A 72089-nucleotide genomic window follows, 5' to 3' on the forward strand; every position below is an offset into this window, starting at 1 on the left:
CATTATTATAAACAGACCCAAACTTACTTGTCTGTTGCTATTTTCATTTAAGGAGTGTAATTCCCAAGAAGATCTTTAAAAGTGCTCCTAATAGGCCATGTATAATTACTCCTCCACATACACATATGTTCAACCTAGACCTCTCCCTAAAAACAAGTTAAAAACTTTATGTTAGAACAATAAAAAACACATGATTTTGTAACTTATAACAGTGAATTAACCAGGAGTGACTGTAAAAGGAAAAAGCTGTAAGGGGTCAGCACCAAATTAGGAAAGATGGGTCAATGCACATGCATCTCTGTGTGTGTGATAATAATTACGAAAAATATACTCTATAAGAGAGTAAGAGCATCGTTTTGTATGGATTGCTATTCGTAAGAAAAAGCTTCACAAAAATATACACAAACTAAAAAGGAACAGCCATAAAAATCTAGCAGTTTTCTGAATCATCAGGTTTTTTTAAATGACTGTGCTTTCTTTTCTGATTGAGAAAATACTTTCCATTTCACTCATTCTAGCGGGCTAGATAATGTGAAACTTCTCCTTCTACAACACAACTAAAAATGCAAGAGAAAAATATTAAATAAGTAGCTATCAAATGTATCCTTGGCCCAGTAAGAAAGGAAGAGAAATCTCCAGAAGTCGAAAGAGCAAAGAGGAAACTACGAATTGGGAGGTAAACAAAATGTTCTTACCCTTGAAATTTCAGCCTTGATAGCCAAAAGGTTTAATAGGCAAGTAAGGAGAGCAGTCGAGTTGAGGTTGCAGGAAGAGGAGGTAGGAATTCTGACGCCACATCTTTGAATGGCTTATAACCACTAAAGAATGTAATAGAAAAATAAGTTCTCTGAAATGGGATGGGATGGCAATATGGTGATAGCTCCTTAACCTCAGCTGTGGGTGGGGGGAAAAATCTTCCTTTCTTGAGATTTCATAAGCAAAGACTCATACTCATTGTCAGTGTTCCAGCACTGAGACTTAAAACTGCAGCCCCTCCCATATGACAATGACAGGAATATCCGAAAGATAAGAATAAAATTGTTCCTTCTTCCTCCACAGTAACAGAGGAACAGATATAATTTCATGTCTTACACTTAGTTCTGATAACATGATGAATTGAACACATTTAAAAAATCATCTCAGTATAATACTTCTTTCCCTTAAAGAGATTTTTATGAAAGTGTATAGTCCTGATCTATTCCCCAACACTTTCTTGGAAGTGTTATTTCCACCAATAAAGCCTTAAGACATTCAGACTTGGAAGATTGTTGCTGTGTTTTGTGAAATGTGTCCTCCTGCAAATGAACCTGTGTTTTGCCCAAGCAATAGTATACAAATTGATAAGTTATTTTGAGATTTTTATTGTTAGTCTAGAAGAAGAACTTTAGAATTTCTTCTTTACCATTTATGCATAAAATATAATACATCCCAAAATTCTATTGATTTATTTAAACAATGATTGGAAATTATTTAAGTCAGTACAAGATAATACCAAAAAGAGGATAATAGTTTTTTAAAAGATCAAATAAAGCTCTTGAAAAAGAGTCATTGAAATTAAAAGCTCAGTAGATGGTCTAAACAGCAGACTAAAAACAGCTGAATAGAGAATACGTATTACAACCTCTATGAAAGGTAATATGGAGATTCCTCAAAGAACTAAAACTAGACATACTATTTGATTCAGCAATCCCACCACTGGGTATTTACCCAAAAGAAAAACAGACACTTTATGAAAAGGACACTTGCACTGGAATGTTTATAGCAGCACAATTCACAATTGCAAAGATGTGGAAACAACTCAAGTGCCTATCAATACATGAATGGATCAAGAAAATGTGGTATATGTATACCATGGAGCACTACTTAGCCATAAAAAGGTGAACTAATAATTTTTGTTAGAACCTGGATAGAACTGGAGACCATCCTCCTAAAAGAAGTATCACAGAATGCAAGAATGAAAACCATGTCTACTCACTACTACATTGAAACTTATAGACCAGCACTCATGCGCACATATGGTAGTAAAATTCAGTGGAAATCAAGCAGGTGGGGGCGGGAGAACAGGATGGGTACAATGCATACTAACAGCTACAATCCATACTATATGGGTGATGGGCATACTTATAACTTTGACTCAAACTGCACAAAAGCAATTCATGTACCCCTGTAATATTCTAAAATTAAACCAAAAAATACCCTGATAGTTTTTTCTCAGTTGCTGCTGGTAGACTCCATGAGTACTTCCTGTTTCATTTTAATTTATGGCAGCATTCTCCTTTATTACAATTTAATTTAAAATATTTTGAATTAAAAATTTTAAAATATAAAAAAGAGAATAAGTAAACTAGAGTATAAATTTGAGGAATTTCTCTAGTACGCAGCACAGGGAGATCAAGATATGGAAATTTTGAAATAGATTCAAGAACACTGAGGTTAGAGTGAGAAGGTCCTGTATATGTCTCATAAAAATAAAGGCTAAGAAATCTCCAAAATGAATGAAGGCTGTGAAACCCAGATCTAGGGATCAAAATTAATCCCCAATAGAATGAAAATAAAGCATACATTTAGACATATCATTGTAAAAATAAGAACACCATAAAAAGGCAAAAGGGACACCTGTTACATTCAATTATCATTTAACCCAAATTTTTAATCAAGAAAATTGCAGTTAAAAAAAGGAAAGTTTTCTCAATTTCTGGTTCTGTTAATAGTAATTGCAAAACAAATAATTTAGACTGAAACCTCCATTGAAGAACAACTAGAATATCTGCATAAAATGTTGATATAGACCAATCCCTTAAAGGTGTAAAATTTCTAACCAGATAGTGAAGCACTCTTAGGCCAGGGCACTCAGATTGAAAATGACAAAGTAAAATATTCTTTCTTTGCAGATGACATGTTCATCCATGTAGAAAATCGGAATCTACCAAAAAAAAAAAAGATAATAGGACTAATAAGTGAGTTTGGCAATGTTTCAGCATATAAAATCAATATGCAAAAATCAGTTGCCTTACACATCCTAACAACAAATATTAGAAAATTAAAATTGAGCATTCCATTCGCAATAGCATAAAAACTATGAAATACTTAGGTACAGAGCTGACAAAAGATTAGGTACAAGACCTGTACAGTGAAAACTACAAAGTGATACTTAGAATTACCATATGATCCAGCAATCCTACTTCTGGGTATACAGAAGATCCTCCAATTACATGGTTTCATTCAATGTGGTTTCATTGCATCATTAATGAAAAACAAAAATTGATTCCTGTCCAGGGCCACTCTCTGTCTACACTTTGCATATTCCCCATGTGCATGGGTTTCCTCCCACACCCCAAAGCTGTGCACCTTAGGTGAATTAGTGTGTTTGCAGGGTCCTGGTGTGAGTGAGAGAGGGAGTTTACGTGATGCGCCCTGCACTGGGAAGGCTTGTGGTCCAGGGGCGGTTGCTGCCTTTCAGCCTGAGCCTTTGGGATAAGCTCCCACCACTGGCGATCCTGAACTGGACTAAGGGGGTAAAGAATCATCTTACTTGCTTGTATTAATCTTTCTTAAACATATGTGAGGCTCACATTTGTTACAATGTTTAATATTAGAAGTGTTTGTTTTGGTCTTTATTTATAAGTCTGGTGATGCTTTTGTGACCAGGAATATGCTATAGGAACTTAACTCTTATTTCTATCAATTAGCCTATGGTAAAGTTGGTTTCATTATGCATTTTTTTGTTTAAAGTCCCTGTTTCCAAGAACCTATAGATGACATTAATTGAAAATTTACTGTATATCCAAAGGAAATAAAATTAGTATCTTGAAAACATATCAGCGCCCCTGTTTATTTGAGCATCATTCACAATAGCCACAATATGGTAACAATCTAAAGTGTCCATGGATGGATGAGTAGACAAAGACAATGTGGATATATACACAATAGAATATTATGCAGCCTTTATAAAGAAGAAAATCCTTCTATTTGTGACAACATGGATGAATCTAAGTGAAATAAGTCAGACACAGAGAGATAAATACTGCATGATCTCACTTATATGTGGAATCTAAAAGAGTGGAACCCATAAAAACAGAGACAAGAATGTTGGGCACCAGGTGCTGGGAAGTGGGGGAAATGGGGACACATTGGTCAAAGGGTACAAAGATTTAGTTATATGGGATGAATAAGTTCTGGAAATCTAATGCACAGCACAGTAGCTACAGTTAATAATACTGTATTGCATACTTGAAATTTGCTGATAGAGTTGGTTTTAAGTGTTCTCATCACAAAAAAGAGGTGAAATATATGTGGAGTGAAAAACAAAGTATCCAATAATAACAATATACACTCAAATGTTTAAGTAAATACCCCAAAAAAGTGACACATATTTTGGGAGAGACGAAAATGTTCTCATGTACTTGGATTTGCTGAGGAAGAAAGTAAGAATACCAATTAATGTTAGACTTTGATAAGTAAAAAAAATTCATGTAATTTCTAGAATAACCATTAAAAGAATAGTACAGACAATATACAATTTTCAAGCTAATGGAACAATGAATTAACATCATAATTATGTGAGATGATACACATTTAATTAGTTTGTACTAAGAATTAGTTTACAATGTATGCACACATTAATATATAATATTGTACACCTTAAATATATACAATTTTTATTTGTCAAGTATATCTCAATAAGTCTGGAAAAAAGATACAAATCAAGTATATCACTTATATTAAAAATAAAAATACAAAAAATATTATTGAGAACAATTAGAGAAGAAATAAATGGGATCTGCATATGCCACATTAATGTATATATGCTCATTCTAAATTTGCAAGCACATCAAAAGAGCCTTACTACAGTAAGCTACAAATATTTTGAAGTTGTTTATTGCTGGTCAATAGAAAAATTTAAATTTAATGAAAATAATCCATGAACCAAGGAAGAAATCAGAATGGAAATCAGAAAGCATTTTGAATTGAGTGGAAAAGACAATACTATATCCCAGCTTCTAGATGCTGCTAAAGACATGCTTAGGAAGAAATTTAGAGCTTTAAATGAGATGAAAAGTTGAAAATCAATGTCTTTAACTTTAGGTTAAAAAGGGGAAAAATATGTAGAAATCTCAAAATAGTCTACACTTTAGATTGCCTCATTGATGTTCTTAGTGTCTTTAATTTCTCTCTCTACTTTAAGGAAACAAACTGAAAGCTGTAGACCAGTGGTCCCCAACCCTTTTGGCATCAGGGACTGGTTTCATGGAAGACAATTTTTCCATGAACTGGGAAATTGGGGGGTGGGGGAGTAGGGGTAGTGGTGCAGATTTCAGGCTGTGATGTGGAGCCGGTTGCCTAACAGGCCACAGAATAGTACAGGGTCATGGACCAGGGGTTGGGGACCACAGCTGTAAACAACACAATATGAACACCATTTATGCAAGATTATTTCACATTCCAAGCAGCAGACTCGGTTCCAAGAAATGGCCTTGACCCAGAGCTTTAGCAAACATCTGTTTAAAATAATTATCTCACAGAGCCTTTTAATCTACAGTTTCTTTTAGTGACCTTACCAGTCAGTGTTCCTGATTGTATCAATTAAGAGGGGCATCTACCATATCTCAGAAAAACACGACAGAGAAAAGCAATGAAAGGACATAGGAGGAGCAGGAGAAATCAGAGGTGAGGAGATTTTGCTAATGGGAGAAGAATAGCAGGTGAACAGAAATTAGCACACAAACACACAGGTTCACATACTCAAATTCTGCCTTCCATTTCCATTTTAAACACCAATGTGCCAACCCAGCATGTATTCTCTAGGCATATACAAGATCCACTTTTTCCAAATTATTAAAACCCACATAGGCATAAGAGTCATGTGGTATCTGCTAACATTGTAGTGATCCAAAGCATAGAGATAGATCCATGGCTGGGTTGACCAACTGGCAGACTCATCCAGCCACGCTGAAGGCAAGAGTGGATGGTCAGGGAGGACTGTCATGACTGGAGTAGGACAAGTTTAGCTTTGATAAATGGATCTAGGATTTGGAAATCAGGAAATATAAAAAGAAGGGGCCTTAGTTGATTCAGGCTTCTATAAAAAAATACCATAGACTAGGGGGTACATAAACAACAGGCATTTATTTCTTACAGTTCTAGAGGCTGAGAGTTTGAGATCAGGGTTCCAGGGTGGACAGATTATGGTGAGATCCCTCTTTGGGGCCACAGATTGCTGACTTCTTTTTGTCTCCTCACATGGAGGAACACAGCAAGAGACCTCCCTGGGGTCTCTTTCACAAGGGCACTAATTCCATTCATGAGGATTCTATCCTTTTGAGCAAATTACCTCCCCAAACCCCAAGCCCTAACAGCATCACATTGGGAGGCTAGGATTGGAACATATTCATCTTGAGGGGACATAAACATTCAGCCCATTGTAGCTATTTTTTATTACACCACACAATTAACTTTTGTTAATGAATTTGATTTTTTTTCATTTTAATTACTTATGTGGGTGGAAGGTTAGGCTCTTTTGATCATTTCAGTGGCTAGACTTGAATGGAGGTCTGGAGAGGCTCATTGTAAATTGAGAGAGGAGTTTCAATAACCGTTGAAGTCATAGTGTGTACGTTTTGTGGTATAATGCCAGCTCTCACAAATGTCTGGAAGAAGTCATATTCAAGAAGTGAATAAACTGTTATATTTCTTATCTCTCTCTCTCTCTCTTTCTCTGTGTGTGTGTATGTTTGTAATTTAGCTTGTCCCTAAGAAGGAAAAGATTAAACATCCTTCATCTATTTCCCTCAAGGTAAAGTACCTGACTCTCTTCTGCTGCATAACAGAATAAAATTTGTCAATTTTTATTGGCAAACAATAAAAATGCACGACCCTGGGTCCAGTCCTGACGTGCACCTCCTTGGCCTCCATGTTCTCACCAAGGCCATTTTTCCTTCTGTAAAAGAGAGAAGTGGTTTGATAAAACCTTGCACCCGTGTAACCATTGCCAGTAATAGCCTATTCTACGTGATAAGTTCTCAGGGCAGGGTGATGCTTACCTCAAAAATGTAGATCTCAGGTCCTGTGGTTTCTGGGAAGGAAAAAATATGGCCTTCAAGTGAGATTAGGTTGGAGAATTACCAATGCATAAATGATACTAAGTAAAAATTTGTTGAAATTAAATGGGCAGGTGTGGTCACCTATCTCTAAAGCTGCTCCTTTGCCCACATACAGTAATGACTGGTATAAATGGACTATTCTTCTGTAATTATAAAATAAAGTACAATGAAAGCTGAACATGTAAGGAGTGAGATGACATGGCAAGTGTGTCACGAAACCTTGAGCTTTCACTGTCTGGCATCAAATAATCCAGTGTTTGAATCCACAAACAATTGCAAAACTGGGAGCACAAGAAAGCAGCAAAACACAGCTACCTGGGCATGACAGAAGCCCCACATCGAAAGTTAGCTAACAGCTGTTGTGTAATTGTGCATTTAACTGAAAACACATTTTTTAAACAGCAAAGAATGATTTTCCAAAAAGGAAGAAATTGAGAAAGAGAAAGATAAATGCTGAAAGAACACAGAGGTTTGTCTCTGGTCATCAAGTGCAAGGTGAGGAGAGTCAAGGACGTTGGCGATGGTATTGCCTTATTATCTGGGGGGTTGGCCCATGCTCCAAATCTGGCCTGCCTCTTGTTTTTTGTAAATGAAATTTCATTGGAAAACACCTACACCCATTAATTTAACTGTTGTCTATAGTTTCTTCTAAGTGGAGTCAAGTAAGTTACAACAAAATACACCTAGCTCAGGAAGCTGAAAAAATTTATTGTCTGTTCCTTTGCAGAAAAAGTTTGCCAACCCCTGTTTTAGGTGAATAGAAAGTTGTGCTTAAGTGCTTGTCAGGATGACTGTGCACTTAGAGAAGCAGTTTATCCCTGAACCCATCGGGGAATCCTCTTGTAGAGAACAGGGCAGAGAGAGTCAACAGGAATAAGAGCCCAGGTTTTGGAGTGAGAGTGGCCTGAAATGAAATTCTGGCCTTGCACTTATTAGATCTGTGACCATAAGCAAGCCAGTCGCCCTCTCTCTGTCTGTAAAATATATAATGAAAGTAAAGATAGAGAAAGTAAGGCTCCTGGACCTGATTTGGACAAACTATCCAATCATTCTTAGTTTCTCTATCTAAATCCCATATTCAGGGGAGCTGGCAATTTTCACTGGAACAAAATTGTTGTTAGTTCTTAATAATCAGAGCATCCAAAATATTCTATCTTGTTCCTACTGTCACTTTTGCTAGAGCTAAATTACAATGAAGTATTGTACTTAAAATGAGAGTAGTACAATGAAAAATTGTCCAATTTGAATGTTCCCAGCTTGAAACATTAAGAATTTGAATTATTTGGGAGCGCTGCTTCTATTTATTCTTTGTACAACTGCCTATATTGATAAGTACAGATAATTTCCAAAAACCAAGGTTATTTTCAGTTTAAATGAGTTTTAACAGAGGATATTTCCCTATTGCTAATTGTTGTGCCCCTGTGTGATACAGTAAATGCTGAGTTCCCTAAAAGTCCTACTGACTTTTCTGTTCACATAAAGAAATTAAAGATAATTTAGGGCTTCTGAAATCACAGTAGGTCTACTTACCTAGCACTCAAAATACACTTGATACGATATTTTAAAGCTAACCTAGGTTAGAGTCTAGATAGAGAGCCTTTCTTTCCCAAACAGCACTCTGATCTTTCTGGAAGATGGACTGTTTTCCTGACAGCCTTGTCCTGAAAACCCCTGGCCAGGGATCTCTCCTCATCAGCTTCTACGGAGAATATGTGCCATTTTAGACTTTTTCAATCCTCAAATTCTCTAAGTCCATCAGAGAACAAAAAGTTACATAGTAGCATATAAAGTATGAAAAGTTAAAAAAATAATAACTGGACTTGGTGGCCAGAGCAGCTGTGCTGCATACTCTCATCACAGCTTTCAACTTTGTAAATTCATTCATCTGCAAATAGTGCAGTGTCTCCAGATGCAACTTCAATGCTGGAGAGCTGGTTTCTTAAGGATTTAAATATAAAGTCAAAGGCTTCCTGCCCTGGGTGCTACAAATAAGTAGTGTAGTTTTCTTTTTCTTTGCTCTGAATTTGTTCATCCAATCATATCCCAGTATGCAAATAAACTTTAGCCCTTGCAGATAAAAAGGAACAGATAAAGCCAAGTGCTCTATCAGAACCAAACCACCTGTCTCCTGTGTTCCAGGAGCTGAACCAGAAATGTCATCCTCAGGCAAGCCAGATGTACCTGCCCCACTCACCAATTTGAAGATTCAGCATACCAAGGTTAGTACAATTTGTATTTGCTGCTTTGACTCGGGTTTGTAAAAACTACATTCATTTGAAGAATGAAAGGTCAATTTAAGTAAACTTGTGAAAGAGCCCTTTGCAAATAGAAAAATAAAGGCTTGCAAAATGCAGGCCTGGGTTTAGTGTTCTGATCAAACAGTGAACTCTAAATCACATCTTTTCTTAAAAGATTTGCAAATGAAACGAATTCTCTTCTGTGTGAAACGTTCTTGTTCCAGGAATCAGTGGACTTTACTACGCAGTTCTATTAACTTCAGTATAACCGGAAAGAATCATAAGAGAAGCAGATACTCACTAGAAAAACTTACTGGAAAGAGCCAAACAAGTGGGAAATAATAGAAAACAAGAAAGGAGAAATAGAGCATACTGAAATAGTATCATTTTTTATATGCTTAGTAAAATGAGTGTTTGTGTATGAGGACTGAAGTCTGATAATTAGATGAGGAAGTTCCTGTTTCAAAAAAGTTCAAGTGGACTTACATTATTTCTCATATTTGGGGGAAGCAAGCATTCTTATTTATGTCTCTAGCCAGGTTTGTAGACTTCGGAAAAGGTGTATAATTATTAACTGATAAATAATTAGAGAAACAAGAGCAGGAGGCAGGTCCAGACTTCACAATCTGCAGCTAGGGAGAAAGAGGACAAGGATCCTACCTGTGCATTTCTGAGAGTATGTCTGAAGTTGGCCTGTTTCACACTGCTGCCAAGTCTGAATGCCTGCCTCTCTGTCAGAGCCGAGAACTCCAAAACAGGCTAAATAAATAAGCAAAACACAGTCTAACCAATCTAATCACTTAAAATTATCTTTAGGGTGTGATACAGAAAGTAAAGTAAGAAATGAACTATTGCAACTCAGGGGAGAGCCATTTTGCTTTCTGAATTAACTAGAGAAAAGCAGAGAGCCTTATAATTTAATGATACAGTAACAGTTCCTGCTCCTTTATTTCCATACTTGTGACCATGAATGGTTTTGCAGTCCTAAGGTCTGTTGCATTTTCATTTTCATATGCACAATGTATGAGGAAGTTGTTCAGCTCATTGGCTCTTTTCCTTAGGAAAGTGTCAGCAGAGATCAGATTGTGCCTTTAACTTGGCTGACCAGCACCTATGAAGTGTATTGAGGTATTATTTCCACAAGGTTTTATTAAAGGGAAAAATGCTTTCCATTTAATTTCATTACAAATGGGAACCTGAAAAATGTGGGTGAATCCATACCCTCAAACAATTTGCATTTGGCAAAAGTACGCCCAGAAGATTCCAAGACTCTAGTCTCCCTCACTTTCTTATTCCAGATTTGTCATTCACAGGAAATTTCAATTCAAAGTAGGGACTCACTAGAAAAACTTACTGGAAAGAGTCAAACAGGTGGCAATTATAGAAAATGAATAAGGGAGGAACAGTATCCTGAAATAGCATCTCTTTTCCATATGCTTAATACATTTTTATTTCTCCTATTTTGGTTTTGGTCACTCTTTCGTTTTGTTTTCATTCCTTTGACTGCAGTTAAAAAATTTTCCTCCCATCTGTTATTTCCTCCTTCATTTTCTTTTACATTTTTTGACTCTGAGTCCCAACGTTTTGCTTTACTGCCTTGAAAATAGTTGTCAGAGATCCAGCCTTGATTTTCTTAAACGTTTAACACCCTCCTGACTTTTGTTCAGTCTGTGTCCATCATTATTCATCCCCTGTCTTGTCCCCCAATTCTCCGTTGCCTTTGGTAATTTTTCAAGGGTCCTAAGGCTGAGGAAAAAGCTCACACACAACATACATCACTGCCTGCACATTGACACCACCACCCATCACTCCCAATGCTGTGACCCAGGATCTCAGGTTTGGAAATCCACACAGGTGATAGAAAACGGTCACTCTCACCACCCTCTCTCTCCCTTGGAATGTGCTGAAATCCTTCATGCATTGAAAGTGTCATCTGTTAAAGTCTCTCTGCCACCTAGGAAGTATTGGCTTCTCTTACTGGATCTAGAGCTGCTGGCCCATTGCTGTCTTGCAGAGACAGTATGAGTTTAGGGCACCTGGTATGTTTTGGAGGCAGTCAGGGGCTCTCCCCTTTAGCCAACTGGTTTTAAAATCTCATATCAACAGAGAAGGCGAATAGATCTTTATTTTGCACAGTAGTGAAATCCAGCTTAATCCAAACTCGAAATATTTTGATAAAATTGCTTATTTATTTGGAATTGTAGCATTATACCAAATGCATTAAGACATAATAGATTTACTCTGGAAAGGAAATTGTTTTTCAAAATTATGACTTATTCTTGAACACAAAACTGCATCCAGGAAATAGTCACTTATTTATCAAAGAGAATATGATACATCTCTTAAAACCTGACATATCTGAAATTGAAACAGTAAAAATCAGTTTTTAAGTTGCCTCAACATTCCCATGGATTGATTCCCCACATAAAAAGCACTTGAAATCCAAGAGTATGCATAGGCATCTATCATTTCCAATCAGTATTGTGAACCTAAAATTGACATCTCTATATACATATTATTCAAAAGTATCCTTAGCCCAAAATTCATAATAAGAATATAATTAATTTAGGCCGGGTGCGGTGGCTCACGCCTGTAATCCTAGCACTCTGGGAGGCCGAGGCTGATGGATCTCTCGAGGTCAGGAGTTCGAGACCAGCCTGAGCAAGAGCGAGATCCCATCTCTACTAAAAATAGAAACAAATTATCTGGCCAACTAAAAATATATATAGAAAAAATTAGCCGGGCATGGTGGTGCATGCCTGTAGTCCCAGCTACTCGGGAGGCTGAGGCAGTAGGATCGCTTAAGCCCAGGAGTTTGAGGTTGCTGTGAGCTAGGCTGACGCCAGGGCACTCACTCTAGCCCAGGCAACAGAGCGAGACTTTGTCTCAAAAAAAAAAAAAAAAAAGAATATAATTAATTTAATGGTTAAATAGCACCCAAGAATATTTTACTTTTATAGTATCATCCCTTTTCCCTTAAACTTGCTAAGGGCAATCAACAAATGGAAAATGACATTTTTGCCATGATAGAATATTTCTACAGGCCTAAAATAGACTTTATAATTATTGTAAAAAACATTCATTAGTCTAGACTTTCTCCACATAACCATTAAATATAACTATAGGAAGGGTGAGTATGCAAAAACATTTGGTGACATAGCTACAAGGCAAATGCCAAATGTAAAGCTAATAATGTTAAGACAGAAAAAAGGTAATTAAGGTACTTCCTACCAATACATTCTCCATAGCTAAGGGGAAGAAAAGTATGGTGCAATACCCGGCCTAACAACCCACAGGGGTGGAGAACCTGTGGCCTTGGGGCTACCTGTGGCCTTTTGGATCCTTGAATGCGGCCTTTTGACTGAATCCAAATTTTACAGAACAGGAATTTGTTCTGTGAAGTTTGGATTCGGTCAAGAGGCCACACTTGGGGATCTGGAGGGTCACATGTGGCCTTGAGACCATAAGATCTGAGTTCTTTTTATATGCTGAAAGACCTCGGTGTGTAGGAGAATGTACATAATTCATAATTTGCAAACTGTATTATTGCATCACTCTACTCTAAAACCTATGACTCCATGATTGGATTATTAAAGTAGTCTGGGGCTAATTTCCTGGACTTTGATTGCTCTACTTCAAATCAATTTTGGGTACTTTAAAATCAGTATTCATAAAACATCCATCTGATGCAGTCATTCCCTTATGTCCAGAATAGAATACAAACTTCTCACTCTGGGGATCAAGCTCCACAACAAATGCAGTTTATTTTCATCGTCAGACGTTATCTATAATTTGTTTTTGCTGGAACTCTCTGTTCTGTTAGGAGCTGATCTCTTTACTGTGCTACAGAACTTCCCAAGGTTGGTCCCTCCTTTGCTCATTGTTTTTCTTTCCACCAATCCAATCCCGTCCTTCAAGGATGCACTCTTCCAGCCTGCCTCCCTCTATACCATTTATTATCTAACCCACTGCTTTGGCCACTTTACTCCACAACCTTTAATTCTTTACTGCTGATCTTGGTATAAATACGCTCTCCTCCAAGATTATAGAACCCTGGAGAGCAGTGGTCATGGCTAACTCGTCTCACATTTTCCCACAGTACCATCCAGAGTGTGTCTCAAGTATTTACTCATTATTTCACAAACACTTTTCCGATGGAACAAAAGTGACTAGCCAGGGTTATATAAATGTAAGCACAAGTTAAAACAAAAGTTGGGTTTACAGCGTTCTTAGATTAAATGTTAAAACTGAATAATACAGAACAGTTTCTGGTAATTTGGGATCTGCTACAGCTAATCTCTTCTGTTGCCTGCAGGCTGCCAGGTAAACTTGTGTTTTGACCTTAGGTTAATGCTCATTTACAAAACATTCACTGACTTTAATCTGAAGGGGGAGTTTTATGTATAGTTTAGATATAAGATTTTGATGATGAAACTAGATGGTACATATATATTGTAATGAGTCTTTCACTAAAAGAGATTATATAGATTGAAATAAGCTCTAATGTATTGAGAGTATATTGAGAACTTGAAACCACAAATTATCACACACCTAAAGTTAAGAGACTCAGGCAAGAGCTCGAAAGTTTCAGCACAGGCCTAATAGAATGTAATCAATTCTATATGTTTTTATTTTATTTTTTAGTGAAATCATACTGTAGAAGAGTGGAATTCTGGGTATATCTCTGACAGAATGATATTGTGTTCTCTTAATTTAGAGATACAAAGTCTGAGAAGGTAATACAACCTTCAGGGCAGAGAGAAGGTAGGACTAGCAAGTGGGAGTAAATCTAATACAAGTTTTGAAAGGCCCATTAAAAAATCTGGGGCAAGTACTGTAATGTCTTTAGGTTTTTTTTAGAGTTTCATGCACTGAGATATAGATACCTAACATTAACACAAAGCAGAACGTATAATGGACTTTAATAGTAGGGTACCAACACAAGAAATAAAGGGATGAAAAAAGAAGAAATACTAGCTTTTGTGAGAAACAGAACACAAAAGAGGTATTTCTTGTTTTTTTTTTTTTTTTATTTCAGCTCATCACGGGGGTACAAAAGCTCAGGTTATATACATTGTCCATGTCCCGCCCATTCCCCTGAGTCAGAGCCTCAGGCGTGTCCATTCTCCAGACAGTGCGCCTGGCACTCACCATGTAGTCATACCTCCATCCCCTCCCCCCACGCCCCACCTCCCCGAGTCAGCACCCTCAATCATGACCATTCCCCAGACAGTGCGCAACGCACTCATCATGTAGGCATACACCCATCCCCTCCCCCCACCCCCCATCTCAGTCTGATATCCAGTTGGTATCATTCTGCGATGTGCATTTAGGTGATGATCAGGGAAACCAATTTTCTGGTGAGTACATGTGATGCTTGTTTTTCCATTCTTGGGATACTTCACTTAATATAATGGGTTCCAACTCTCTCCAGGAGAACCAAAGAGATGTTGTATCACCGTTATTTCTTATAGCTGAGTAATACTCCATGGTATACATATACCATAATTTGCTAATCCATTCGTGAATTGATGGACATTTGGGTTGTTTCCACATCTTTGCAATTGTGAATTGTGCTGCTATAAATATTTGGGTACAGGTGTCTTTGTCATAGAATGACTTTTGTTCCTTTGGGTATATGCCTAATAATGGGCTTGCTGGATGGAATGGTAGGTCTACGTGAATCTGTTTAAGGTATCTCCATAATGCTTTCCACAGGGGTTGCACTAGTTTGCAGTCCCACCAGCAGTGTATGAGTGTTCCTGTCTCTCTGCATCCATGCCAACATGTGTTGTTTTTCTTAATTTGACTTTGTCAAATACTTTTCTGTATGGAAAAGTGAATGAGATATCAAAGCTGGTTGCTTAATGAAATGTAAATTCAGTGATATAAAAGTTGAAACTGAGACTTTTTGACTGACATCCACTTTTAATATTTCTGTTCTTCTATACTGCACACAGAACGAAATTCCCTATTTCCTAGAGTTCTGTCTTTCTTTAGTTGCATGTCTTACATATCACTAAAAAATGTAGTGCCTGATTTCATTTGAGGACAAATAAATTCTCAGGAAATCTTTTGAAAAGGAGAATGAAACTCCTATGCTTTTAAAAAGCCAGTGAAATCATATCACTAGCTAAATTTTTCTGAGCAAAATTTTTTTAAAATCCTTTATGTTAGCATAATTATTTTACTAGCATTAAAACAGTAAGATAAAGGATTAGAAAGTAGTCACTTATGATATCAAATCACCAGTAGCCAAAAATGAGGATGTTGAGAAATTGAAGTGGAAAATAGAAGCAATGTGTTTTAAAGATCAAGCCCACTAAAGCCTCCACTCTTGCCTCAAATTCATGGCTATTTTAGGTAAAATCTTTCATTTCTAGATTGTCTCCTCTAGTCTGTATTTTCTAGGGTTCAAATGAATGTATATCTTTGTGAAACTTAAAATCACTTTGTATTCTATTTCAGAGAGAGAGTGTGTGTGTGTGTGTGTGCGTTTATGCACAGAATGTCTTAAACAGCCAATAAATTTTGAAGGATGAAGGGATAGGCATCATTTAGGCATTGTGTAATGCTTTAAGTTTATAAAAATTTCCAACCTTTGCTGCATATTTAAATATCTTTGTATCTACTTTCCATCCCTACAGATCTTCATAAACAATGAATGGCATAGTTCAGTGAGTGGCAAGAAATTTCCTGTCCTTAATCCTGCAACTGAGGAGATAATCTGCCATGTAGAAGAAGGCGATAAGGTGAGTTTTTAAATACTAGTTCCATTTTTATGCCAGATTTGTTGGTTTCTTGCCATTCTGAGCTCCCAAACTCCATTGCAAATATAAGAGACATGTCAGAAAAATGTGGCTTCTGATGCAGGCTGGGGAACTTTTCTAAGTTGTTCTTGGTACATAAAGACACAGTAGTCACGTCATGACGATGATGAGCCTGTGCTTCTGGGTGTCTTGGTGAGGTTTTCATACTATTTTTTCTTGCTTGATTTTAAACTGAAATAGCGTCTAGATGTATTATACAGGCTGCCTAAGGAGGGATTAATCATAGGCTTGAAAAGGAGAGAAATCCTTTATTAACATAACATTGTTAGTTCTAGGTTGCTAGATAAAACTAAGAAGTTAACATAGAACTTAAAGAACAATAAATTACCAAGTTATTTCATTAAAAATCATTGAGTTAATATTAACATTTTTGATGTTTTAGTTCTGGAGCCTTGAACATTTAGCTTTGCCACTGGAATTAGTTTTATCAGTAAAACAAGTCTCTGCTCCTGAATTTCCAGTTGGGACCTTGTCAGGTAGTCTGAGGACTTTTGTTGGCACAGTTTGCAGGATTTACCTTCTTCCTAACATGTGGTAAGGGAAGGCTGATAATCATACTAGTAGCCTTAGAAATCTTTGCCACTGACGTGCTCGGTGCTCACTGAGAGTTAGTACTGCTCAGACAAGCAATCAAGGACGCTCAGTAACATCCAGCAAAGCTTCACACCAGGTCATGATGCTGACTGAGGTATCTGGACATTAGATCACTGAAACTCAGTTGTTCATGATACAAACTGTTCATGGTGAGCTGCTGTTTGCTTGACAACCAGCACTCGCTTATTCTTTTTGGAATTATTCAAAACTTTTGTTTTCAAATAATTATTGATGTTCTTGCAATTTTTCTGGAAAATGTATAATAAACTCTGGATAACATTGCTTCATGAAAGGTACAAATCAAGCAAATTACATAGTCACAGTAAACCCAATATGCTAGAACTGACTCTTTAGATAATGAGCCAAGAGGTTTTAGGGATTTAATTTAGGAGTAGAATGGCGCTCACAATGGGCTATGTACCCCCTTTCAGTGGCATTATAAGGACAGAAGGAGGGGCCAGAACAAATGGAGGTTACAAAGCAAAGCACAGATGTGGGTGGGAAATGTTTTCTTTTCACTTTAGTGACTCTTTTAGGCTCTGTTGACTAATCCTGAAAACTGCTTTTAATACTAAAGCATGACCTAACAAATAATTGGTGGGGATAAAAGTAAATGTCCATTAAAGTCAGTGCCTGTGACAGGTGTAAAAGTAGAACTGGTCTGATGACTATTTTCTGCATCTCTGAATGAATTTGGTGTGGAGATGGACCATGTGGGAGTGACTGAAGAGTTCAGTTCTCCCTTAAGTGTGCTCAACAGCCATTTGATATCTCAGCAACATTTGAACTGTCTTTGTGCACTCAGCCTGTGGCCCTTTCCTCTAAAGAAGAACATTCTAAATGCCACCAGCAAAAGTGTTATTAACGTTGGCAAATCTGAGTTTATGTACCAAATTGTTTTCTGGTTAATTCAAAAATTATATCTCTGACAAAGTCAGTCCTGGAATAAAAATCCAAGAAATGATAGTTTTGGAATTAAAAAAGAAAATAACCCTGATGCCTAAGTAATTAAAAAATAAACAAAAAACAACCCCGATGCCTAAGAATTTTGAATAATGTAAAAATTTTTGTTATATAATGAAACCTATTGAAATATTTATTATATAAATGTCATAGAAGATGCATCCTTATATAAAATCGGTATAACTTGAAAACTTTTTAAGATAGATAACAAATTATTAAATATTTATTGACTGCCTATTGTAGGCCCTGAATAGTAAGACATATCATAGCTTATAATACAGATAGTAGTAAATATTCAAAGGATTTCATTATTAGGGCAGTCTTACAGAGCTATAAGAACTAGATTTTACAGTCAGATATAGATTAAATTTTGGTTCTACTAGCTGCTGGATATCATGTCTGAGCCACAGTCTACTCACCTGAAAACCAAAGTCAGTGATGCTTAGCTCTAGCAGTACTGGTGGGACTGTAAAGGACTTACCTTGTGCCTGGAGCTTAGTAGGCTCTTGACTAGAAGCTATTATCAAGCTGGATTAGTCTGGTGAGGGTTTAGCTAGATTGATATTTGAGCTGGGTGTTAAAGAATATGTAAGATTTTTAAAGTAAAGTGGTGGACTGGTAGATCACTCTAGCAAGAAGAGTTACAGGAGCAAAGGTGAGAAGGAGTTGGGTCAGATAGAGTAGAAAAAATGTGAACACTAAGTTAGAGTGGGTGAGGTAAAGCCCAACAGCGTTGGACCTTGAGAACCAGGCAGAGGAGTTTGGCCTTCAGACTGTAGATAAAATGGAACAGTTGTAAATGTTTGAAAGAGAGAATGATAAGACAACAGTACTTGAAGGTTAGCCTGGTAGCAATAGTCAAGACAGTTCAGGGAGAAAAGAGAATGAACTTGGGAAGGCTATTGACAATGTGAAATGAGAAGGGCCTAAATAGTGCAGGACAGTGAAAATGGAAAGGAAGATTAGAATATACTAGAACTACCAAGAGTTATTGTTAAAGGTTGTTTTGACTGCTAGGACTACAGTAACAATTGCCACAACTTAATCAACACTTACCATGCCTGTCATACAGAAAACGTGTTTCAAGTGTTACTTTATTTAATCTTCAACACAACCCTGTGAGATAACCATGTCCCTATTTTAAAGATAAGAAAACTGAACCTTAGAGAAGTTCTGCCACAACATATTTCCCCAGAATATTTTTCACAGTTTCTTATAATGTATTGGGGTGATGACTTGGTTGTATGTCTCTCCCATTTGATTGAATATTCCAAAAGGGCAATCTCCTTACTTCATTTTTCTATCATTAGCAGCCTGATGCTTAGAATACTACAGAGTGGCATGTTTATCAATCAAATCTTTAGATGGATGGATGTGTAGTCAAATAGCTCAAAGTTTACATAGCTAATAAGGAGAAATCAGAATTCAAATCTGGATTGTTTTGTTCTAAAACAATATATTAACTATCATTATTCTATTTCCGTTCCTGTAAGATAAATATAAGATATAAGAAAAGGAAGGGCATGATCCAAAAGACATAAGCACAAAAACATCTTTATTTATAGCAGCATTCTCTAGGGATGTGCTTTCCATACGGCAGAGTTACTTGTCCTGAAGCCAGTTTCTCCATAGCCCTTTGGGAGGCCAGGATGCCTATAATGCCCCATATTTGGCTAAGGCTCATGGCAGGACACTGAGCAGAAGATCCAAATGAAAGCTGTGTCACACAGATCTGTTTAAAAACAAAGCAGCATATATTTTGTAGGCCATGGTATCCACAGATCATACTGGCAATCTCAGATTCTTATGGCTTGCTTTTCTTTATTTTTTTTAACATTCGTCTCTGAATTTAACTTGAAAAAATTTAGAACCTATGGCATGAGACAGGGTCCAAATATAAGCAATCAATGTGATTAACTGAATGCCCCAAATATGCACTGTGCATGTGTGTGTGTTCATGTGTGTGTGTGTGTGTATAATTTCTCAGGAAAAGCAAGCAATGAATGCATGTATTTTATTGTATATACTCATCATTCTCTCAAAAGTTAGACAGTGAGATATACCAGTGTATGATATATTATAGTGAAAGAATCTTTGCTTCTAGTCAGTAAGTATCATCACTTGATCATAACAGATTGTACTTCTAAAATATCCCTCTTACCCCAAATCATCTTAGTTTGGTGAGAAATACTATAAAAGTTATATTTCATTTGTAGACTTGTAAGTTTAGAGTTTCTTGACTGAATACAGCCTAAGCCTAAGGAGGGGGATATTATTTTGAGGTCCATGATTCTCCAAGGGGGACGTGTCATGCTTGGATGGGATTTAGCTTAATTTTGTACAACTTAAAACAGGGTAATTACCCACACCCTCCCCTCAATTCTCAAAGGGAATTATGTCTCCTGAAAAAATTTGCAAGCTACTGCCTTATGATGTAGTGATGATTTATGGAGCACACATAGTTTCATGCGGTGGCCAATCCTATGTATGAAGTAATATTGAAATGATCTATGCCTTTAAGGTGCTTGCAACTGACTTGCTGGAGGAAAAAAAGGATATATGAGGTAGTGATGAAAGAGGGAGGTGGTGACTCCTGTAGTAGGTATATTCTGCAGAGTGCAGAAGAGGTCTGAACAAAGATCTGCAGGGGAATGGAGGGGCCAGGGCAACATTTGTAACTGAGGTAGATTAGGAAAGAACCAGAGGAGATACCTGGTATAGAAAAACGCAGAATAGTAGAAAGAGCTTGCATGAAGACAATAGGAGAGGGCCAGGCGCGGTGGCTCACGCCTGTAATCCTAGCTCTGGGAGGCCGAGGCGGGTGGATCGCTCGAGGTCAGGAGTTTGAGACCAGCCTGAGCAAGAGTGAGACCCCGTCTCTACTAAAAAAAGTAGAAAGAAATTATCTGGCCAACTAAAAATATATATACAAAAAATTAGCCAGGCATGGTGGCTCATGCCTGTAGTCCCAGCTACTTGGGAGGCTGGGGCAGTAGGATTGCTTAAGCCCAGGAGTCTGAGGTTGCTGTGAGCTAGGCTGATGCCACGGCACTCACTCTAGCCCAGGCAACAGAGCGAGACTCTGTCTGGAAAAAAAAAAAAAAAAAAAGAAGACAATAGGAGAGTGGAGTCAAAGAGTCTAGACCGAGTGTGGAATCACTTTACTATTTGTCTTTTGCTAGAATGAATGTAGTTTGAAGCAGTGCATTATTAATAATAAGAAAATGACTTCTTTACCTATTTAGTGTTTAAAAAAACCTCTTTGTACCCAGATGGGAAATGGGAGGAGGGGCTGCTTCCTGAAGACCCTTCGATATACCAGGTCCACTTCCTCTGTGCCTTTTCCCTCTGCACAAAAAGAATGGGCACATGTTTATAACATTTACTCTTCAACAGCAAAGAAAAGTTCTTATTCACCCTCTAATAGGCCCTTCATGAGAATGGACAGGCTGTAGAGAGTCAGCAGAGATCAAAGAAAATATTCACTACTTTGGATCTTGAGCTTAGCCTGGAACTCCTATAACCCAGTCACCAAGGGCGTGTAACGTGTGGTGACAGCAAGCAAAGGCTCTACAAGTGAGACGAGCTCTGTTTAAAACGCAGTTCTGCCCCTCTTAGTTATTGACCTTGGGTAAATCTCCTCTCTCTTTGCTTGAATTTCTTCATCTGTAAAACGGGGAACATGTCTGTCCCATTAAATGACTGAGAATTAAATGAGTTAATATCTGTAAAGTTATTAGAACATTGCTTGGGATATAGCAAGCATGCAAATGATAGCAACTATTACTATAATATTTATATTCTAGGAAATCAAGCATATGCGAGATGTGTGGAGCTGGTCATTCTAGAGATCATTCAGCAAGTGTAACTGCAACATGGTGTAGTTGAGTGTGCACAGTGTGCTAGACTTCAGGCTATTGGAGACACAGTGCCTGCTTGTCAGGAGCTTCAGTCTATTTCGTTGTGTTATTGCCATTGGACTGGCTGATCGAGTATGTTCAGCCTACTGAATTAAATTCCCTTTGACTCACAGGAGGATGTTGACAAAGCAGTGAAGGCCGCAAGACAGGCTTTTCAAATTGGTTCTCCATGGCGTACTATGGATGCTTCAGCGAGGGGACGACTATTATTCAAGTTGGCTGATTTAATCGAAAGAGATCGTCTCTTGCTCGCAGTGAGTATTAACCAAACTGGATAGGTAGATAGAGCTCTCAAAAGCATTCATTGTTTGAATTGGCAAGTTCTTTTGGTTTTAGTGATCACCACATGCTCTCTACAAGCAAAATGAAAAGACTTTATCTTTATCTCCCAGCTCTTGTGTAGGTAGGACTCCGACCATTGAGTGTATTCTCAAAGTACTAATCTGTACTCCAGTTCTGGGTGATGTCAATTTCTGCTCCCATAATAGATTCTACAGTCTAAATGTTGTCAAACCCCAAGTTAAACCAAATTAAAGAAATTTCTTTCCTCTACAACTTCTTCTCAAATCCTTTAACAAGGTCACATGGAGTCTGAATCTCATGGAATGAGGTACTGGGTTTCTTAAAGTACTTGACTAGTGAACACTTTTAGGGAAAACAAATCATTTGTTAAAGGTGCCCCAAATATTTCTCTAAAATAAATCTCATTTCTTTTTAGAGAAATGTATATCCAATAGGCCACCAAGGTATATAATAAATGGATACTTTTTCTCTCCCTGAAATGTCTGTTCACAATGGTCATAATTAAATGATGCTCTTTTTACAGGTGAAAAAGGCAAAGATTAAAGAAAGAAAATCCAATTATGGAGGTGTTTATAAAAATTGTTTTTGCTTTGTTTTTTTAACTTATATTTTAGCCTTTAGATAAGTCAGTGGGTGATATCATTGTGGAGAGTATTTCCTCCTCGTTTTTGTCTTCTCAGTTGGGCATTATAATGAAGGCAATTTAACCCAAACCAATACCAAGATCAGGTTCCATAGTACATTTTTATTACCTTTAGAATCTTAAAGTGGCAGTTACAGAGAAGCCTGCTTTTCTTAAAAAAAAAAAAAAATCAACATTAGCAATTACAGTTAATGAAAGAACCATTTATTACTCAACTGGTGATTCAGCATAATTCAAAGTATACAAAAACGTGGAGATAGAAGGTATATACAATAAAACTATATAAACCAAAATGTCCTGTAGAAGAAAGCAGATTTTGCATAAACTTGGCTTCTCTTATTCATCCGATCTGTTAACTGCCTGTCAGCATAAGGTCCTATGGGGGAAAGGTACAGTCATACAAAAATTGTGTTTGGTTAAATTTTGAGATGGTAGACAGTGTAACACAGAGACAGGACACCTTTAACAGTTTATCACCTGGATATTCCTGCCAGGTAATCACCCCAGCAGAACATTATATCCCAAAGAGTTCTTGAAAGTTCTGCTTAAGTAGAGAAGGAAAAGAGGAGATAGGTCATCCTATAATGGTTAGGGCACTAGACTACAAAATGTTGAACTTTATAGACCATTCAAATGATAATTATGGTAATAATGGCAAAACTGGGAGTTTCATCATTAAAAATTCTGCTGAGGAAAATTATGAATGAAAAATCCAGGTGTTACTTAAGTTTGTATGAATAGCTTGCCTATATCCACATGGAATGCAAAAATTAAAAATGATTATTGAGCCATCATTAATAGTCACTGACAATAAATTGTCACATAGAGTTGGATTACACAGTAAGTGAAATCTGGTTGAAACTCTGATCTGACTGAAACTGGGTACCATTCTCACCTGCTGTGTGTACATCAAATTGTGACTGATTCCTAGAAAGTTTGTTAGCTGGAGGACATTCAAAATGAGATTAAAAAGCACTAGTCTTTACAAACCGGAATCTCACAATCCTTTGTACCCAGATCTTGCTATGTGACCTCAAGCAAGTCATTTTAACTCTTATTTTAGTCTCTTTTTTAAAAAGAGGATGTTAGACAAGATGACTTAAGATTTCTTCTATTTTCAAAATTTTCTAGCACATGATTATTCAAAATATTGACTATATGTATTTTTAATGTAAAACTTTTATGGAATTTTAGATTTGGAATTTGATCTGTTTTTCAGACAATGGAGGCAATGAATGGTGGAAAACTATTTCCCAATGCATATCTGATGGATGTATTAGGCTGCATAAACGCGTTACGCTACTGTGCAGGCTGGGCTGACAAGATCCAGGGCCGTACAATACCAGTTGGTGAGTAGCTTTGGGAAACCCCTAGGGGTGGGAATAGCAGTGAGGATATTACTATAGAGCTGAATAATTTTAAACTCTCACTTTTAAAGATGTCAACCACATAAAGAAAAATTGTTTTCCCCTAGACTTTGAGACAACACAGCTCTGAACCTGGAAGTGCTGTTAAGATTCATCAAATGGCTTTTTTATTTTTTTTCTTTGTGGCCAAGAAGACTCAGATCCAAGAAACCTTGGATATGAGCTCGAACAAATGGCTTTTAAAGTTGTTTCAGCATAATCATGCAGAAGATAACACTATGCATATTTTAGAAAATATTAAAATAAGAACATTCTTATGGCCACCATTACTGATTTTATGCAATTGTCTCTCTAAGGGCTCAACCAAACTTTTTAAAGCTGGCTTCAGAAGTTATTTCTTTGGGTTTTATTCCAATAGTGACATTTCTACCCTTTCTATAATGTAATTATTTATGCCTCTTTGCATGTCCAGGATGAGTCAATTATGATCATCTGTGCCTGGTCAAACGCAATATAATTAGACCAGACTAATTAAACAAACTAATTCACATTGATTTGTTTCAAATAGCTTCAAAGCAAGAAGGAACTGTGTTTATAGGCCAAGTTAAGTATTCGTGTGCGTAAAGATGTATGTATGTAGTGGAGTATGTACAAAATTGGGTAGAAATATGAAAAACACTTTGTATAAAATATGAAAAAGCATCACTGTGCGAAACACTATTGGTAGAATTTAATTCATGTAAACGTATTGGCTTGAGGAATACAACACCCCAGAACTGGCCCTGATGTGCATTTCCAATCTACTTTTAACGTCAGATAGGTCAGAAGTTGTAACCAGGAAGGGAAAAGAGGAGAGTGAAACCATGATGGTGTGAAGAAATGTGACTATCTTAATGACTGTCTCACTTTATTCTGGGACAAAATGGTAGAAGCCATTTAAAGCACAAATAGATGTCGATATAGAGAGTTCTTGCTGAAGCCAGGAGGCTTCTGTGGGAACCAAAACAGAAGAGAGCACAAAACACAATGTAACTCTCGGAATGACCACATCAACTTTGAAGCACATAAATCAGTCAAATCTAGATTGAAAAGAAATATCTTTTATTTCAGGCATTTGTTTTCATGGATTAAGAGAATTTACTTTTATGGTTTGGTAGGCAAATAGAAAACAACATTTTAGAACAAGTGAGTAGGAAAGGATTATTAATCATAGAGAGGTTTTAAAAAATTATCTGTTTTTTCATTTTACTATTTTTTAAAGTGTTATATTTTTGAAAAAAAGTTACTATTACTGATAGAACTTCGAGCTGCCAGAAACACATGTGAATATGGTTCTTCTCTTAGCTGGAGACCTCTTCTTTCCTTTCTGATCAGTTTTTTTAACTAAACTTTGAGAAGAAGGATGATTTAGAAATCAGCTGACTTAGATGATGAGAGATAGAATTAATTATCTTTCATATTGTTTCCAATTTTGTGTTTTGCTTTCACCTAACTCAATTTTATGGTTCCTGTCATTCCAAATTAGGACTTGAGAACTCCATTTTCATTTTGCGAACAGTTGGAGATGTGTTTTATATTTTAATTATTGTCTACACTATTCTCTCATATCAGCCCCAAAACACCATTCTGTGAATGACAAATACATTGGTCTATATATAACTCTGTGTATTTCACTTTCTAGATGGAAACGTTTTTACTTATACAAGGCATGAACCTATTGGTGTATGTGGCCAAATCATTCCTGTAAGTTGTTGTTCTATATAATTCTAAATTTTTTTAAAAAAGAATTCTAATTTTATTAGATTTAGTAATGAAACTTCATACAACACAAATAGATTCCTATATATTTGTTTTTTATTTATTAAATTTTTAATTTCAGAATATTACGGAGTTACAGATGCTTTTGTAACATAAATTGCCTTTGCACTATCTGAGTCAGAGCTATACCAGCATGCCAATCCCCCAGAGAGCCCGCACCACACATGTTAGGTGTGAATTTACCCCTCCCTCTCCCCCTCACCTACCCAATCCCCAGTGAATGTTACTTTGTATGTGCACATAAATGTTGATCGATTAGTATCAATTTAATGGTGAGTACATGTGGGTTTTGTTTTTGCCATTCTTGTGATCCTTCACTTAGAAGAATAGTTTCTAGTTACAATCAGGTTAATACAAGAGGTATTAGTTCACCATTTTTTATGGCTGAATAGTACTCCATAGTATGCGTATACCATATTTTATTAATCCACTCATGTACTGATGGACACTTGCATTGTTTCCACATCTTTGCAATTGTGAATTGTGCTGCTATAAATATTCAACTGCAGATGTCTTTTTTTATAGAAAGTCTTTTTTTCCTTTGGGTAAATACCCAGTAGTGGGAATTGTGGGATCAAATGGTAGTTCTACTTTTAACTCTCTCAGGTATCTCCATATAACATTCCATAGAGGTTGTACTAGTTTGCAGTCCCACCATCAGTGTATGAGTGTTCCTCTCTCTCTACATTCACACCAACATTTGTTTTGGGACTTTTTCATAAAGGCCATGCTCACTGGAGTTAAGTGATATCTCACTGTGGTTTTGATTTGTATTTCCCTGACGATGAGAGATGTTGAGCATTTTTCATGGGTTTGTTGGCCATTAGTCTCCTTATATATTTGTTAAATATAGAATAAATATAGGATTTGCTGAACTTGGTCTCGCTGTGACTAAACATCTTAGATATTAATTAGGTAGTCCAAAAACCTATCTATATCCTGGCATGTCTCTTGAGATTATTTCAGTACTACAGTATCAACAGATCTTAACCTTATACTCTATGGGTTGTTTTTTAAAATCATATTTTGTCCTCTCTTTAAGAGCCATGTTTCATAGGTGCATGGCAAAGTGCTCATAGAGGGCACATCGGCTGCAGGTCACCCTTTTAGTGAAATGTAGTGGGCTCTGTTAGTCTCCAACACTCTTCATCTCCTCACTGAGGCTTCTCATTACAGAGAATAGTACCAGAGTGTTCTAATCCTGTAGAGTTGGAACCCATTCTACTAAGTGAAGTATCCCAAGAATGGAAAAATAAGCACCACATGTACTCACCATCAGATTGGGTTCACTGCTCATCACCTAAGAGCACATTTAGGAATAACAATGATCGGGTGTCAGGCAGATGTGGGTGGGGGAGGGGATGGGTGTATACACACATAATGAGTGAGATGCGCAATGTCTAGGGAATGGACAAGTTTGAAGCTCTGAGTCAGGGGGGCGGTGGGGGGCAAGGGCAATATACGTAACCTAAACTTTTGTATCCCCACAATATGCTGAAATAAGAATAAAAAAAAATGAAAGAAACAATACCAGAGGCATTTAGAGCACTGTATGGAATATATTGTGTCTTAAGATGGGAGGCTCTGATACTCCAAGTTCTTCTTAAAGAAGATAGTATTTTTTAAGTGGAATTGTGAATCTTTCCTTTTAAGCTTAACAAACAGAAGACTAGATGATGTCTCTTTAGCTGACGTACTTCCAAAGGCCAAATAAAAAATGGTGAAGTACCTTAAAGTTCTCAGATGAATAAGTGGCTAATGTCTTTCGCTCCAAGTAGATTGAAATGTATCTGTATCAACATTTTTAATGAAATTCCTCATTAATTCAAAAATTACAGTAATATCTATAAAAACTGCGTAACTGCAAATACTAATAACAGCTAATATGTACTGTGTGCCTATGATGAACCAGTCAGTGTGTCAAGCTCTTGGCCCACTTTCTTGATTAATCCTCAGGAGACCTTCTGAGGTGGAGAGGACCGTTATCATCACTTAAAGATGATGCAGTTGTACACACAGAGCAAGTAGCTTGTGTGACTTCGCATGGCTGGTAGTGACTGAGCTGAGATTTGAACCCAAGCACTCAGTTTCTGGACCCAGGATATCTTTGTCTTTAACAAGATATTTGTCCTAGAAATAAATGCTACTAATGATACAATTAGGTAAATAATTATAATAAATCACCTGTGGGTTGGGAGGAATACTCATACTTTTTAAACACTGACAGATAACTTGTAATATGCTTAATGGTAAGCCAAACCATGCAGTGATTTTTATCTTCCTGGTAGAAGAAGTACTCAAATTGACAGCACTTGATTGAATTTTCAAAACCTCTCCTACTCCCTTCCCGTATCTGGTTTATTTAGAGCATTTTGGCATTTACTAGTTGCTTTTAGCAATGAAGTTAATTAGAATATACTGGATGATTACACAAAAATACTACAATTACTTTTTAATATCTGCTGGGGATATGTCATGTGAACTTAGATTAGCAAATGTGCTTTTCAGCAATACAAAGAATCTCTTGTTATGTGTTGCTTTCTAGTGGAATTTCCCATTGATCATGTTTATTTGGAAGATAGCACCTGCCCTGAGCTGTGGAAACACAGTAGTTGTCAAACCAGCAGAGCAAACTCCTCTCACTGCACTCCATGTGGCATCCTTAATAAAAGAGGTAAGTCTCCTAAATCAAATTATATACAAGAACTCCACTTCATTTGGTGCTACTGCCAGCTACATTATTTACAAAAGTCTCCTGTCCAGTGTGGGGATGCATTTAGCATGGCTGCTGGCTGGGATTCCTCACAGTTAACCGAAAGGATTCTCTGCCCAAATGCCAACGGGAAGTCTAATGCAAGGGTTTGGTGTCAGTCACCTTGTGATCACTTTTTTGTTTCTTTTGTCCAACTTTCATGAACATAAATTCATATTGAAATTGATATTCTAGTCTTTCAAATTTTGAAATGTTAAGTTGGTTTGTCACTGCCATTAATGGCCTGGTGGTTTCTGAAAATTTGTTCAAACTATTATAGGATATGTGAAGATTGGAGGCCTCTGTGCAAATGTGCTTGTTTGTACTCTTAGGCCACATTATTTCTAAACACATCTACCCCTAAGTGGATATGTTTATTTTCACTTTTCTATTATGGTTTCCTCTGCCTTTGTCTTCCTGTTCAAAGGTGGTAAAAGAGAACATGAAAGTTATTTTTATCAACTACCTATATTGTGTTGATATATTTTTTTCTTGCAAACAATTCATTGTCCTTTTGTCTTCATATCTTACCAAAACTTAAAAAACAAGCATTAATCACTAGAAAATTCAATTTAAGAAATCTGAACTCATATCTTAAAGGTATTCTTTATTTCAAATTAAAAACAGGCAAAAGAGATGTTAAAATGAAATATTTTAATATTTTGATGTAATTAACATGAAATTTTAATATGCCCTACTCAGTTCCCACACTTTCTACCTGAATTCTTTAACTGGGGTTCAAATCAATCCTGAAGTGCAATCATAAAGGGGATGACCATGCTTGTTTAACATTTTACTGATTAAACAATGCCAGTGGGGACTCACACCTCAACTGTTATGCCCTGAGCAATTGACAACAGCTAGAAACTAAAAATGTGAGATCCCTTTAGCTTCTTAGTTTTGCTGGTGGGGATAATGAACACATTGCTTTCCTTCTACGTAAATAATTTACCGAACAGTTATACTTTCTTTGTGAGTTACTATGATGAAATTTGAGACAGTTATCAGTGGGCCAATAATCCATAGCCTCACCCTGAGGAAAAATGGGCCTTCAGTAATGCAACGCTTGAGGTTAGTTTTAGGTGGTCTGATAATAGCTGAAAATATTGTTAATAATATATGATAACTGTAATGACAACAATAATAATAAAGAATAAAACCACTTAGATGAATTTTCCTTTTTTACCTCTCAGGCAGGGTTTCCTCCTGGAGTAGTGAATGTTGTCCCTGGCTACGGGCCTACTGCAGGAGCAGCCATTTCTTCTCACATGGATGTAGACAAGGTGGCCTTCACAGGATCAACAGAGGTAATATCACTTACTCAGCCCAGAAGTTAAGAATGTCTGCATCTCCAGCTACCAGAAGCATGTTTTATGTGACTATTTTTAGGGTAACACTTTCTTAAAACAAAAGTTCTTTTTAATGATTGGCTCCTTATTTCAGCCCTCAAATATATGTGTAGAACATGAGCAGATGTACTTTGGATGAAATGAAATACTTATTACAAACTCAGAAGGACTAGAGTGAACTATTTTTAACATGTTCTCATTATTTCTGATGAGAAATATGGCTGCTGAGACCTTGTCCTATGATTAGTAGTTTACAGTAGAAAATATAAATTAAGCCACAAAGATTTGTATGAATGAATGTAGTGTTAGCCTGTAGATTATGAAAATTAAATAGGAGAGGCTGACCCAAAGCTCCGTATTTGGGGCTTTCTCCTCCTTAGACATTCAGACAGGGAGCCAGAAACTCAGCTTCCTTCAATGTTACACTTGGCCTAGCCTAACTTCTCTGTCTGGCTCAAACTTGGCCATCCAAAGGTTAGAGAACAGGACCCCAACCATGAGCACTGTGAGGAGAAATAGGAGGGAGAGAGAGAAAGACAGCATCCTGGAAGATAGACTTTGGGAAAATAGATTCCCATTTACTGAGATAATTTTGTATCCTAAGAAAAGAAAATGATGAGATCATACTATAGGAACAAAAATCCTTGAGTCATTCTGTTAGATAATGTGACATTGTTAGATGCCCAATGCAGTGACTACTGTATGCCTTTCATTGGTATACAGTATAGAGGGTGAAGAGTGAGCATCGCCCCATCTTAGAAAGCTGCCGAGGTAGGTAAGAAACAAGGCAGGATATAACAAGTACTAAAATATGTACCAAGTGCTGTAAGAGCGTTCACAGGAAGGAATAATGATGTCCAAATGGGTGCTAGAACTTGCTGTGTGTTGAGGATTTGTTCCTTTTTTTTTTTTTTTTCTTAATCCCCTGGAGATTGAGAAGGAAAAAGAACATTTCAGATAGGGAGGTGAGGCCAATTTGATTACTTTATGATCCTAATTAGCCACTCCAATATAAAGAAACATAGAGAACAGAAATGTTGGAAAATCAAATTTTCTTGATCTTTTTAAAATGAGATAAATATATATATTTTCTTTGTTTTCATAGACATAGAGTAGTAAATAAACATTTACATTCTGTAAATCCCTAATTGAGGTAGGAGAAAGCCAACCCCACATTCATTATTTATTGTGAATAAAACAAATGGGAATGTTCAAGAAATGGCAATGAATTTTAAAACAGTAAAATCACAGTCTGAAATTGTAGCAGAGAAGGGAAGGGAAGAAAGGAACAAATTCCTCAGCCTGGACTTCTAGACCTTCTCGAGTAGGGAATCCACGTAGCTTTTGAGGCCTATATCCCGCACCTGCTCACTTCTCCAGTTCATCTGGACCAGGGGATGCTGTTCCCTGATCCCAACTCCAGCATCACTGCCTGTTTGTCTTGGCTCAACCCCAAGCCTCTGAGATTAAAAATGTAGGAAACGTCTATGTTCACATTCTGCCTCTATCCCTCTTAGCACTGTGTCTTCAAAAGTTAAGTATCCTTGCTAATTTAGTTTCTTCATTCATAAATTGGAGACAATAATATCACTGAGTTGCACAGCATATAACTAAGAGAGCTAATAAGGGTGAAACATGTAGCTCCCTACCCAGCACTCAGTAAATGCCATGGTTATTATATGTGTCTGTACTCATTGCCTTCTTCTCTTTCCTCTCCCGATCTTTAATTTCTCACAATAATTTAGAAGGTGTGAGGGAAGTGCTTCCTCTCCCTATAAATGTTCCCCATCTCTGCCACCTGCCCCGTCACTTCCTAATTATTCCATGCACCTTTTCATTCCCACGTGCTTTTTGTTCAGACGTGCTCATAACCTGTTCCAACCTGGCTCCCCCCACATATCCCCTGGCTGGCTTTCTCCTCACCGCTGCAGTCCCGGGAGCACTCTGAATTTAATTAACAACAGACGTCTGTGTTCCCGTTGGCCCTTATACACAACTGTAAGAGCACATGCCCGTGGTCTTTTTATATGTCTTTCTCTCCCTTGCAGAATATCCACAGAGATACTTGTTCATTGTTACCTCCTGAAACCAATACAGTGACTAATTCTAAATAAGTATAAAGAATTAAGTGTGAATAGTATGATTGTAGAAGCCACACAGAAAAACCCATCAGTTCAAATGCTTAGAACTTAGGTCCATGCTCCCTGGAACCTCCTTCTGGGTTCTCTTTTAGCTTCAGGTTTGATGCTGGGCAAGTATCAGGGATCTTGGCAAATACCATGAAGAAGGCAAACAACAGATTACACATTTGGAGTCATTGTAGCAATGACTCCCATTCTAACAACACTTTTAGTGAGGTAAGAATTTTAATGTCCTGTGAGATTCGTGTAAAACAGTACCCTACACACATTGTGCAAGACATACTAAGTTATATCCTTTTCATGAACATTTGCTACTTCTGCCCCAGGTGGAAATGCCACAATATCATAGCATAGACTATTTACCTGTAGTGCTTATAGTTCTTATCTTTTCTTCATTACAAACCTCTTTGAGAAAAATGATGAATCTTTACTTATTTCCAAGTAAAGGAAAGAAATCACAAGACAAAAAATGGATGTTTCCTTGCTTGGGCTTAGACTTTTGGGAAATTTCAAGCAAGCCTTTTATTGGCCACTTAAACTTGCACTAAGCAAAAGTACAACCTTTCTTCCTCATCCACACTTCTAACCATTCTTCACTCTAGTCTTTTGATATCTGTAGCTTTTAAAAAAATAATTCTGATTTTACTCCCTTTCCCAAGATAAAATTTATGTACCTTAATGGAGTTTCTCCAGGAAAACTAAGGTTAAAAAAAGGAAAAAAAAATGTGCAGAATGAAATTGGGGAACTCAAAGAGGGAAAGGCAAAGAGTGTTATCTAGAATAAAGAAAATTCTTAATCATCTTAAATGAAAATTCAACTTTTGAAAATAGTCCTTAGGAGTATGTTGTAGAAGGAAAATGAAACACAAGAGACATTTCATACTGGGTTCCCCAGTGAAAGTCTACTTTTAGTTTATTTTTATTAAACTACTTTTAGAGGTTTGATTTAGAACATGAAATCTTTAAGATGAAAACATTAGTTAATTGTTTATTCTATAATGCACAGTAACAGTTAGTTCAGTAACCACATAAAATTTGCACATACACTTACCAAGCATCTACTTTTGTTCAGTTGGAATATAATTTTTTTATTAAAATCTATCATGTGTATTAGGAAAAAATAAACCCAGAGAATAAAAGAAGCAAAATAAAGTGAATTATATTTAAAACAAAGAAAAGCAAAGATCACTTTAGTGGATTAAGCCTAATCCACTAAAGTTAGTAAAAATCCATTAAGTAAAAATGATAAAAAATAAATAATTATGAAACAAGCCAAGTTTTATGGATAGAAAAACAAGAACAATGGTAGAAAATAATCTTGAATGGAAGTGATCCACAAAGAAAAAAAAGTGAAGACAATAGAGGCAACTAGCATTAAAGAAGAAACCAGAATAGTAGGATTCCAGGTAACTGAAGTATCAGCAGAGCACAGATCCAATTTCTTTCATCTACTTCACTGTTCAGAGTGTATATGTGTTACGGTGGAGGAAAGAGGGAGAAGTCTGTCAGTCAATCAATAGTTCAGTGAGCCCACTGTGGAGAGATGCTACTGAGGAGAGGTCTGCAGTGTTGGGGTATCTTCACTGCTACCAAGGATGTGACAATCTGTTTGGGACATTTATGTGTATACAAATAATACAATCTGAGGCAGACTCTAGAGGAGTCTTCATGAAGTTCTTTGGGAGGCCAGGAGAAGAGTGTCATTTCTACGCAGAGTCATCAGAAGGATTCAGGGAGAAGGTAAGATGTGAGGTGGGCCCCAAAGAAGGGTAGAACGTGGAGGCAGCCCAGGTTGGGTGGGCATATGATGAGAAGAGAGATGAGATTCAGGAGGTGGTGAATATGCCAATTGGGCTGGTAGAGTTCTCTGGGTGTAAGTAGAGGGATGAAAATTCATAATAGATAAGTTGTGATTGGATCATGGTACATCTGATCAATCCATAGAGAGATGAAGTTCTGATTAAAATGAAAAATAACCTCCTGTGTAGACAATCAGAATCAGCTCTCATGTTCTGTATCTCTGCCCTCTTACTGATGAGCATTTTTATGATTCCTTTGGGTCTGTATGCTTGGAGAAGGGAGCCTTTTATATCTAAAGGTGCCAAATCTTGAAAACTGTCAGGGTTTCTCCCAAGTTTAATTTAACTGTGAAGTTTAACTATCGCACAAATATCATATAAACTTAAAACACTAAATAAACCTGTCTTCGTGAGAGCAGATTAAGCCTTCTCCCTTTATAATGCTCCATTTCAGGTTGGCAAAATAATCAAAGAAGCTGCGGGGAAAAGCAATCTGAAGAGGGTGACCCTGGAGCTTGGGGGGAAGAGCCCTTGCATTGTGTTTGCTGATGCGGACTGTGAGTATGAGCTGCTTTAACTCTTCACCCTGCGTCCTTTGTGGTGTCTGATCATGACATTCAATGAACTTGAATTTTACAAAAGGGTTTGTTTCTAACTTCAAAGCGTAGGGAATTAATCGGAGTACAGAATTACTCTTGAACATCTCTTAAATCGTGCTAAACTTATAAAACATAGATAAGTTTAATACAAACACAATTACTTCCTGTTTTGGAATAGATTGCTATTTCCTCACATAAATTCTGAATAACATAAACGTTTGGCATTTAGGGGCCATGGTATGGATAAAATTTCATACCTTTAATTATTAATGTCATATTAAGTGTAATGAGATAACCTGGAGACATGTTAGACTGAGACCAAATGGGGAGACAGCAGTTTTCAATTTGCCGTCTCCCTTCTCTCTGTGTCATAAGCTCATTAAATGAAATGTCCAGAAGAAGATCACACTTACTATTTAAATAAATTCTTTTTTTTTCCCCTAGCAAATATAGTTGAGTTTAAATACAAAATCTACAATTATGATGAGACTCTACTATATAATATTCTGGGTTCATTCTGATTATATTACCAAGTAGAATCCCAAAATTACTTCATAAATATTAGTTAATTAGCAGAAGTAGATGTTCAACTCTTTCTTTCACAGCTCCATTATTTATTTGAGGCCATAAACACAAATGTTGCATGGAATTGGCCTATGTTGCTATTGTGATCTTAATTGAAGGTTTTTGGAGCATACTACCTTATTAAACATTCTGTAAACATGACAAGATTCCCAATTTTTCTAAGATTTTTGTAAACCACTCCCACTACAACTTAAGCAGGTGTGATTACTTTATAAAATGAATAAAAATAACACCCAGTTGCTATAATGTTGAGTTGAATCTTCAGCATGCAGAAAATTAAAATGCAAAGGAAACTTTATTCTTCTTTAGGATCTGCTAATGAAGCAACCTAATTCTTCCTTTTAAGGTACATTCTACTATCCAGAATAAATGGATAAGAATTTATAGGAATAATATATGAAATAATATGATACCATTTATATAGATTTTGAAAATGTCTTTACTAGAATGAGGTCATAAAGTGAGTGAGTGATTCTCAGTATTAGTGTTTTTTTGCTGTTGTTTTCTTTAGTTGTTTTGGTTTATTTTGTTTTTTTTTTTTTCCCACAAAGAACACTTTTCCTTTTGAGCAGAGTATTTAAGATCTTTTGAGATTATTTGATGCAATAGACATTTCAGATTTTTTTGTTATCTAGTTAAAACATGAGGGCTGAAAGAAATATTCATAGTCATCTAATTAAAAATGGAGATATTTATAAAAATCATTTGAAATGAGATTTAATCTATGATCAAATCTACATTCTTGATAATACCTATATTAAAGTTATAATAATAGCCGCTATTTTTTTCAGATTCTGCTATTTTTTGCTATTATTTCCACAGTAAATAAAGGATCAGAAAGATTAATTTGTCACCAGGCTATTAAGAGGTAGATTGTATTGAGCCCATGTCTAACTATACAACACATAACTTCTCGTTATCACCATATTGCCTCTAAGAAGTATATATACAATATATAATCTTTAGAAAATATCTCTTCTTCAATGTGAATGTCTTCTTTGCAGTGGACAGTGCTGTTGAATACGCACACCAAGGGGTATTCTACCACCAGGGCCAGTGTTGTGTAGCCGCATCCCGGCTTTTTGTGGAAGAATCAATTTATGATGAGTTTGTTCGGAGGAGTGTAGAGCGGGCTAAGAAGTATGTTCTTGGAAATCCTCTGACTGGAGGAGTAAATCAAGGCCCTCAGGTGAGTATACAATAGAAGGGATAGCATTTTCAGGGAGCAAGAATAAAGTATCCTCTTCAGGTGTAGATTTTATTAAGGTTATTTTCCATCTACGTGTCTTCCGAGGTAAAAATACTGTGCCAGTTTGGTGATTAAAAAAAATCAATTCCCAATTATAAAGAAATCATTCTGTTTTTGTGTTGCCCAGTTTTCCTGCCTAGAAACTGTGTAAGAACCATGCTGGAGATTAAAGACATGAGGGAAATTAACAAATGCTATAAAGCTCTTGCTTTCATCAAAATGCACAACTCTTGATTCCTGTATACCATTCTCTGTCCACTTCAAAGTTCTTCTACTTTCCTATCATTTCTTCCTCTGAATCAGCCCTCCATCTCAGCTGCCATCCCATAGAGATGCACACCCCTAAATCCTCTGCCAAGTTCAGTAACTCTGACCCTCTAATGGTAGCATGAATGTCCTAAAAGGTCCTGAGTTTCCAGGTTTGTGGCAAACTTCTCATTTCAGTTGTTAAAGCTCAATTATTCCCCTAGGGCTCCTAGTTTTCTTTGAACCATTATCAATAAAAGTGTCTCTCTTAGCAAAGTTCACCTTTCCCTCTTCCTTGCACAGTTCTCTGTTCATTGTCTGTTATTCAAGCTCCTACACCTTTGGTTCTGAATTTCCTCCTGCCCTTTAAGATCTTTCTCTAAAGCAGTGATTCTCAACTAGGAGCAATTTTGCTTGCCTCCCCCAGGGCATAATTGTCAATGTCTGGAGACATTTCAAGTTATCACAACTTCAGTGAGGAAGAGTAGTTCTACTGGCATCTAGTGAGTAGAGGCCACAAATGCTGCTAAACATCTTACAATGTACAAGAGAGCCCCCAAACAAAATTGGCCAAAATGACAATAGGACTGCTGCTGAGAAATCCTGCTGTAGAGTGTAGACATTAAGCTTTGGAAGATTTATTCTTTCATGCTAAACTTACACACTGTTCCATGCTGTTGATTTGAAACCAAACAGTATTCTTGACTTATTCTAAGCCAAAAATAAATTCAATGAACTAAAATTTAGTAAACATTGTCAGCCAAGCCCTGAGATAGGTACCTGGCAATGCCAAAAGGAACAAGGAGGACATGATCCCTGACCTCATGGAGTGGACATTCTAAGTAAGTTAGAAGAGAATCTTGGACTTTTCTTACCATCCCAAGACATCCAAATAGAAGAATCTTAGGACTGAGGCAATGCTAAATATTAAAACCTAAAAGCCCTGAAATACCTTCATCAGGAAATGAAGTAATTTGTTTTATATTGATCCCATTATTTTTTGCATTTGTTTTTGAGTTTAATGAGTACATAAAAGTAGTTGCCAACTTTTATCATATATGATAACTTTTCAAATGGATGCCAAGAAATACATTTAATTCAATATGACTTAGTCACCCATTCCATAAAGAATGGAATTCTAAGTTTTCTCTTGTGATTATTTCTCCCTCTAAAATCTATGTATCTATCTGTCTAAAAGTAAAGCCCTTTGCCATTTGATTCAAAAGTAGCTGATAGATGATGGATGGATAAATTTGAAAAGAAGAGAGAAGAGAATATCTAAGATATTTAATACTGAACATTGGTGAGGCAAGACTTTCTTCCATTAGGTTTCTGCACAATTCAACCAGTCTCAAAAATTGGGCTGGAATACCTCATTATTTTTAAGAGAAAGGAGTTAAAATAGACTGTTAAAAAATTCTTCTTCACAGGATTCTAAAGTAAATAATCCAGTGATCTGATTAATGTAAGACTTTAATCACTATAAATGAGTAGATTTTTATCACAGGTTGCACTAAATAGGATAAGTTGGTATGTTGGAACTTTGAGAAACAAGACTGAAAAGTTCCCAAGCTTCATAACACTTAAAAATATTCATCTGTTGTTATGAGCAAGAGCTTATGGAAAAGGTACACTCATTCACTGAGCTTCAGTCTGTTGTCTCATCCACTGGTGGCTGAGTGAACTGAGGCTTTTTAAAATATAGCTATAGAATCTTTCTCATGAAATGTAGAAACAAAACAGTTGCAGGTAAAATAATCACCATACAGGTTTGTTTTGGAAAAAAAAAGTAAGAGTTTTTTTTTTTTTAATTTTGAAGATTACAAACAAAATATTTGGAAGTAGGAAATGCAATATATATACATATATGTATATTTTATATATTTGTATTATACATGTGTTCATAGATATATATTTTTCAGTATTTGTAAAGTGATTTTCGTATTTGACTTCATAGACAAAAATGTGCATTTCCTTAAAAACTTGGAAAAATCAGTATTTTAATTTGAAAAAGAAGTGATGATATCCACGTAAACTGTGTTAACATTATCAGCAGAGTAGCATCTTGTTAGAGTGTGGAAAGGTGGGCGTTTGAGTTACAGGCTGAATTTAAAATCTAACTTTCCTGAGACTCTATTTTCTCATCTGTAAAACAGGGATAGCAGGACCAAGCTTGTGGGATCATTCTGCAGGGAAATGAGATCATCCATATAATTCTTCCATCAGAGGGTTGAGTTTATAAAGCCCAAGTCTCTGTTAAGTAAAAATTACATGTTTCTATTTTCATAGTATGCTGATAATTATCATACAGATCAATGACTTCTTCACTCTCATTGGTCTTGTTGATCTGTGGTTTCTAAATAATTTCAGTTATGTGTCAGTGTCTTTTCTCAATTTGTCTTTTTCTTCAACTCATCAAGCCTAAGGAATAAAAGAATTTGCACATTCAAACACATGAAAATGTGTACTCTGAGACTGTTACAACAATATCATTGATACCAATCATTTCCTCACACAGCAGAGAGCCCCGGCTACTCCTAGCATGGAGCAGTGCCTGAGGTCCAGAAAGAAGGCTAAGTTCACATATGGTCAATCTGACACCTACTGAAGAAGGTTTATATTTACACTCAATAAAAGTTACCCAAACCACACTGCGTGTGTCCCTAAGTATAGCTGAAATTTTCTGTCACTTACCCCAAGCTCCAGCACAGTGTTCCTCAATCTTTCTTGTGCATTTGAATCCCCCAAGGATTCAGCAGGTCTGGGGTGGGGTCCGAGAAGCACATTTTGCTACCAAGTGATGCAGAGCTGCTGGCTGTAGGACCCCATGAGTAGGAAGGCACTGAAATATGAGGTCCTGTAGTTTTAGAAGTTAGTGACCAGCTAAGTTTTCCAACAAACAAATCCTTTCAGCCTCTTTCTCTAGTACATATGCAGGGATTGGATTGTCACCAGGTATCCACTCTGCTCACAGACAGGGAAACATTATGACTTGAGAAACATATCTTGAAATAAACACCAAAAAATCATGTGGAGGGCATAGTCAGATTAGTATCTTAGAATAGGACATAGATCCTTGAGTGTTTACTGAAACACTAGAATATCTTAACCAAGCAGAGTGTCTCTAACACTACCCACTTAGTCTGATTGTGTTCAGTTTAAATATCTCTTCTTCTTAAACCCACACTACAACTTCCTTCATCCGTGAGAAATGAAGGAAGGTTTTATTTTTGAAATATTCTATCAAATATGGTGCACTAAAGAGCATTGAACAGCATTGTATCAAATATTGTGCCAAATTTTGGAAGATAGTTTCTGGTTTCAAATAGCACTCAATCTGTGAATAGTTAAATATGAGAGCTGAGGCCTGGAAGATTTGCAGAGTCAATGAAGAGGATAAAGAACACTTTTTAAGTAATGAGAAGAGACAAGTTAAACTACAAAGAGACACTACCACCCCTTAACTCCTGGATCTCCTCTTTTGCCTTTAATCCTTAACCCCCTCCACACCTGAGACAGGCAGTTTTACCAATCATTTGGAGACCAAGAGTTATGCGATCACTCAACCTCCCAAAGCAGGAATTGAAACATATGTAACCAATGCCAGTGCATGGGAAAGAGGAATGTGTTTCTGGTATTTACAACCAGAACTCTGGACTCATTTTTTTCTTATAAAAATATATTTAAAAAACCATTTAAGTTTTGTAATACTTGTCATATTTTTAGATGTGGCCCATTTAATGAAGCACGATGGTCACAATTAGGAGAGGCCAGAAATTGGAATCTAACCTATTGACTGTCCCAATGTGACCTGAACTGGGAGGATGCCCAAACTACGTATAGTCGGAATATGATATCCAAGGGCCTGGACCAGCCCAGAGGGGACGGTTCAGGAATGGGGAGATCCAAACATAGGCACAGGAGTCTTCTGAGACAAATCTAAAAGCATCTGCTTTCCAACTGCCATATCTACTTAAACCCAGCATCAAAGTTCTCTTTGTCTCCATTCACTTCTTATATTAATATTTCAATTGGGAATATTAATATTTCAATATTAATATTTCAGTTTCTATGTAAATGTATTAGATTATTAACAGGCATTTCTACTACAGTGAATAAATGACAACTGTTTGAGAGGTTTGCAATATTGACATGCTTTTCTCATATAACTATGAAACAAATACTAAATACAATTATCCATCTTTAAGGGTTCTTCTCTAAAAAGTCATGGGAAGAAAATCTACCCAAAGAATGAATCTGAGCCTCTGTTAGCTGTTTTGATTAACTGTTTGACTTAATAACACTATCTTAGCATTTTGAAACCCTCATTAACAGGCCCAGCAATGTGTTATCTTTATAGTGTCTTTTTTTTGCCTTTTCATGTGATATTTTTCAAACAGATTGACAAGGAACAGCATGATAAAATACTTGATCTCATTGAGAGTGGGAAGAAAGAAGGGGCCAAACTGGAATGTGGCGGAGGCCCCTGGGGGAACAAAGGCTACTTTGTCCAGCCCACAATTTTCTCTAATGTTAGAGATGACATGCGCATCGCCAAAGAGGAGGTAAATGGTTTCATTCTGTCCTGTTGTTGCCTTGCTTTGTCTGCATGTGTGTATACAGAGTGTCCCTATAAGATTCTCACTTCTTTGAACATCTTTCAAAATGTTACTCTTTATTTCTCATGAAGGTTTATTTGTGATCAAGGCTAAAAGTAGTAAGGAATCCATTGGGCCAGCCAAAAATTTTCAGCCAAACAGATCAGGATGCTGAACAATTTCTAGGTGCTTCCTTCACAGCTTTAAAGTAAAGGGGAAAAAATCCTGTCATTTGTGACAACATAAATGAACCTGGAGGACACTGTGTTAAGTGACATGTGCCAGGCACAGAGAAACAAATACAGCATGCTCTCACTTATATGTGGGATCTAAAACAGTAAAATTCACAGAAGCAGAGAGTGGAATGGTGGTCACCAGGGGCTTGGGGAGTGGGGGGGGAGATGCTGGTCAAGTGTACAAAAGTTCAGTTAGAAAGAATAAATGCAAGAGATCTATTGTAAGGATGGTGACTGTAATTAATAACCTGTTACATACTTCACAATCGCTAAGAGAGTAGATTTTAAGTGTTCTTAACACACACACAAAAATAAGTACTTATGTTCTACCTGCTGGTTCCATATTTGCCCTATGAACTTTTTCTACATAGCAGCCATCTATATATTTGAAAATAGCATTCATCCCCCTATCACTCCCGACCATCCATGTGCTCTTGGCCCTGTGTTTTTCAGCTGTTAGTCTTCCTAATTTTGTATATTGTATTTAAATATTTGGTAAGTTTATGTATATATATAATACGTAAGTTATATATACATACATATATCCATGTATATATATGCTCACCAAATATTTAACTAAGATATACTACATTAGTTAGAAAGATTAGGACTGTTGTTCTTGTAGATCTTGATTGATACCAGATAGAAAGGATTAAGGAAAAAATCTTCAGTCAAAGAAACATTCATTATGTTCACAGATTATTCATAGTGGAACAGCTAGCTTGCTACTTCAAAGTGGAAGCCTGGAGCCATGGGCTAAGTTCAATTAAAATTATGTAAAATATGAACACATTTAGTGCAGCAACAGCTGTATGTCTGGTTCCTGGGTTACAATGTCGTGATTAGATTTAAGACCTTAGGTTATGGACTCAGCCTCTATTGACTCGTACCCCCTACCCCTCTAACACTTATAGCAGTGGATAAAAACCAGAAAACCATTTGTCATCTCTGATTTTTGTCTCCTCTCATTCATATTTCCCAGAAAATTCTGGTGACACTCAGAGGAACCCCCTCTTTTATTTAATTTTAGTAAATGTCTTATTGAAATATGTAAGTGCATAATTTTTAAGAGAAAATCCATTTATCTTTCTCCTGCCTGGGGCTGAGATACAGAATAACTTGTTTGGGCTGCACTACCTAGAGAGTCTAGCAAAAGTGAGAGTAGTTTAGGCTAAAATAAGCAAATTGTGATTTTTAGTTGTTTTCTGCAACTATAGCCATTGTCAATTAACTCAAGCTTTGATTGATGCAGGGTGTTTCAGGATTTAAGCTCTTGCAATAATGAGCCATTCTGTTTAGTATTGTAAGGTGCATAAGATTTGGCTACAAAATAGAATCTGAACAAAAATTCATGTTGTTTTACCTACCTTGAGTAATTATGAAAATATCTAAGTACAGTAAAATAGTTAATATTTCAACCAATAGTATACTGGTATTTAAAAGACAATTACTATTATCAATCATTCCTATTCATTTCTCCAGAAGAGCAAGCATTACTTTCTGGAGCTCACTGTTACATGTAGTAACTTGGAAGATGAGGAAAACTAGGGAGAGAATTTTAAATGTCCCTAAATGAAAAAGAAATTCTGAAGTTAATGTTTTGATGCACAATTATAAGTTCTTGGAATCTTTATTCCGACATCTAGAAAATGAACATTACCTTAATTATTTATGCCCTATCTTGTTCCAAATAGAACTTAACACATGACCATGACCTAGTCTCACCTACAATTTCTGCAGCTACCTATTTGGATTCTTATACGTAGGTATGAGAATAGAAGCAAAGTCTTAATCAATTTAGGATAGTTTGTAAAAAAGAAATTACAGTATCATGTGAAATATTTAGTTTTAACCTATCATTTTGATTTATTTAATCCATTTCTTGTGGTATAGATATTTGGACCAGTGCAGCAAATCATGAAGTTTAAATCTTTAGATGACGTGATCAAGAGAGCAAACAACACTCACTATGGGTTAGCAGCAGGAATCTTTACCAAAGACCTCGATAAAGCCATAACAGTGTCCTCTGCTCTGCAGGCTGGGACAGTGTGGTAAGTCAACCCTAAGCAATGCAGCGTTTTCAATGTTAACCACATTAACAGGTTACCTTAAACCCTTTTAGACTTGGATTTTTCATTTGGAAATACATGGCCTGCTAGAAAAGCAGTTGTTGCTTTAAAAAACAAAATAAACCCAACAAACAAAAGACAAAGACAAATTTGAGGTTTTTGATTTTGGAAAAACGGAGTGTTACATGTCTAATTGATACAGAAGCTTGTTCTAACATTTCCCTAGGTGTCTTAGGAATTCCCGGTCAGGAATATCTGTACAATTAAGACAGAGGGGAATGTATTTTTATTGCTTTATATCCTAGAGCTTAATAATATTGTGGCATTTTCCCATCTAATAGCTGCTTGGTGTTTTTAGAACAATGATTGAATTTCAGAGTTGCTGGGATTTTACTCACGTTTTCAAAGTAGGTGTGTGATTTTACCATTTAAATGAGTATTAAACAAAGCTAAGACAAGCTGCCTTTTAAAAGTGTAAATTTATTAAAATAACTATTACTCCAGGATGGGAAACATGGATAATAACTCTGTGGTCCAGTGAAAATGTAAAATGCTGCAAATTGAGATAGTAAGTGTTGTAACTGAGAAAACATTTGAATGTTATTTCAGGATCAGAATAATGATTAAAATCTTCCAAATATAATACAATTTTTCTGAAAGTCACAATGTTTGTCCCCCTATCATAATAGCATAAAGGGAGGGAAAGTTATTAAAAAATAACATTGTTTTCTACTTTAAAAAATATTTTTTCTTTTGTGTGTAGTGAGAATCATGTAGGTAATAAGATTTTGCTCTTAACTTTGGCCACCAGGAAATTTAATGCCAAACAAATTATTCATGGCCTGCATAACTGCATTCTTATTTGCCCCATCTTGATCTTTTATTGTAATTATTTATTGAATTCCAACTATTAATATTTTTGTAATTACATTTGTTTTTATGAGCATCTTTAAATACTTTATAAGACATGATAGGGAATAAACAGATTGATAATTAAGTCCAACCTCTACCAAGCCCTCTGTTTAAGTAATTTATTGAACCAATTACTCAGGAAAAAATGAACTGAGTAATATGATACATATTGCAGTTGCAAAAGAAAATCTAAGCTATTAAGTACACAAACCTCAAGAGAATTGCAAAGCTTATTGAATATATGCAGTAAGGAATAAAGGAACATCCACTGGACAAATTCCTGTCTTCAGTAAACCATATCCTTTCTCCTATGACATATTAGGTATTCTGTAATTCTAACTTTTATAATTCTAATTATGGCTTCTCAGGGACATGATATACTGCCAAAAAGGCTATACACATATACATACATACATACATACATATATCATTTTCTTTGTTTCTAGGTGGCATATATCCATATGCTTCGGCATTCTAATTTATACTGCTGCTTTTTGTTACAATGAGTATGTCATATTGAAATTAATGGAGTTCATGAGCTTTCTAAATTTCTAAAATTGCCAAATAAAAGTCATTTCATATGTTAACTATCATCTATAATGTACTTCTATTCAGGGTGAACTGCTATCTCATGGGATCTTCCCAGTCCCCCTTTGGTGGCTTCAAGATGTCTGGAAATGGACGAGAAATGTAAGAGTAACTTGGTATTGATATTTCATAAAAATGGTTTTTGCTCCTACGAAATTAACTCACATTTGCCACCTTAAATAAAACCTGCTTCTGATCTTTGCTGGACCCAATAGATTATTAAATGTTGGCTGTACCCCCATTAGTGCAGAAAGGTGCTGACAAAAGGGAAATATAATTTACTAAGCTCCTACTATTCATAAGGGTCTGTATTAAGCACTTTACACTGCTGATCGAAATATTGCTTACTTTTAGAAATGTTTGCTGCATATATGAATGAAATTCATGTGGGAAACACCTCCAGAAAGGAAATGAAAAGCATAAAGTGGTGATTGTGATAAGTGTGCAAGTATAAGAACACTCCAGTTATTTGAATATGCCCCTAAATAAGTCAATTAGGTGCCTTATCTCAGAAAACATCAGTGTGAGAGGAATGTTTCTCATTTGTTGAAATATTATTGATGTAGACTCTAAAATTTTAAATTACCTGAATAAGTTATTTTTGGAACTAAAATATAAACCTGAAGGGAAATTTGACTAAGGGAAACATGTTTTATAGTAGTGAACAGATTGAGAATATTTATACATAGATGTATTTGTGAGCCTTCCGTTGCTTTTGAAGCTGGGAGGTATAGACTTTTTGTAAAAACGTTCACATACATATGTAAACACAGAAAATAGTAGCAACGTGTTTGGTTAAGTTTATTCAAGTAATTTAACCATTTTATTTCTTTAAATTCTCTTGCATTTACCAATATATTTAAAATTCTTGAAGAAAAAAGATAAATCATATGCAATCCTTGTGGAATCAAACGTAGTAAAGCTGACCATTTGGTAAATAGCAAGTAAAAATAAGTCTTTCTCAATTTCTAAGGGTCATGAATGCATGAAGTAACCATGAACTTTGTCATTTGTCTTAATAAATCAGAAAAATTACAATTAAACAATATTTTGGGGGAGCCAGTGAAATGGAGGAATGACAGAATGACCTGTCAACTTTCTCATCTTGCTACGGATAAGGTCCTAGGGACATGACACTGTGTTCCATCCTCTACATAACTGTGGTGGCAGGAGGGATATGTAAAAATATATGCAAAAGAACCTGCACACACTAGATCAAGACTCCATACCTCACCGGGGCAGAGAAGCAGTTTAAGTGCAGAGCAAAGTATTGAAGGACAGGAAATCTGGACAGCAACAGACTTTAGCATTTAGGGTGGCATGTCTCTGTCACTATTTTTCTCTGTCACACAGGGTCAAGGATTGTGGGTGAAGATAGGAGTGGGTGGAGGAAATAGAAGGTCTTTTAAGCTCCTTTCCGTGGTTGTATGGTTCTAAGTCCAGCGGAAGATTCAGTGGAAAAAAAATCAATGGTAGTTGATAGAGAAGACCTCACAGAAGCGATGGGACTTCCTCTGGGGCAGGAAGAGGGCATTCTTGAATGGAACATTACGTGTGGTGTGCTGAAGGGCTAGTGAATTTGGTTGGTTGGTTGGTGTGGATTTATGGGGGTGAGAAGTATGATTCACAGTTAAATATGATATAGATTTAGAAGTCCTGAAGCCAAGAAAATTGTCTGAGATTTTACTTGTAGAGTAGTGAAGAGCCTTGGATATGTTTAGAATGTTTTGAGGAGGTAGCAGCAAAAGATAAACCCATGAAATGTACAAGGCATATCTGAGAAGACATCCTTTGAGTCTGACCAACCTGCACTTAAATCCTGACTCCACCACTTGCTAGCCATGATGCCTGCTTCAAGTTGTCTAACTTCTGAGCCTCCGTTCCTCATATTTCAAATGGAGATGCTAACTTTCCTCTAAAGATGGTTGTGACATAATGAATGTCCAATCCCTAGCCTTGTGACTGTCACAATGTGGAAACTCAACAAATGGTTTCTTCCTTCCCTAGTTTCTTCTCTTTATAATATCTGTTACTGGAGAATCCCTTGGCAGAACTAAATTCTTTATACAAAAAGCTGTAACAAAGGGTAGATTACTCTGAAGGTCGGTTACTTCATTGCTGGCCCAGCTACTTAACACATTTTTCTGGAAACAGTGAAAATAAAATAATCAAAATGGATGAAACAACTTCAGTAGACCAAACTTGTAAATTCTGTTGAATACAGACTTTAAGGTTAAGACATAAGGGAATCAAATAAGAAAAGGGTTGAAAACAGGAGTCAACCATCAATAATTTCCTAAGTGTCAGGAACATAGGTATACATAATGTCCCAGCCTGAACAGGACAATAATCACACTTGTTACTCTCTGGAGAGCTTCAGGTGCCATGTGACCCAAAATACAATGGAAAGCCTATTGGTTAAAATTATGGGTTGATTTATCTAACTCTATGAGATAAAATACTATCCATTTAATGGGTTTCAGACAACTGAGGCTAAACGCTTTAATTACTTTGAAGAACATGCTCATTGAAGCTTTTAAAAGGTATATTTAGAAGCTTACTTGCCCAAGAAAATAATCAGGGTAAGAATATTAGGTTACCTATGAGAAAATGATGTCTTCTACTTATCTGTCTGCATCACAAGAAGGGAGGGGCAGAAAAGAATCAAGATCTTATTTTTCTGTAACCCTACATGTGCATGAGTGTTGTTGTTTTAAGAGTATTTTTATGTACATGTAATTTGATCTTCTTGTCAGAACAATACAGAGTATAACTGAGCCCCAGTCCCTTTAGTTGTCTCTTCAACAAAGGGTAAATCACAGTCAGTTTCTAAGACTGTTAGGAGGTCTCCATAAACCTGATAACAACATAGGAGGATCCAAATGGTCTGACTTGGATTAATTCCTGATCATTTGAGTTGGACTTGAGTTATATAAGCAAATGGCAGGGATAGAGAAGGTCATATAAAGGGAAAAAACCAACAACTGCAAAACCCCAAGAGCCTGAATGTAGGGCAATCTACCCTTGTCTTCTTCCTTAAAAAAAAAAAAAAAAAAACAACCAAAAAAAAAAAGAAAAAAATCAGAAAACTTTAATAAAGGTCAGATTTTTTTTGCAGAGAATCAAAAGATATTGCTAAAACTACAGCTACAAAACATTTTGTTTCAAGCCATATTAAAGCCCCTTAGAATGAAAGTTTCAGTCCTTCATCATTTCTGTGCCAATTCTGTGCACTTGGTAAATTCAAGCTCTGCTTTAGTTTACAGTTTTGTTGTACTACTATTGGGTGATTATATATCATTACCTCTCCTCTGTTACTATATTTGTTTTAAAGTGAATTTAGACTAGAAATGACAAAATTCTTATTGGGCTGAATTGTCTTTTGAGTAGATAGAGCTTTTTAAAATCAAATAGGATAATGTAAAAAAATGGACAATTTCTACAAAATCAACTGAGAGTACATGATTTTTTTTTTATTTTTTATTTTTATTTATTTATTTATTTTTTAGGCAGAGTCTTGCTCTGTCATTCTGGCTAGAATTCAGTGGCATTAAAACTCACTGCAACCTCAAACTGCTGGGCTCAAGCAATCCTCTGGGCCCAGCTAACTTTTTCTATTTTTAGTAGACACAGGATCTTGTGTTGCTCAGGCTGATCTTGAGCTCCTGAGCTCAAGCTATCCTCTGGCCTTTGCCTCCCAAAAGAGTGCTAGGATTACAAGGTGAGCACCGGGCCTGGCCTACATCATTATTTAAAAAGAAAGGGATCTTAAAAACATATTTCCCACAAATGGATTTATGTAAGACCAGACAGTTTTGGTTGGCTGGCTACTATATAAAATGCTCTGTAAACAGAAAATATTTTCCGTTGTTCCTAGCCAGATAAGCAAGAACAAACTTGTACCAATCATGGACTACAGTACATTTGCACTCTATGCTAAATGGTGTAAATGAGTATTTTTTTTTCCCTCTCTCTAGGGGAGAATATGGTCTCCATGAATATACAGAAGTCAAGACAGTCACTGTGAAAATCTCTCAGAAGAACTCATAGAAAAACTACAAGAGCGGAGAGAAAGTCTTCAAAACCTTCTCTTACAGTCACTAACACAGTGGGTTTTCAATACAAAATTGTTCTTTTCATGATTTTCTTAAAACGTAAGCTAATCATGAGTGTTCATACTATCCATAGAAAACTTGACATATAGCTTATTCTGAATCATTTGCTTTCTGATATGTGACCCCAAGTCCTATCTTAAATAAAAAGGATGGATTTAGATGCCAAATCTCTGAAGCTCTGTCATAGTCATGTGCTTTCATTTGTAGCTACTTGTCCAGGATAATCATTTCATAGAAGAGGACCAGCTGTCATTTAGCTTCTTTCCCTTAAGGACTCCTTGAAGTACTTAACATACATGTTACCTGCAGAGTGAGTTGCTCTGTTCCCAGTAGCTATGAAGTCCTTGGAGTGTCTTGAAATCTTTCCTAGATCTATGTCTGCTTCTCAAATGAAGTAATGCCTGAAATACTTAGCTGTACGCTGAATATGAAGCTTAATAAAAACATCTTTGCATGACTCTTGTTCAGTTTGAATTTTTTTTAAGTAAAAGTTTTGGTTATGGTGATTTACTCTCCTTGCCACTCAAAAACAGCATTAAATTGAGCATAAAGATACATGTAAAATAAAAGTCTAATCCACCCATTCTCAAATGAGTAAAGAAACATTTTCCAGAGGAATTCCTGACACCAATGGCACATTGTTAGATAGCATCAGTCCTTCAGGAAGCATTACTGAGTTCCTACAAAGTTCTGGGCTGGGCACTAGTTAGGTGTTGTCGAAAATAGGTGAATAGTGAATGGTCCCTCATCTCAAGGTGCTTTAATTTAATGAAGAAAAAAGATAATCCCCACCCCAAATAAAGGAGGGGGCATAAAATAGAAGTGAGGATTCTGGAAATCATAAGAGTGCAGTTACGTGACAAATGCATAGTGATGAAGTCTGAGAGAATTGAGAATGGGCTCCTGAAGAAAATTTGACTGGATGTGAACCTTAATGATGAGCAGATTTGCAGTGAATAAGAGGGAAAGAGGTTCTACAACATAATCTCTCAGGGCATGTTCCACTGAAAAACAATTTGAAGAAATTCTATGCAATATGTTTTCCTCTCTTGAAGTTTCAAATTGCACATTGGCAGCATATTCTAGGACCAGGTTCTGAGAAGTCCTGCAACCTGTTTAGTTTTGTTTTAATACAGTTTTTTTTTTCCAAATTTATTTTATTGGACACCTTGCCTTCCCCCTACTCTCCTTTAACACCAATTATCATTGAGAAATCCATGTTGGAAGATGCTGTTTCCTGCAATGAGGGAGCACTTAGTGTTCTAAGGAGAGATCTGGGATCAAAAGGGAGCAGCTGGAAAAATGTCCTCTGTGTAAAACTAACTACACCATGATGACACATTGCTGCTCTCGGAGCAAAGAGTGGCTATTTGTGTTGTCATCCTTCTGTTGTGCTCCTATGTAGGAATTGCCTCAGGCCCAAGTCAAATCGAGTGAATATTTGCATATTCCAGTACATATTCTAAAAGTTTTTTAGTTCAGCAACTTAGAGAAACATTTTTTTCAGATTCAGATTTTATATAAATGTTTATCATTTTACATTAACAGATATTGCAGCAACACTATTGTTTAGACATGCTACCAGCTGCCACAGTCAAGTTTAATGATGTAAGAATAAATGAAACTCACTAGTTTCTTAGACTTATAATAATTTAAACTTCAATTTTGAGAGTTTCTCAAACTTGTGTGGGCATATAAGATTTGCAATTTGGACTCCTTTGTAAAATGTGGGACATAATTATTGTTTGAAAACTGTAGGAACCAAAGTCTTGGGGAGAACTGAAAGGTTTCTAGACATTGAAATGGTAAAATATTCAAACACAGAGGAGTGCTGTGTTTTCCTAAAACAAGATAGTACCATTTTTAAAAGACATTTTTAAAAGATGTGTTTAAAACCATGTGTAAATTAATAGACAAGTTAATACTGTAATGACATCCCACCAGAACATTTTTTAAATGTATAACAAAGAGGGCTGAGCACAGAACAAGACAAAAACCAGAAGCAAGTTTAAATATTTGAAAATTAAATCTTCATTGTACAAATAAGACATTACAGGATTAAACAGAAAATGTCTGTTTTATATTGGCTCGTTCTGAGCCTCTAGACATTATTTGTATTCCATTATTTGTATAAAGACCATGTTGACAATAATTCTTAAAACCTTGAAAAGTTAAAGGGTATCTTATTACCCCATGTGCTATAGGAAACAGGTCAGAAATTTTATCATGAAGAATTCAGTTTTTCAGTTATAAATATCTAACTGTGCTCATGTCCACATGGCAAGAAGTATTTTGAGCTCCAGGAAAACCAAACTATGTGACAAAAGTTGAAATTCACTGTCTAGGCAGAGATGTCAGATTTCAGATAGGCATTCTCTAAATGTCTACTGGGTTCTTTCCTTTTCTTTTCTGTTTCCTTCCTCCTTTTTTAGTTTCTTATTAGGATACATACTTCTGGCTGTAGAGTGTTTTCTTAAATTCTTTCAACCAACTCAAAATAGAGAGAACTCAAGGTAGAGAATTTTAGCCATTTCTTCACATAATTTGGGAGAGAGTGATGAACACAAAAGGCCTTTTCCCTTAGTGATGCATGTAACTTTTTGAGTATCTAATTTCACCTGGATGTTCAGAAGTGCCATTGCACATGTGTAACATCAACTGGACACCTATGTTCAGGTGGCTTTCTCAGAGTATGCTAAATAACCAGGCTACAGTTTTACATAAAACACAAATTCCCCATTAGAGTTTCATTTGCTGGTTTACCCTGGGATTTTTTTTTTTTTTTTTATATTCTCTGAAGATGTGTTTGAGCCTTCCTATTCTGTTGGTGAAAGCATATGTAGGAAAGAGAATTGGATGCTATCAAGCATTGCATTAAGTGCTTATTATATGCCAGAAACTATGCAAAACACTTTGATTTTGCATGAATGATTTCATTTGTTCTTACCGCAACCCTCTGAAGTACATACTATTTTTATTCCTACTTTATGGATAGATGAGAAAACAATGGTGTTATGTAATGTCCTAGTCTGTGGCAGACCCTGGACTCAAATTTGGGTCCATCACTTAAGATTGATGTTATATTGCCTTTCTTTTTGCACCCTCTTTTCTTCTCCTATGGGCTTTGTCTCATGAGCATGTTCCTAATCTCCCTGAAGGCCTTTCTGTTTTTGTCAGAGCCCTGGAAGAGAACCCACCCAGGTTACTAAGGATGGCACAGTGTACTCCCTGTGCCCTTGCGTGCTTCCACTCCACAACTAGTTCATTCACTACTCATTCATCAGTTGGTTTATTTGCTCACATACTAACTCAACTTTTCTTCTCTTTTATTGTTTGGCTTACTTCTGAGGCTTTTCTGTTTGCAGCCTCCTTAGTCAAACCTCCACACCCAGGACTACATTCAAAAGAATATCCGTGTACGGTCCTGAGTCCAGAGGACTCCAGACCCACACTTCCACACCCAGCTTCCCAGTGTCTGTGACCACTACTAGTTTTATGAAAGGACAGTGAGACAAAACCAACTGGCAATAAAACACTTGAAAAAAAATCTCATCAAGAGATTAATTTTATTTCAGTTGAAACATTGCAGATGGGGAAGTAGACTTGAAAGCCTGAAGGCTCTAAAGCCAGGCAGCCTTGAGTCCAAATCCTGGTTCCATCAGTTCTCATTGTGGAATCTTGATCAAGTTGTCACTTGTAATGTGGGGATAAGGATGGTGCCCAATCCATAGGATGAGAGGGTCAGACAGGATCATGTAAAACTCTTAAAAGACATGGCAAGGCACATGCCAGTCATGGTTCTAGGCACTGGGGACACAGCCAAGAAGAAAACTGAGGAATTCCATGCTCTTAATGATCATAGGCTCTAATGGGGGTTGGGAGTGGAGACAATAAAGAGACAAATAACTATATAATATTCAGAGCAGTGATAAGTGCTAAGAAGAAAGATAAAGCAGGATAATATCTAAAAGTAGCTATGGAGCAATTGGGTTACTCATGAGGGAATGCAGGGGAGGAAACGTCAACCAGAACAGTTCCTTCTTTACCAGTTTCCATACTGTGCGTCATCAACAGGTTTGAGTACTTCTGTGTTGCACTGACTCCCTCATTTAATAGGCCTAAAAGTTTCAGAGTGTCAGGACTCAGCGCTCTGCAGGGGCCTTTGTACACCAGTCCTGCACCCACATTGGAGCCCATGAATTTGGCTTCTTCATTCAACAGAGGATTATTAAGAAAATACTCTGTGGAGGTGAATCGAAGCATGAAAGGACACCTCCAGACTTTCTCCAAGAAAGACAAAGGCATCCTAGAGGTCCCTGAGGCATGCTGTACATGACAGACTAGGGAAAACTCTCAGGGTTACTAAAACCAACTTGGGGCTATCATTTAGCAAATTTAACATTGAACAGGAGTTTCTCACACTCACCAATAGGTTACGATGTTTTTAAATTTCCCATTTCTCTTAAAAAAGGATAGGCCTCATGTAAGAGATAATAAGCTCAGTCTCAGACCTCATCAAAATTAGAGACAGAGATCAGCCAAACAGAGCTAATGAGACACCAAAAGGTGCATGCCCTCCTCCTGAGTTCTGCCCATTCCCTCAACACAGGTAAGTGCCAGTGATGTTAAGGAGCCTTCAGTGCACCACTGGGGGTCTCCTCTACTCTCAGATCACCATAGTGAAACCAGTGGTTCTCAGTGCTCCCAGGGAGGGCAATTGGCAATGTCTGGAGGCATATTTGGTTGCTTCAACTGGGTGGTGAATGCTATTGACATCTAGTGAGTCAAGGCCAAGGATGTTGCCAAACATCCTCTAATGCACAGGACAGACCTCAGCAACAAAAATTATCTGCCCCAAAATTTCAATAGTACCAAAGTTGAGAAACATTGCTTTAAAGGGAAAAAGTTGGGAAAAGTGGCTTTGATAGACACGTGCCATCCATTTTTACTTTAATTACCACGTTTTTCACCCTCTGCGTAAGTTTGGCCTTCTTCATGGAGCCTTTCGTAATGAATCTTAGCCAGAACAATCCATCGCTCCTTTCATCACACTTCATAGAAGTTTTAATGTTAATAACATTGCTATTATAGTCATTATTATCTCCACTGAACGCCAAATATTTTGCATACTCATTTATTCTAAAAACTCTTAATAAGTACCTACCATGGGTAATGAAAAGTGCTCCGAGACGGGACCACAAAGATCCAGAAGACAAGTTTCCTGTTCTCAAACAGCCTACAGGTCAGGGGTAGAGGGTGCGTTGGTTTGCTAGGGCTGCAGTAACAAAGGGCCATAAACTGGGTGGCTCAAATGACAGAAATTTACTGTCTCACAGTTCTGGAGGCTGGAAGTCCAAGATCAAGGTGTGGGCAGGGGTGATGCCTTCTGAGGGGTGTGAGGGAAAACCTGTTCCAGGTCCCTCTTCTCGAGTCTGGTGGTTTCCTGGCTATCTTTTGGGCTTTTTGACTTGTAGAAGCATCACCCCAACCTTCATCTTCATCTGAGGACAAAGTCATACTGAATTAAGGCCCACCCTAATGCCTAATCTAAACTGAACTATTAATAATTATATCTGCAATGGTCCTATTTCCAAATAAAGTCACACTGTGAGGTACTGGGGTTAGGACTTCAACATATGAATTTTGGAGGGGGCACACAATTCAACCCACAACAGATGGGCAAACTGATGATTATAGTTCTATAATTATAGCATGAAGCAGTAAGTCCTGTGAGGGAGGGCAGTGCTGCAGACCACGGAGGACTCCCTGACAGACTCAACCTCAGGGAAGACAGCATAGCAAAGATGACACTAAGCCTGAAAAATAGGCCCCTTAAATTGGAACTCTCACCCATACCACTCCCCTAAACTCCAGACTGCTTCCTGCATATCTCTGCAGGTGTAATCAATATCTCCAACAGACACCCGAAACTTAATGTAGCCAAACTGAATTCCTAATTTCCACCCTCCCTCCTAAATATACTCTGTCTACAATACAATAATCATCTCCTCCCTTTCTCTTATGTGTGATATTTCTATCAGAAAGCCTGATTTTATCTATTTCCATATTACATTATTTTCAGAATATAACCACTTCTTAGAATCTTCATTGAAACTATTTTGATCTAAATTACTGTCATCTCTGGCTGGCGTAATTGCAGTCACCTCCTAAAGGAATTACTACTCCACCCTCGTCCCTGCCCCAGTCTAGTCTCCATTCAGCAACCAGAGTGAGTGGTTAAAATGTCAGTTTGAATATATTACTCTTTTTCTCAATACCCTCTGAGATTTCTCATCTCACTCAGTAAAAGCCAAGGTTCTCTCTGAACTGCTTTTCCTACAGCTTTTGTATGCTCACTCTTTTCCAGCTACAACAGCCTCCTTGCAGGTCCTCAAAACAGCAAATTACAAACTCACCCCAGGGCCTTAGCACCAGCCCTTCTCTTATTCCTGGTTCACTCATCCCTAAGTCTTCGCGGCTGACTTTCTTCATCTCTTTCTAATCTTTGCTCAATAAAGTCTATTTGACAACCCATAGAAAATTGTAACATCACCCCCAGGTCCTTCTGAGATCCCTGCTCAGGATTTTCTTTTTTATGAGAATTATCAACTTCTAAAATATTCTATAAAACATTTATTTTTTTAATATTTATTTGCCTTTATGCTTATTGTTGTCTGTGTAAGCTCCAGAAGAGCAAGCATTGTTTTTAGAGACGGGATCTCACTGTGTTGCACAGGCTGGCTTCAAATTCCTGGGCTCAAGCGGTCTTCCTGCCTCAATCTCCTGAGTAGCTGGGACTATGAATACACAGCACCACACCAGGCTGGAGCAAGGATTTTTATCAGCTTTGTTCAATATTGTATTTCCTACATCTGGACCAGTATCTGTAGATGCTTAATAATATTTGTTAATGTATAAAAGTACAAAGGAAGGAAGGAGGGAGAGAAGGAAGGAAGAAAGGAAAGAAAGAAGAAAAGAAAGGTGATCTGGGAGACGAAAATAGATGGCTCTTTATCAACTAAAATGATCCCAAAAGTGACCTAGGAGTGGAGGGTTTAGGGCATAGCTGGCTTGGCATATTTCTAAATTCCTATGGCTACAAGAAAAACCACACTTGTGTTAACCTCTCTAACATTAGGAGCTATCAGGCAAATTATCCTAACTCTGATTTATAACCCAGGCCACTAAATCTCTGAATGGGCAGAGGACTGGCCTTACAAACATTGTTTTCTGATAAGCAACTGAAGACCTTAAGCCAGTTTCAGCCAGCTTACAGAGGCTCTGCACAAATTGCCTTTGTGTCCTGCAGTTCACCTTTGACTTAAGGAGCCAAATTGTACCTTATTTTAATGCTAAAATCCTGCCCCAAGGTGAACATAGGATGTATGTTATGTATATGTTTATTCAGTGTGTGTGTATTTGGCTCCCCTCATAAATATGGACAGCATTTCCACACACCTGATGAATATGTATGACTCTATTGTACGCTAAGGACTCTGCAAAGCATAAAAACACAACCAAGCCCTTCTCTCCTCCAAGACAGAGCACTTTCCATCCATGCCAGAGACTCTCTCTTCCAAGTTTGCAAACCAATATCACCAATACAGCATTCTTTTCTACTGTTCAGCCATCATGGTGATCTTTTGGATGACAAAAGGAGAAAGAGAGAGAGAGAGAGAGAGAGGAGATAGAAAAAGAAAGAAAAATTGAGGAGGAAATGCTTTGGTGCACCTCTTCCCGTGGTGTCTGTAATTATAATTATCTAACACTCTGGACACAGTAGTGAACTCCAGTTTCCTGCTGGGAGAAAAATAATCTTCCATCCTTCTTCCTGAGTGTTTTCCTCAGATTTGGACACTGAACTCAATCCAGCCCAGAGTCCATCCTAAGGCATGGTTCAGTGAGCCAATAAAGTTTCCTTTTAAATCGTATCTCTGACTCTTACAATAAAAAAAAAAAAATCCTGATTAATTCCCCCCTCACACATGCGTGCACACACGCCACACACACGCTGAGGTAGGAAATATTCCCATATTATGTATGCAAGTATAGGACCCAAAATTTGCACATTATTATATTTCCTCTTCCTGCACTGCCATGTGTTTGATATACAGTGCACCACTTTTAAATGTTTTGGCAGCTTCATCTGTGAATAAAAGAAAGGGATGGGGCCGGAGGCAACAGTAATCATCACAATTTATTTTTTCTTGTCACATGAAAAGGAACAAATCTTTTTGGGATAATTCAATACTTTGAAGAATGGCCCAGAAACACAAGTAAAAGCTATCAATGCCTCTTCCAGCCAAAGAGGCCTCAAGAACAAGGGTGTCCAACTTTTCTTTTGAAGAAAGCTTTAAATTCATCTCACTATTTTGGAATATGAGGAAAATATTTTTAAATGCCTCCCTTTGCCTCACTTGTTTTGTTTTGTTTCCCTCCTGCTGCTCTCAAGGAGTATGAATGAAGGAGAAGCCATAAATTAAAAGGACAAGACAGAGAACTGTTGTCTTTTCTTGAGTTTTCTGCCACTAAAATGAAAAGATTATAATAATAATAGTCACTATTTATTAAGTTCTGCACATCATGATTTCATTTAATCCTTTTAGCATAATACAAGTAAGTTTAATATTAATCTTTTTCTCCACTTTACAGAGAAGCCTGGGGCTGGGGAGGTGGGCTGGGAACTTGCCCAGAGTCACAGCCCGTCTTAGCTGCTAGAACCATTCTCTAAACTGGGCACTTCACAGGGACCATCTTGTGACGTCTCCACGGTATCCGTAGAGTAGATGCAGTATTAGCGACATTTTTATAACTTGTGAGAGGCTAAGTGGTCAACTCAGGGCAGAATTCAAACCAAGGTTTTTCCAAAACATGTGCTCTGTCCCAGGAATTGTCTCACGCTTTGTCAGGAGAAATGTTCTGAGTATTAGCTCAGAGTACATGGTCACCATGCAGGGTGCACAATCATAGATTTAGCCTTTTACTATGGGGTTTCTACAAAGCTGTTCTAAAACATCCTTCAACAAGCATTTGCTGAGGCCTCCTCTGGGCCAGACCTTGGGCTGGACGCTGCAGGCCTGGCCACAACAGACTTGACCCAGAACTTGCTCCCAAGGAGCTCACAGTCTAGGTGAGATGGGGAAGGGTTGGAGTGCAAATTAGAGAGCATGACACAAAGTCACACAGTTACACACCACACACTCAGTAATAAAGAGGCCCACCAACCCCTAGAGCAGGGCTTCTCAAAATCAGCACTGTTGGCATTTGGGGCTGCATAAGTCTTTGCTGTGGGGCTGCCTGTGCATTGTAGGATATTTAGCAGCATGTCTGAATTCTACTCACTAGTTGCCAGTAGCCCCCTCCTCCACTTGGACAACCCAAAGTGTCTCCAGACATTGCCAAATGTCCCCTGGAGGTGAGGGGCAACATGGCCCCCAGTTAAGAACCGGGGGGGGGGTAACCTCTGTAACCACCACAGAGGTACAATGTGGCAGAGATAAGCAATGAAGCAAAATCACAGGCTGTTAATAACGCTATGTGATTTTTTAGTAAGGGCTTATTTACACACCAAGTCCTTTAGAAACCTGATCTCATTTCACTCATAGTGACTTTATTGTGTTTTCAAACTGAAATGATGTCCATTTTATAGGTTAGAGCACTGAGGCAAAAAGAGTCTCATCTTTTTCAAAGACGAAAAAAATAAAAAGAAGTATAGATCAGGTGTAATTCTGAGGGAAAAGTGCCAGAACCTACCAGAGATTCCATGGGAAGAAGTCATAGAGCAGAACAAGGACCAAGATATCAGCAGAGCTCAACCCCGGAGAGGCTCAAAGCCTGGTGGAAAGAGTAGCTAGGGGTTTTGTTTCTTCTACCCTCACACCTCTGCAAGTGAGCAGGCTCCAAGCTGCTGGACAGCTTTTCTACCCTCACAAGCCCAAAAGGTGCTGCCACCAGTGAACTGGGAGCACCTTGAGGACAGAGAACCAGGCTGTCAGCCCCGCTCAGGGCCGCTTCCAGTCACCACAGACCCAAGCCGAGACAGCAGGCGCCATACTGCTTCTCCACCCATTGTGTGCCTTTGTCCTTGCCAGGGAGCTTCAGACTCTCAGTTTTCATCTCACTCATTCCCACACAAATATTTCCTAACTCTGGCCCAGACTGCAATAGCCACAGCGGCCAGTGGGTCCCAGGGGATCCCTGGGCTTGGACATTCCAGGGAGGTTGACTTGCAGGGAGAGAGACAGAGATGACCAGAGTGCCAGCTCTCCGCCATTCAGACACTTCTCCCCAACCCCACCCTCCCATTCTCAGTGCACAGGCACAGGTACCCTGAGGATTGAGATGATTGAGCTGAGACTCTCAGAAGCGGCTCTTTCCCTTCTGTTGACGTGTCCGCTACATCTAGGCTCCCACAGAGAGTGGGGCTCACACCTTTCCCTTAAACACCTGCAGCAGACCAAGGCGTGTTTGGACTGAGTAGGGCCTTGCGAACTCCCTGCCCGCTGGCCCTGCCCAGTGCTGCTGCCCACCTGCTCTATCACAGCAGGGCACACCCTAAAGCGAAGGGACGTCAAACAGGCATGCTTCCCTGGCATGGTCAGGGATTGATTGACCTTGGGGGGCCTGGGTACAAGCCTGCAGGCCAGACCCCATGCCCCCAGGACTCTGTTGTGTTGCTCAGGGGCACTGAGGGGAGATTTGTGATTTAATTTTGGGAGATGGGGCAGAACTGAAAGGAGAGTGCGGTGTGGGTCTGAGCCATAGCGCACTCACGGAGCACCCCTCTCCCCCAGGAAAGCCGCCCTCTCGGCCCAGGGCAGGATCCGGGACAGGGAAGCTCCCAGCCCACAGTGCCATTGCTGGGGAGCTCGGCTAGTTTGAGCTCCTGCCTGTGGCTAGACATGAGAAAGAGACCTAGGGGCAGGGAAGGAGGGAGAAGAGTAAAACCCACTCCTGACAGCTAGACTGGGAATCTCACTGGGAATCTTCCCCCACAAGCTAATTTTCTGGTTTGATGGGGCCACTTCAGCCCCTCCCTGGTGGCTGGGGAAAGCCACCTGAAGCGGACTCCCCACCATCTCTTTTGCCTGCCTTTGTGGAGCCTGATGACAGGCTCACCTACTGCCACCCCTCCCAGCCTTACTCCTCCACTCACCTCTTGAAATGGTTTTTCAATATCTGAAACCTTTAAGTGTAGTCACTTTCCATGAACAGAAGTTTTTCAGAAGAGCATAGACAAATAGTCAACAAACATATGAAAAAATGCTCAACATCACTAATCATCAGGGAAGTATAAATTAAAACTAATACAATGAGATACTACCTTACTCCTATCAGAATGGCCATTATTAAAAAGTCAAAAAACAATAGATGCTGGTGTGGATGCAGCAAGAAAGGGATGCTTATACACTACACTGTTAGTGGGACAGCAACTTAGTACAACCTCTATGGAACACAGTATGGAAATTCTTCAAAGAAATAAATGTAGACTCACCATTCGATCCAGCAATCCCACTACTGGGTATCTACCCAAGAGAAAAGAAGTAATTTTATCAAAAAGATACCTGCACTCAAATGTTTATTGCTGCATAATTCACAATTGCAAAGATGTGGAATCAGCCTAAGTGCCCATCAATTTATGAATGGATAAAGAAAATGCAGTATATTGTATACCATGGAGAACTACTCATCCATACAAAGGAATGAAATAATGTCATTTGCAGCAACTTGGATGGAGCTAGAGACCATAATTCTCAGCGAAGTTTCTCAGGAATAGAAAAACAAACACCACATATTCTTACTAATAAGTGAGAGCTAAACAATGGGTACACAAGGCATAAAGAGATAGGTAGGGCATTGGAAACAAAGAAGGAGAGAGGGTGGGAGGGGAATGAGGGATAAAAACTTACCTATTTGGTACAATGAATACTATTCTGGTGACAGACACACCAAAAGCCCTAACTTAAGCATAATACGAGGCATCAATGTAGCAAAAACACTTCTACCCCCTTACTATTTTGAAAAAAAAAAATAAATGTTTAAAATAATTAAATAAATAAATATAGTCAGTTTTCTCAATATTTATTGTTTGATCTTGTTTCTTCCTTAAAAAAATATTTCCTTGTTCATTATCATGAAGGTCTTCACTTTTATTCATTTATTTTTTAACTGTCTTTCTCATTTAAGTTTTTACTCCATCTGGAATGATGTGAAGTAAAGAACCCAAATGGAGACTTTTCTTTCTGCTTTGTGAAGCATTTATTGTCACAGACCAATGTCTTTTATATGTTATGTTGTTTTTAGGCTCTTGGTGTTTTTTCACTGGAATATTTCGATCATCAGGTAGAAAGCCCATTTGGTCAATGAAATCTCACGCTATAAGAAAACCGGGGTAGAGCAACATATTTAGCCAATTTGGAAACATCAATGCCAATGTATGACCCTAAAAAGGAAATTATGCTTTTCAATCCTTTCACCAAAAGTGACCCAACAATAAGAACAACTGTTTTCCCACCACCTCCATTTATATGTACCCAGCAGGCAATTTTTGGTCTTAATACTATTGTGGACTGAAGGGGAGCAGGGTGCCTTGGAAGGTAGTTCTTTCCAAGCCACATGGAAGGAAGGCAAAAGTTTATATGGATCTAGATTACCCTATTTTTGTCAAAAATGTCCTCCTTACAATGAATTTGAATTTTTTTAAAGTTCTTCTCACAATTTCGAAACCTAAAACAAAGTTTTATCTCTTCTACGCTGCTTCATTTGTTTTGTTCTAGAAGATGATATCTCTGATGGCCCTACTAGTAATAATAAAACACTTATAGTCTAAGGAAATTCTATATATTTACAGCCTTGGGCCATTTTGTTGTTTCTTTTCTTGAAATACAGACAATCCCTCTTCTTGTGTATATAATACATGTTTGCGAATTGTGTCACTGTGTTGAGTGTATATGTTGTAAGGAAATTCCTACTCTCAGAAAGATAAAATATTATAAAAATCTTCGGTATATACATTAATATTTTGGCCTGACTATCACACATTTGTGGTATATTGGTACAAAGACACCTACAATTCCTCCCTGCTCCTTTGCAGTGTACCTTCCCCATTCCCCACATTAAGAAGCGGCATCCAACATCCCCTTCCCGTTGAATTTGGTTTGGCATTGTGACATGCTTTGATGAGTTTCAGGCCTGGGGTTTAACATGCCACCCAGTTTCTACTTTCGTTCTTTTGTAACTCTGAGATCACTATGCTGTGAAGAAGTCCAGCCTCAGTTACAGGAGGATGAGAGATCACATGGAGAAGAACCAGGCATCCGAGCTAACAACCGGCTCCCACTGCTAGAGACTGATTCCATCTTGGACCATCCAGCCCAGCTCCCAGCTGAACGCAGCTGCCCAAGGAAATGTAGGCAAGACCAGCAGAACTAATCAATCCACAGAATCTTCTGAATTAATAAGTCATTATTATTTTAAGCCACTACATTTCAGAGTGATATTTTACACAGCAATAGGCAACACAAATCACAACATATACATAGATATGGACTATAACAATTTTGAAATACTACTCTCCCTTTGAGTTAAAATTTTCTCAGTTTACTTCAAATGACAATGTAGATTTTGTAAGCAAATGAGCAGGAGAGTTTTACATCAATTTTGATGGAGGCCTTTAAGATTTCTCACAAAATAAGTCAGAAGAATGTGGAATATTGAATTTTTCCTTCTTTTGGTAAAGAAACGTATTGGGAACTCTTTCCCTACCAGCAGACCTGTGAGCTTTTCTGTTTTGGGATTGCTGAAGTACCTTTGTTGGTGATTAGTTTGATATTGGTTTGTTTCCCTGAATACTGAACCTCGATCCACAAAAATCCTTTTCCCTTTTTTGTACTGCTAAATTTTAACTTTGAGACATTATTAGAGTTCTCACTTGCAGGCAAAAATATACAACTCCTACTCTTTTGAGGAAAACAGAAAATTATTGCAAGAAAACTGTTGAGAAGCTAGAGGATCAGGCCTAAGGAACCAAGAGCTGAACAACTGTGAAGAGCTCTGCAGAAGAAACCAGGGAAAAGATGACGTAGCAGGGTCTGGTCCATGAGAACCATCCTCCTGCAATGGATCCCGTGTCTTTGAGGGTCACCCACTTGAGAGTCCAAGTTCCCAGAGAGAGTTTCTGATTGGTTGAGTGCAGCTCCTGTGCCCATCCCCTGGCTGTGTCAGGGTAGAGCCAAAGAAGGTATGGCCCCTTTGTTTGCCATAGGGGAGAAGCTGTTTCCTGCTGAATCCACAAAGAGAAGTAAATCTCTCCAATGGTGCTAAAGTCAAGGGGACGTGACTGCCAGACAGCCAAAAAGCAGCGATGTGCATAACAATGAATTTTTCCATCATTTTGACCATGTTCTTAAATTTGTGCTTTTCTGTCTCAGTCATACAGCTCTTTGAAGGGCTTTAAGTAGATTAGGATCCCTTTAAGTACCACTAAAAAATTCCATTTTTATCTCAATTGTATTAAGACTTTTTTCAGTTTTCCAGTTTATACTTTTTTTCAATAAAATAACATTTTAAATGATATAGTTTTTATTGTTTGATCCTCATGGTACAAGCATTGTCTGTAAAATTAACATTCTGGGTTGCAGATGGCACTACAAATTGATGGCTTGCAATGCTCATTTGTTAAGTAGATGAAATTCCACTATGAATATAACTAAAAGTCAAGGACTTCTGGTGCCCCACGCCCTTTCTCATGAGGGAGCTCATTCATTCCTCCTTCCTCTGCTGTAAACCAAGTCTAATGGAAACTGCTATTGGGGGTGAGGCAGGGGACATGGAGGGAGATTCTTCTTTCTCACTAATTCTGTTCCTTTACCTGTAAAGCCTTCATTACATAAATAAAAACAGAATAGCAAAGAAGTGAGTATCATAAAGAGTATTAGAACTGAAGCCTAAGCTGAATATTCTAACAAGTGCCTGTTAATGGGAGGAGTCCAGGTCACAAGGAAGGCAGGTTTGAGCAGTTAACAGATTTGAAGCAAGATTTTCTCATTATAGGAAAGTTGTGTCTAGTCATACAGCCCATCATTTCAATATCACAGTAAAATGCAATATAGCATTTAATCAGAAATATATTAAAACAATGATTGCAGTGAGAATAGTTCATTTTTATACAGATTTAAAATATTAAAAATCAAAACATTATTTGATCACATTACTTACCTCCCGGGCACTGACTAAAGGGACAGCTCAATATAACACCATTTATCTCTAAAGCAGGTGAGAATCTTGCCTTCCATTCATCCCCAGCACTGTGCTTATAAAGGGCCTCTACTTATCTCTGCACTGCAGTAATGAAGTTTGAAAGAAAAAAGCTAAACTTTCATTTCAAGATAGTAGAAAGGATGGATCTTTCTGAAAAATAAAAGGAGAACTTAGATAAGAAGTTGTGGGAAATCCTGGGAACATAAAAGGTCAACAGACTGGATTTGTGAGGAAATTCATAGCACAAGGTAAGTATGAGAAAGTTCCAGCACGGAAGGCAGGAGCAGCACCCAGAGTATTCTACACTGGAATTTAAATGTGGAAAGTGGTTTCCAGCATTTCTTGGAAAAGTTATGTTTTTCAGAATCCCAAGTAAAATCAGTTGAGAAATCAAGGAAAAGAAAAAAAAACCTATTAATTCTTCTGTAAAAATTGAAGATTCACAAACAACACGGAGTCATGACTGGTTAGAAAGAATTCACTGATGTCTAGTTGAAAGCAAGCTATTTGGCGGCTGAAGTTTAACGCTGACATTTCCAGGAACCTAAACAGGGCAGTCTTGCTGTGACAGTTGTCATGTAATGACTGAAAGTCCATGGCCCTCTCTGCTGTTAATGGTGAGTTATTCTTGCAAATAAAATAAATATCAATAAGTTTATCTGTATGCTATACTTTAAATAAGTCCTATGAATGGTGTGAAAAAAAGTAATAAGTTTGGAAAGCAAAACAAGTCCTTAAATTAGCAACTGCAACTCATGATTCTGTGCAGTACTGTTACTCTGCTAGCAGACTCTAATGTTGTATCATTCATATGCCCCAACAATATTTCCTGGCATTTTACATATCTGAATATTGTTCTAGACTACAGTTCTTTGTGAATATGTGAAGAAATGAAATGCAAGAAGAAGAAGATATGAGTATTACTGAAGCATACTCCCTTAGGAAATCAGAAACTGATCTAAAATCTGATTGTGTAAAAGCAATATTGATTTCAATAGAAAAACCAAAATTATTAAAAAAGGAAACAAGCTTATATGAAGCTGTATGTATCCTAATGCCCAGCTTGATGATGGCTTCAGCTGCATTCTTAATAAGCGAATAAACATCAATGCAAAATAAAAGACTATTGGTTAGGGCAACTAATATTTTTGGTGTTAAAATTCAAGAACGTTAATTTTAAACATTAAATATATAGGACATAATGTTTACTTTTTAAATAATTTCTATTTAACATTTGTTTTGTTTTAATATTCCCTTCTTTTAATAATATTTTCTATTATGTCAATGTCAGGTAGAGATAATTTTAACATGACATTAAAACATACAATTTTGCCCCAATTTATCATAATAATAAATAAAATCTACGAATTTTTAGTAAAATCCTGTGGGAGAAAAATGATTCAGAATTTATTATTATGGTCACTTGTTACTATTTAAAAATATGTAAATAAAGCATTTTTAAAAATACAGAATAATATTTCAGGAATTCCCAAGAATTATTTGGAATGGTGATTATTTCCTTCGAAATCACAAACCTTAAAATCTGTTGAAAATCTGGAAACCTTATAATAATCTAAACCCACAGGTAGTGAAAGCTGGAGGCAGATGGGGCCCAGAGGAAGAGGCTGCAAAGGCTGCCTGTCCTGGCCAGGCGGCCGTGCCTGGGAGGTGCAAGGGCTGCCACCAGGGGGCAGCAGTGAGTACAGGAGCTTAAGTCTGAGACGGGAAAGGCCATAGAGAACAGAAGACTCACACCTGGGATCCACTTTAGTTACTCCTACTTAGTTTCCTCGTAAACTGTTATGGTATCTAAGCTGTCAACTGCCTTAATTTACTGATTCTGATTATTCAGCGTTTCACTTGATTTTGATTGGTTAGCAAAAATATAAGTATCGTGGTCAGTTTTATTTTCAAATAAAAGTGGAAAGCGCGCCAGTAACTAGAACAGTACCTGGCACATAGCAGGCACTCAGTAAACACGTGTTAAACAAATAAGTGGATAATGCAATTCACAGAGGATCAGGGAATCCTTTTACTTGGGACTGGCCACTTTCCTATAAATCAAAACTATGCAAATCCAATCAAATTTCCCATAAAGAAAATGTTCCAATTGAAGATTAGATTCTCTATCATAACCTTGATATACAATCCTCTGTAAAATTTTAAAAGATTGTCATCTTTTTTAACTTCAACCAATTGGAGAGTGAAGCATCCACTGTAATAGCAAACAAAATTTCTCCAGGGATACTGTGGGAATCATCTTAGCAGAAGTTAGGAGACTCAAAGGTGTAAGAATATCTCCTAGAACTTAGATGTAAGAAATATAGATCAAGAGTAATAGTCTTATTTCTCATTGGAAATTTACCTGTTTGTCTTACTGCATATAAAATTGGGATCCAGTTATTTGAAATCTGTGTGGTTTTGAGTGTTACTCATCAGAGTATTTGCCAGGATGAGAAGTATATGTCACATGTCTGAGTCAATGCCTATCTTATCACTGCTGGTCACCAGCTAAACTTACACCTTCTTTATTCTAAAGATAATTGAGAGTAAAATATTAACAATTTAGCTAGACAATTTTTTAAAACTTAAAAAGGTGCCTTGAAAACTGAGATATGTCAGTTTTAAAACTTAAAAAGGTGCCTTGAACCCTGAATCCCAGGGTTCTGAATTCAACAAGATTCATCCATATCAAATGTCTGCTCTAATAATTCGTAGCCCACAGGGAGTTCCACATGCCAGACCCTCCATCGAGCTCTTCACAGATTTTAACTCAACCACCTCTCACAAAGCCTTGTTGAGGCAGTATTATCATTCTCCATGCTTTACAGGGGAGGACGCTAAGGCTAAGGGATAGCGCATCTTTTCTAGGCCCCAGGACTAATGCATGGCAGAGCTGAGATTCCACTTGGACCTTAGCCTCCAGAGTGTAGTCTTTTCACCATTGAAACATAATAATGCCCTCCACGCTGTGTGGACAGCCCCAGAGCTAGCAGTGCTGAGCTAACACGGTGACAAGACTTAGTCTCTGGCTTTCAAGAGCTCAAACTCTAACATGGTAAATAGATACACAGGCAGCTGTGATGATGATGATGATGATGAGTTATAAATGCTAAGATAAGGCTCTGGATGGAGACGGGCCCCAGCTCCAGTGCAGCTCCAGAGGCTCATCCGCGTCAGGCTCTCTACCCATCAGGAGCCTTATCTGTAAAACAAGGGTGTTCTTCCTGGGAACTCAGAGGAGGGACACAGGGATTGAATGAGCAGATCTATGCCAGATGCTCGGAGTGGTCCCTGTGGCCTAGACAACATAAGTTAGCACCGTTGTGATTATGGGAAAGTAGATTATTCATTAGAAGCTTACTGAGAAGATCTGAAAAGATGTCTGTAAGGGGGTTAAGAATTCAGCTGAGCCTTGAAACAAGACTTGTTATTTGAAAACACAAACGAAAACAAAACCCTATAATCTGGGTGCAACCAACAAAGCCTTTCAAGACAGCAAAAGCAACCAAGAAATGAAACAAAAAACAAACAAAACAAACCGCATCTCAGTCCAGGGCGTGGTGCATGGACTGATGTACTTGGAGAGTGAGGTTTAAAGAAATACCAAGAGAATGGGAGGAAATAAAGCTGGAAACCTCAGGACTAGATCCCAAGCTGGAGAGGGCTTCCATAGGAACTAGTCATTGGTTTCCTTTACCTAAATGGAAACATATTTCTTCTCTCAGAGAATCATATTTTGTTTTGGTTTTATTTTCTATTTTAAATTTAAAATCTGAATTGGGAGCCTATAGGATCCCAATAGCTCCAAACTCCATGTTCTTATTGTTCCTTCACCTCTGCCTAAAGCATAGGTCATAGTATAATTTAAATTAAATTAAATATATGAAATAAAAACAATAAAAAATCAAATAAAAGACTGATATACTGTTGCACTAGGTTTTTGTGGTGTTTGTTGTTTGTTTGCTGTTTGTTTTTACAGTTAGTGAGTAATTCTGAAAAAGAAACCAAGCCACATGGGCAATCTCAGCAGGAGAAAAACTGATCTGTCATAGGATAATAATTTTAATTGTTGCATTAATTAATATTAACTTCATGTAAAACCTGAAAAAAAGAAAAGTGTTTGAGCTCCACCTTGTGGTAGCACGTTTTGAGAGTCAAGCTCAAGTTCCAGGTTCTTTGAGCAGGAAAAGCATGTCTTAGTGAGCCAGCAAAAAAATGCATTTTTTTTAAAAGAAGAAAAAGATTAGGGATGTCTTGACAAATAGTTTCAGAATGTACAAAAAGGAGCTGTTTATTTGAAAGGCTTCTTGTATCAGAAATATCGCAGTGTACACTGATGGCCTTTGGGCAGCATCCTACCAACAGATGGGGTGTGTGTGTGTATTAATTTGTGCTAATTACTAACATTTAAATATTTTGGTATGTGACATAAAAATCCAGGTTTCCAGCTGCCCTTTTACAATCAAAAGATCAGAGAGCCCTAGCTCTGCAGTAATTAGCTGGAACTGAGTAACTGATGCCCCCTTAAGACAGTACATGTTGTCCACAGTTCATTATAGTCCCCGCTAGACAACTTCCCTTACTGTTATTCTCTTGGCTGCTGTTGGTATCTGGGGTTGAGATCCCTGTTAAAGCAGGAGGTGCATAGCAACAAGGCTCCAACGTCATTGAAAGAGCACAAACTGTGGAAAAAAGAACTCTTCTGGTTCCCAGCTTCACCACTGCCTGGTGGGTCTCCACCCTCATTCAGTCCTGCTGGCTTTGTTTACTCAATAGAGTGATTGATAGGTAGAGTAGGTATGGATTATACTCTATAACACTTTTTTTAAAAGTGATGTTTATGTCTCTAGAACAAGCAAATTAGGGTTGAGTTTCCAACTACAGTCATGCATCACATAACAGTATTTAGATCAATGAAGAACTGCATATGTGACAGTCGTTCCATAAGATTATAATGGAGCTGTCCTATACAGGTGTAATATTTTTGTATGTTATAAAGTATTTTTGTTGTACCTTTTCTATGCTTCAATACATTTAGATACACAAATACCATTGTGCTACAACTGCCTCCAGTATTCAGTACAGTAACATGCCTTACAGGTTTACAGCCTAAAAGCAATAGGCCAGGTGTGTTGTAGGAGGCTGTACCATCTAGGTTTGTGTAAACACACTCTATGATGTTCACACAACTATGTAATCACCTAACAATGCATTTCTCAAAACACATCCCTGTCGTTAAGTGACATAGGACCCTATCTGGTTTGTAGTAGCTTAATCTCTTTTAATGAGGTCCCTCCCACTTGTAAGTACAATAGTCTGCCCTTGGCCCCAGTTTCGCTTTCTGAGGTTTCAGTTACCCTGCAGTCAACTGTGATCTGAAAATATTACATGGAAAATTCCAGAAATGAATAATTCCTAAGTTTTAAGTTACATGTCATTATGAGTAGTGTGATGAAATCTTGGGCCTTCCCACTCTGTCTCGAATCGGACATGAATCCTCTTTGTCCAGTGTATCCACGCTGTCTACACTGCCCTGCTGTTAGTTACTAAGTAGCCGTCTCAGTTACCAAATCCACTGTGGCATTATCGTAGTGCTTGTGTCAAGTAACCCTTATTTTGCTTCATATTGGCCCCAAAGCACAAAAATAGTGATACTGGCAATTTGGATATGCCAAAGAGAAGCTGCAAAATGTTTCCTTTAAGTGAGAAAGTGAAAGTTCTCAACTCAATAAAAAAAAGAAAAAAATTGTAGGCTGAAGTTACTAAGATTTACTATAAGAATAAATTTTCTATCCATGAAGTTGTGAAGAGTATGCTATTGTAATTGCTCCATTTTATTATTATATTAGTTACAGTTGTTAATCTCTTACTGGCCTAATTTATAAATTAAACCTCATCATACATATATATGCATAGGAAAAAACACGGTATATATTGGCTTTGGTACAAATTGAGGTTTCAGGAGTCCACTGGGGCTCTTGGAACGTATCCACTGAGGATAAGGGGGGACTACGGTAATAAAAAACATTCAAAGAAGTTGAAGCCTCTGATTGTCCCTTTCTCGTCAGCTGTGTCTCAACACCAACATCACTCTCTCAGACAAGCTTCTCTGACCACCCTGCCAGAGCAGCCCTCGAGCTTCTCTATCATACTGACTTTATTTTACCTTTTTCTTACCCATTATCAGTAGCAGAGGTTGTTTTATTTTTTATTTACTCATGCATTTATTCAGTTTATTTGTTTTGGTAATGTTTATTTTCTGTCCTCCTTATGGAAGGAGATCTGCTGTGTGCAATGCTGGGTTCCAGAGCCTAGTACGGTGCCTGACACTAACTGCCCCACAGTTTTTCTGCACCATATGGGTAATGGTTCCCGTCTTATACTGAAGACTGGATGGCTCCAGCGCTCACATGTTATCTCCAATGCAATTAGAAAATACAGAACGTGTGAGAGCCATGGAGGTCCAGCTGGCATTATCAAGGAAGAAGGCAAAGAGGAATTTCTCAGAATCCAGGAGGCAATAATTAGCCTCCCTGGGCAGTGGGCCAGCAGTTGGGAAATACTTCTCAGTGGTCAGCCTGACCTTCAGCGTGATTCTAAGAACCCTCCTAAAAGGCCTTATTGGATTCAATCAGGAGTACTTGATACCAGCGTGATTCACAGATTTTGTGGAATTTATTTTTTATAATGTTTCTGATCCAGTTCTAAACTCTAAAATGGGTACGAGTTGAATAATTTGGAAAATTGGGAAGAGGGCTAGTGTCTTCGTCACTTTTTAACAGCAAGACAGAGAGTTCTGCAGGCCCCCAGGATGCCTGTAAAGTTACCGGCCACCAGCAGCTACAGCTGTTCCAAAAATTAAAAAATAATAAAAATAATAAAATCAAATAAAATAAAATAGAAAAGGAGAGAGACGAAGAAGAGGCAAATGAAAATTGAGCTTCCAGTGTGCTTAATGATTCCGAATAAGATGGCCTGAAATCTGCATCATCCAAATGTGCTCCACTTTGCCAAATAGTTAGCAGTTATATTCAAAATATTTCCTATAATTCTTATTTTACAAAGTCCTCACAAATTCTAAAGAAGGGAAAATGAAAGTTCTGCTTTTTTTGTAACATTTATTCCTTTCCAAATTTTTCAATAAAAGAGTTCCTCATTGTTTAGTGGGTACTCAGTAGGTATTTACTGAATGACTGTACACATTATGGGAAAACATCAGATAAATAGCATGTTATACCATTTTAGTATTATTTAAAACAATAAATATAACAATAAGCCTTAACTAGAATTCAGGTCTTAGAAGTCGGAATTTTCCACTCACCATTTTAAGCACTAATTTGATAACATTAAATTATATAAAGACACTGGCAGTGTATATGATGTACATGCTTCTACTCCCTCATCTTCAAAGACTAGATAAAACTAATCAACTGCCACTAAAGTCAACTCCATCCCAGCCTCCATCTAAACATAGTACCCCAAGTAAGCACTATGTAATTAATGGAGTTAATACGGAGATAAAACCATCGCTCCTCTCAGTATAGGAGATATGACAATTTGCCTAGGCTATGGAGGTAAATACATTGGATTGGAAGTTTGTTCTCTCCCAAACATGAACGTCAAAACAATTTCTGGGGGTTGGGGGAGACCCATAAACATACAAGGAAGGGCAGAACAGGAGAGGTGACGATAATGACGTCAAATTCTGGAAGCTGGAAAGCAGACAGATTAATAATATCAATTCTAACAAAATGAAATCCTAAGCCAGCAGAGGAAAAAGACAAGAAGCCCCATAATTTCACAGAAAAATCTCCA

The 72089-nt window shown here is 37.5% G+C and overlaps 1 protein-coding gene across 1 annotated transcript; it reads left to right on the top strand.

Annotated features, from left to right (window-relative positions):
* The first annotated feature begins 9211 nt into the window (after nt 1-9211).
* On the top strand, nt 9212-49470 carry LOC123645640 (aldehyde dehydrogenase 1A1-like). Its single transcript, XM_045562095.1, has 13 exons — nt 9212-9319; nt 15985-16089; nt 21758-21898; nt 23810-23939; nt 25639-25700; nt 28321-28449; nt 29721-29834; nt 34271-34373; nt 36005-36189; nt 40896-41060; nt 43223-43380; nt 44926-45000; nt 48876-49470. Exons 1-13 carry the CDS (start codon nt 9254-9256, stop codon nt 48946-48948), a joined length of 1506 nt encoding a protein of 501 aa, XP_045418051.1. The 5' UTR covers nt 9212-9253; the 3' UTR covers nt 48949-49470.
* The last annotated feature ends 22619 nt before the right edge of the window (nt 49471-72089 follow it).

The sequence above is a fragment of the Lemur catta genome, chromosome 10, assembly GCF_020740605.2.
Source record: "Lemur catta isolate mLemCat1 chromosome 10, mLemCat1.pri, whole genome shotgun sequence".
Classification (NCBI taxonomy): domain Eukaryota; kingdom Metazoa; phylum Chordata; class Mammalia; order Primates; family Lemuridae; genus Lemur; species Lemur catta.

Excerpts from the sequence above, each read along its gene's own strand:
- LOC123645640 (XM_045562095.1), top strand. The coding sequence starts at position 9,254 with ATGTCATCCTCAGGCAAGCCAGATGTACCTGCCCCACTCACCAATTTG. Across the intron at positions 9,320-15,984 it reads TGAAGATTCAGCATACCAAG|ATCTTCATAAACAATGAATG; the intron begins GTTAGTACAATT and ends CCATCCCTACAG. Across the intron at positions 45,001-48,875 it reads TCTGGAAATGGACGAGAAAT|GGGAGAATATGGTCTCCATG; the intron begins GTAAGAGTAACT and ends CCCTCTCTCTAG.